Below are 72,089 nucleotides of genomic sequence, written 5' to 3' on the forward strand. Positions count from 1 at the left end.
CGGCGGATTCCGCACAACTCCATCACTCCCTGACAGGCCGCAGTAACGGTCATAGCACTGCTCCACTTCCTGCGATGGATACCGCGCGATTCTCCCATCCACTGGCAAGTCGCGACAACGGACGCCGCTCCACTCCCCGCGGCAGACTCCACGTGGCACGCCCCGGTGATAGCCACGGGTCCACTCCACTACTCTTCACAACAAACTCCGCCTGACCCTGGGCGGCCCATTGCCAGACGGTTACAGATATCGCTATCAGGCTACTGCCCCCTCCGCCTATAAAAGGGGGTCCCAGATACGTTATTCTATAAGCTCTTATTTTTATCTCAAAACTCTGCTAAATTCTCCGTTCGAGCACTCCATTCTTGTTGAGGCAGAGAACTGACTTGAGCGTCGGAGGGCTTTGCCGGAGCAACCCCACCTCCGATTTAGACTTCCTTTGCAGGTCCCGACGGCGACCGCGACTCCCTCGACTCCAGCTTCTCCGGCGCAAGCGGATTTTTGCACCAACAGGATTGGCGCTAGAGGAAGGGGCTGTATCTTCACAGTACCCTTGTTCTTAAAGGAGCGCTCAACGGAGCCGCCTCCGATCGTCTCCTCCGGCACCTACTCCTTGTTTTCCCCACGGGATCCTCACTTGATGCCTCCCCACAAGGCGTCCACGCGACGGTCCACGGCCTCCGCGGCCAGATCTCAGGCTCCGGCCTCCCCTCCTGTTTCTCAACCTCCTCCTCCTCCTCCGACGACGGCGGTCGACGCAGAGCAGTTTGACCTGCTGGCGCAGCAGGTCAAAGGTCTCACAGAAGCTGTGCAGGCTATGCAGCAGCAGCAGCCGCAGGCATCGGTACGCTTGAAAAGGGTGTCCCTGGAACACCAGAATCCGGCGGCGGGGTGGGCCACCTGGGCCAGCCGCCCCATCCTTCCTGGAAAAACGAACCCGAGGGTGGAGAGCCCTCAATCGAACCACGACTCCACCCCTGGAAGATCCCTGCCCCCATTCTGCCAGAGGACCCTCGAGACTCGAAATCAGGAGAATTTTCTGGACCGGAGGCTCCAGGAGATGAACCGGCGGATCGAAGAACTCCGCCATGCTCCCCCCGCTTATGGTGAGGATATTTGTACTGATCCTCCCTTCTCTCAAATGATCATGCAGGAACCGATCCCGCCAAACTTCAAGCTCCCCCAGTTCGAAAGCTACGACGGGACTTCGGACCCGGTTGATCATTTGGAGGCCTTCCGGATGATGATGCTGCTTCACGGCGCTCCTGATGCCATTCTATGCCGGGCCTTCCCGTCCACCTTGAAGGGAGCGGTGAGGAATTGGTACTCAGCTTTGAAATCGGGTACCATCTTTTTCTTCGATCAAATGAGCCACCAATTTGTGGCCCATTTTGTCAGCAGCCGGCACCCCCGAAAAGGTTCGGAGTCCCTTATCAATATCAAGCAGAGGGAAGGGGAGTCCATTCGGGCCTACATCAACCGCTTCAACGTCGTGGCACTGGAGGTCCGAAACTTGGACCAATCAGTCGCAATGGCCGTCCTGAAGGGTGGCCTTCAGAAGAATGACCTTTTATTCTCCCTGGAGAAGAAGTACCCCAGGAATTTTACTGATTTGCTGGCTCGGGCTGAAGGATACGCCCGAGCGGAAGAAGCCTTCAAAATGAAGGATGAAGAGACAGCGAGGGAGCGGCAGGCGGGAGACTCGAGTGAGCCCGCGATCGAAAAAAGGCCAAGAGAAGCCCGGCCGCGTTCTCGATCCCCTCCTGGGCACAAGCGTGCCCGTGCTCCACCCCGGATGCACAGGCAGAGAAGTCCGGATCGCGGGGCTCGGCGGGGTTCTTCACCGGGGAGATTCCGCAACTATGCCCCCTTCAACGCCTCGAAGGCCCAGGTACTGATGGAGGTCAGGGAGCAGCTCCCTAGACCAGAGAGGATGCGCACACACCCCGGAAAGCGCAACCCCAACAAGTTCTGTCTCTACCACCGCGACCACGGCCACGACACGGAGGAATGCATCCAGCTCCGGGACGAGATCGAGGAACTCATCCGGCGAGGTCGACTCGACAGGTTCATCCGACGCAGGCCTGAGGGTAGAGGAGACCGGCCAAGGGCCCTTCCGCAATCTGAACCACCAAGAAGGGAGGAGCAGCTCGGGGACCGACCTCCCGTCGGGACCATCGACTCCATCACTGGAGGGTCTCAAGGAGGAGCAAACCTTCCGCAACCGTGGAACTCAGAAAACTTGTAAATGTATCACTTACGATTTCACCTTGAATCTAAATTTCTTTCTACTTGATGTACTCTTCCCATTTGGCATGGATTTGTCACGACTGGATATAACCCCTTCAAACGTCTGAAATAAAGTTATGTTAGGAACAGGGGGAGAACATCATCCTAACATGCCTAAAATGAAGGTCCGATTATCTCGAGATCGGATGGAGGGAGAGGCCTTACAGCGCCCTAATGTGCCCTCACAGTCATGTCAGGAACAGGAGGAAGACCTCGTCCTGACATGGGCAAGGTCAAAGGCCCGGTTTTTTTAGACCGGATGGGGGGAGAGGCCTTACAGTGCCCTAATGTGCCCCCACAGCCATGTCAGGAACAGGAGGAGGATCTCGTCCTGACATGAGCAAAGTCAAAGGCCCGGTTCTTTTAGACCGGATGGGGGGAGAGGCCTTACAACACCCTAATGTGCCCCCACAGCCATGTCAGGAACAGGAGGAGGACCTCATCTTGACATGAGCAAAGTCAAAGGCCCGGTTCTTTTAGATCGGATGGGGGGAGAGGCCTTACAGCACCCTAACGTGCCCCCACAGCCATGTCAAGAACAGGAGGAGGACCTCGTCCTGACATGAGCAAAGTCAAAGGCCCGGTTCTTTTAGACCGGACGGGGGGAGAGGCCTTACAGCGCCCTAACGTGCCCCCACGGTCATGTTGGAAACAGGAGGAGAACCCCACCCTGACTTGTGCAAGGTCGAAGGCCCGGACTCCTACAGGAGCCGGGCTCCGTCCGTGACTTCTGCAGCAAGGGAGACTCCACTCGGATTCCTACGGGAGCCGGACTCCGTCCGTGACTTCTGCAGCAAGGAAGACTCCGCCCGCCCTAGCAACGGCCCTTACGTGCCCTCGCGGGAACGGGAGGGGAACCTCGTCCTGATGGTGATGAAACCCGACCGCCCAACAAGATCGGATGAAGGAAAAAAAGCCCCTTAGCGGCACCCCCACGCTCCTATGCGACCCCGCAAAAAGCGAGGGGAGGGCCCTCACTCAGAGAAGAGGAGGAAAATTAAAAAGGAAGGGCGACGAACTACGACGGAAACAGATGAAGGACAAACCGCACCAAAGACCCAAAGAACTTCGTTCCAACGGAGACGGGGAGTTCCTACCAAACACCCCCGGCCTCTAAAAAGACTCTCGACACAGGTCAGGAAGACAACGACATCTCCGAAGTAATGCGGAGTCCGGACCGTCAAGCTCGGGCTTGTGGCCATATGCGACGAGGAAGGCAAGCTAACGCATCGACGACTGGGCACCTCCCAACGACGTCTACATCAGACAAGTCGAACGATAGAAAAAGTTCGGCGGACGATAATTTAATACAACGCGCGGACGAGGTAACACAAAACACCATTTTCATTCCATTTCCGAAATACACGCTACAAAGCCTGGAAGGCCAAGGAAAGAAAAGCAAAACAATAAAAAGAGAAGTAAATATATGAAAAGACAGAAGGACGAAAAGAGCTCTAAGGAGGCTCTGCTCCCTCCGACCTAGAGTTATCTGCTCCACCCCTCATCCAGGACTGCCTTAGATTCTCAATTTCTTCTTCTAGCTCTTTCCTTTTCTGCAGTGCATCCTGGAGCGTCCGACGAAGTCGCTGGCTCTCGGCCTCCGCTTCTCGATGCCTCTTCCTCAAGACCTCAGATTCCGCATCCGCGACGGCCCGCTGCTCGTATGCCAGTTGAATCTTCAGTTGTTGCAGCTCGGCTATCTTTTCCCCAAGGGCGACAGAAATCCCTTCAACGGTTCCTCTTAGGGACTGGAGCTCATCAGAATCTCGGGCGAAAGTAAGCTAAGCCCTGCTGGCCAGCTGCCTCTGGAGACGGGCGACTTCGTCGGTCGCCGCCCTGAGTCTCCCTTTATATTCCTCCACCTGCCTACGCCAGCTGGTCCGATGCACGTCGTGGCTAACCTCGGCGTCCTGAAGCTGCTGCTGAAGGTCGGAGACCTTCTTCGACCACTCCTGGTCACCGTCGACCCGAGCCAAGAGCCGAGATGAACTTCCTTCCAGCTGGCCGATCTTCCCCTTCGCGGCTGACAGTTCCACTTTGAGGGCGCTAATCCTGGCGGCCTAAGCCCAAATTCGATCGCTGGCGCTCTTCTTGCATTCCTCAAGCTCCTTCGCAAAATTCGCCTTCCTCCGACTATACTCCATGATCCCCTTCACGTGGAGATTCCGAAAGTGGGTGGCCTCCACGGTGGCTTCAGAATGACCTTCCCTCAATCTGTGAAGCTCGCCCTCCATTTTCTTTGACTTTTTTGTCAAGTGAAGGACTTCCTTCTTCAGCCGCTGGATCGTCGACTTTAGCGGGATCCCCAGAGGCAGGGGAAGTGCTTCTGCAGGACACTGCCGTCGGAAAGCAAAAGCGTCAAAGTACGACTCATCACAGGAAGAAAAGCAGAGAGAAGAAGGGGAGGGAGGAGAAGCCATCCGCGACGAGAAATTCAACTTTATTGATTGGATGATTTTTGAAGACAAAAAAGAAAAGAAAAATTGCGATGAAATAAAAATACAAGATCGGAGGTCTCAGACCTCAGGGGCGGGGGTTGGAGAACTCAACGTCCCCGACAAGGGGGCTGCGACAGCAGTGGTGGCTGGCGAGGGACCGGCCTCATCTTCGGACTCCTCGCCTAGGAAGCTGAGGTCGAGCTCCAAAAATTTTCTGGCCACCTTCTCTTGGTAGAGCTCGAACCCCTTGATGAACGCCTCCTGGCCAAATTGGACATTCAGGTCCCTCATCTCCGCGGAGGCCTTGAATTCCTCTACCGCAAGGACTCTGACCTCCGAGACCAGGACCGAAATCTGCTCAGCCAAGTTGGCGACCTCGACCTCCGTCTTCCTCGTCGATTCCTCCAAGGTCTGCCTCTCCTCCTCCCGGGCTTGTTTCTCCCTTTCCAGGGCCCCTTGGAGGGCGGCTACTTCGGCCGTCTTTGCTTGGAGGCGAGCAACCTCGGCCCGACAGTGCTCCTCCACCTGGAGGATGTCCCTCCTCGCACGGTTCACCGCCTCGATATTGGTGAAGAGCTGGTGCCCAATCTGCAAGGGCGGCTAGGGGATCAGAACAAAGGCCGGATAGCCAGGTAAATAAAGATTCGCTTACCTCAAGGAAGGACCCCAAAGAGTCCCAGGCTCGCTGCTCAGGATCGACGCGGTCGATCCTCTCGACGATGTCGGACAGAATGCAGCCGTCGATCAACCGCCTGATCAGGTCCCTGTCATTGAAGGGATTCTCCGGCCCCTCTTCAGAGCAGAGGGACTCGTCAGTGGCAATTCGACGGCTACTCACCCTGCGGGCCATCGATTTCCTTCTCTTCCCCCTCTCGGCCTCGACTCCCTCCGTGGGGCGGACCCCCGAAACAGGGGCCCCAGTCGGCGGACTCCTCGAGGAGGCCCGGGGGGCCGTTGCCTCGGCATCCGAGGGAACGTCAATCACTGGAGCCGCCTGGGCGGGTGCGGCCAAGCTCGACTCCTCCGCCCTGGCCCTCTTCACCAATCCGGAGGTCGCGACGCCCTTCCTTTTGTGGGCCCTGAGGCCTCTGGCGAGCATCCGCGCTGCTTCGGCGTCCATTCCTTAAAAAAAAAAAAAAAGAAAGAAAGAAAAAAAGAGAAAGAGAAAGAAGAAAGAGGAGAAAAGGAGAGAGAAGGAAGAAGAGTGAAAAAAGAGAAAGAAAAAGAAGAAGGACAGAAGAAAAGAAGATAAGGGAAGAGATGAAGTACTCGCAGGATCCTGGGGGCTCAGGCCAATGTTGAACAGAAATTGCTCCCTCAGAAGATTGGGAAGGGAAGGAGCGGAGTAGGCAAGAAGCTTTCGGGCAGCCTGGAGGTCATCCTCCCCCAGGCTGGGGGCTCGACGGACAGAATCCCTCAGAGAGCCCCAAGGGGGCAGGCCCAGCCTCAAGGTCGGGCAGTGGACGAAGAGGTATTTCTCCTTCCAATTGTGGATTGAAGAAGGGGCACCTTTCAGCAACCCCTTCTTGCCGAACTGGGGGGAGAAGTACCACCAGTCCTTTGCCGAAGGATGGCGCTTGAAAGTATAGAAGTGCCTAAACAGGGAGAGGGACGGTTGGACCTCGACTACGTGGCAAAGGGAGAGAAATCCTATCAAAAACCTAAAAGAATTCGGGGCCACAGAAGCCAAAGAGATGTCTAAGAAGCGGAAAAGGGCGACAACAAAGGAAGGAAGTGGAAGTCGGAGTCCGGCACGGAACGCCTCCTGATACAGACAAAAACGATCGGATGGGGGAGTGCTAGCCCGGTCAGAAGGGCTAGGCAGCTCCAGGTCGTACTCTGGAGGAACTCCATACTGAACCCTTATCAGAAGGAGTTCCTCCGGAGTCAGGGAACATGGAATGGCATCCGGTGCAAAAATCGGGCGGAGCCCAGCCCCAGACGCGGGTTCGTCTACAGAGCAAGGGACCTGGGGGTTTGAGGCGGAAGAACTCCCGGAACTGCAGGGAGCAGAAGAGCCGGACGACATTTCGAGTAGCTTCGAATGAGGGCTCTAAAGATCCCGAAGAAGACGGACAGGATGAGGGGCGAGGGGTCACAGAAAACTAACTCGGAGTAATACAAAAATAATGGCAAAGAAGAAGTCCCTAAGCGGTGGGAAGAAGGTTGAAGGTACTGGAACTAACCTAGATCGCTCTGAGGGACCAGAGGGATGATTTGGAGGGCGCCTACGGCTCGAGAAGATACCAACTGAAACAGGGCTCTCGAAGGGAAGGCAGACACTGATAAAACTCTGGAACGGAATAGGGCCCCTAAAGGTAGGAGGACGGGTTTAAATAGACCCTGGGATCCGGCGCCATAATGATCGCGAATCCCCCCAGGCCAGCCCGCGCCCGACACGTGTCCCACTCCTCCGGGCGGGCAGCTAAAAGCGGCTGACGAATCGACAGAGCCATTATGGCGCCGTACCTGGGCCAGTGTACCAGCGAAAATTTCGAAGGATCCCTTCGTATCACCCCGATTCGAAAAGACTCCAGCACGCGCACATTTAATGCCAAAATATATGGGGGCGGCCGTGCGCAGGATTCGAGGGGACAACTTCGGCTATGCCAATCTCTCTGTACTTCCTTCATTCGAAATTCAAACTCGAAAGTAGGGAGACTGGTGTTGGGTATAAAATACCCACAGCCAAAGTTCTCAGCAGAATCAACTCCGAGAGGACTCCGTCCGGACTCCCATTGGAGCCGGGCTCCGTCCACGACTCCAACCTCAAGGGGGACTCCGCCTGGACTCCCACGGGAGCCGGGCTCCGTCGCCAACTTCGACTGCCGGTAAGTTCCGTCCGGACTCCTACGGGAGCCGGACTTCGCACCTGACTTTAATTGCAGGGGACTCCGCCCGGACTCCTACGGGAGACGGGCTCCGCCCGCGACTTCAACTCCGAGAGGACTCCGCTCGGACTCCCGTAGGAGTCCGGGCTCCGCCTGCGACTTCAACTCCGAGAGGACTCCGCCCGGACTCCCACGGGAGCCGGGCTCCGCCCACGACTCCAACCTCAAGGGAGACTCCGTCCGGACTCCCATGGGAGCCGGGCTCCGTCGCCAACTTCAACTGCCGGTAAGATCCGTCTGAACTCCTACGGGAGCCAGACTTCACACCTGACTTCAATTGCAGGAGGACTCCACCCGGACTCCTGCGGGAGCCGGACTCCGTCATCAGCTCCGACCGCTGTCGAACTTCAGCCGACGGATTTGCACTCCCAGGCGCGACACAGCAACCACCGCGATCCCGCTCCACTTCCTGCGGCGGATTTCGCATAGCTCCATCACTCCCTGACAGGCCGCAGTAACGGTCACAGCACTGCTCCACTTCCTGCGACGGATACCGCGCGATTCTCCCATCCGCTGGCAAGTCGCGACAACGGACGCCGCTCCACTCCCCGCGGCAGACTCCACGTAGCATGCCCCGGTGATAGCCACGGGTCCACTCCACTACTCTTCGCAACAAACTCTGTCTGACCCTAGGCGGCCCACTGCCAAACGGTTACAGATATCGCTATCAGGCTACTGCCCCCTCCGCCTATAAAAGGGGGTCCCAGATACGTTATTCTATAAGCTCTTATTTTTATCTCAAAACTCTGCTAAATTCTCCGTTCGAGCATTCCATTCTTGTTGAGGCAGAGAACTGACTTGAGCGTCGGAGGGTCTTGCCAGAGCAACCCCACCTCCGGTTTAGACTTCCTTTGCAGGTCCCGGCAGCGACCGCGACTCTCTCGACTCCAGCTTCTCCGGCGCAAGCGGATTTTTGCACCAACAGTATATATATTTTTTCTTTCTTTTTTAATATGTATCTATGCGATCCAACATTATTAAGAAATAAGCGGTTTAAAATTAAAATGATAAAAATACCCTTAATAGGTGGACATTCAACTTTGCAAAAATATCCATACAATTTTACATATTTAATAGGGTATACACCCAAAAAAATCATTAAAAAATGGTTAAAACTTTGTTGAGACTTGCAAATGTTCTAATGGCTTAGTTAAATCAACTAGTCCAAAAAAAAAAAAAGCCAAACCATGTTGTTAATTTTTCTTTGTTTAAGATGTTAATTTAATTAAGTTAAAATACTGGATAATTATTATGATAATACTATTTTCTCATTTATTTTTTGATGTAGTTATCATTATTGATTCTTTGATATCCATAGACAAGAATGCTTACAAAGATGTCAAGAACTTTGATACATTGTAGTCTATGCAAATATATTTCTTTATGATAAAGTTCAATATTTATGAACTCTTTGGCCGGCTCTAGAGGTTTCACACATCTACTACGAATAGAGATAAATATATTCAAAAATTTAAAATTAGATTTTTTTTGCAAATAAATAAAGAATAAATAAAAGTATTTCAAATGTACAAAAGAAAAATAAAGTGGGCTATTTTTTCATACGATTTTATTTGATGTCATATCTATATGTTGCTTGTAACAACATTTTTCGGATATCCAAGAAACATAATGTCAAGCATTATCATTTCCTCAAAAATATATAAAAATATAAAGGAGTTCCATCTTCACCGGCATCCTTAAAAGAAAAGCTACAGAAGATTACTCCTATACTACATATAAATGGGTAAAAAAGGATACAAAAATTAATACCCTATTTCAATTATTTATTAATGCAACCAACTTACAAAAGCACATTGCTAGTCCGAATGTAAACGTAAACATGTAATTGATGCGCAAGTGATTATACATTGAGATGCATGCCTTAAAAGTAAACTTACATAATAGACAAATCCTTTAATTATTTTTTCTTTATAATTAAAGGATGGGTGCTTCCATCTTTCACAATAAAAAGAAAGAAAAAAAAATAGAGGAAAAGAAAACAACCTTTGAGAGCAAGCCGCAAGGTATTAAAACTTGGACTTAAAATAAACGAAGGTATAAAACTATGTGGTTTTAATCAAAGTGGTGAGGACAACTTTAATTGTAAGATAATGCAACAATTGCTATGATTTTTTCTTTTTACATAGAAACCCATACAGATTTTTCGAAACTACGGTTTAATTTAGCAAAAGTCTATAAAACATCAATATCTTTTCTCTTACTAAGTGAGGTTCAGAATGGGTTTAGGTTTCATGATTGGTTGGACCCATCCAGAAACTTGAATACTGGATTTTTATGTGGTCCCTTTAAAGGCCTACGTTCAACAGGGCCCAGCTTGAAGTTGCTATGGTGGCCCAAGGTGGGCCCTTGTTCATACTTGTATCCAAACCTTCTCTGGATAGAAAAACAGGGGAGTGACGTTATCATAAAGGGGGATGAGGGTGATGAAGGCCTCCCATTTCTCATCTCGCTCTTCCTTTCTCCCTACCAAAAAAAGGAGAAAAACTGTATTAAAAAAAAATCCGAAGGAAAAAAAAAAAAATGTACTCGTTATATAGTATAACAGTTCCCTGCAGCTCTAAAATTTCAAAATTTTCCACCATTTTCCCCATCCTAAGACCCAGCAGCCACCAGGCCACTTTTGGTCGCAGAACGAGGGTGAGAGCCGAGGCGCGCTCCGATGGTTTGGATACTTCCACCGTCCAAGAAGGCAGTGAACAACAAGAGGCAGAGAGCAGCAGTAACAGCAAGCCCAAGCCGCCTCCTCTTCCTTCTGCTGCTCCCGACATTGATAAAAACCTCAAGAAGGTGAGTTTCTCTGCTAATCGTTTTGTAATTCCTCTCTGTTTTCGAAATGTTTTGCAAAACTTCTCAATTTCAATGTGCTTCGTTTGTTTTCCGTGATATGTTGATTTTTTAATTTGTTTAAAAGGACAGAGATGGTAACAACTTTGGTAATGTTTGAACTTCGCGAAGTTTTCTGGAGGTGATTAATGGAAAGACGGAGAGCAGCCAGATAAGAAAGCAAAGAAGAAATAGGAGACTAAGAGAATAGTGGGGTGTCTGCTGCTAAATAATTAGTCCTTCAAACTCTTGCCGCCAAAACCCAGTCTGGTGATCTGGAGAGGAGGAGGGCGCTGATCGATCTATGTACTGAGGTGGAAGACGAAGCACCGATCTGCAGACAAAAAAGAAGAGAAAAACTCGCTGGACTTGGCTTTGGCCAAGTCTTTTGATGCCTAAGTCAGGATATTAGGAAGAATAAGAGAGAAAAGAGAGTATGGTGTAGAATAACCAATATTTTCTATATATCTCAGGTTTTAAATCCTTTTTATAGATGAAGAGTCTCTATCCCATCAGAGTTGGACTTTTTAGAGTCCGAGTCTAATTAGGGGACTATCTCTTGGCTTTTCTTTTCAGAGGATGAAAGTCCTACTGATATTATTCTTTGTTAGGTCACATGTTGGCCCAAGATATGTAGGTCAAATTTAGGCCATATCATATGCTCTTCACTTCCAAGTTCAAGTTATTTTTTTCTAGCTCAGACAAAGAAAATAATCAGATTAGCCAACTATAAGCAGGCTAGGGCTTATTTTGTCTCTTCCATCTCTTAAGGTCACATGTCGGGAGTGTGATTAAGTGCGTAAATCTCGGCTGGTCTGAGTCATTGAACTATTTCATTTTGAGAGTTACTGGGATCGATTTTTTGTGATGAGAGCTATTAAGATTAGCTCTTTGACTTATACTAGGTCGGCTTTATGACCTGTGCGAGGTCAACACATCAATTTGCTAGGGCTTCTATTGGCCGATGAGTTAACCTTGCATAGGTCAAAGAGCCGACCTACCTCGTATAGATTATAGATCCGATCTTAACAACTCTTAGCATAAAAAGCCGATTCTAATGACTCTAAAAAGAAAAGGTTTAATGATCCAGACCAGTTGAGGTTTGCACATTTGATCATACTTCTCACCTATGACTTTTAGAGATCGGTGAGGCAAGATAAGTCCAAACCTACTTACGATTGGCTAATTTGATTACTTCCTTCGTCTGAGCCAGAAAAATAACTCGGACTTGAAAGTGAGGGTATGTGATATAGCTTGAGAGAAAAGAGAGTATGGTGTAGAATAACCAATATTTTCTATATATCTCAGGTTTTAAATCCTTTTTATAGATGAAGAGTCTCTATCCCATCAGAGTTGGACTTTTTAGAGTCCGAGTCTAATTAGGGGACTATCTCTTGGCTTTTCTTTTCAGAGGATGAAAGTCCTACTGATATTATTCTTTGTTAGGTCACATGTTGGCCCAAGATATGTAGGTCAAATTTAGGCCATATCATATGCTCTTCACTTCCAAGTTCAAGTTATTTTTTTCTAGCTCAGACAAAGAAAATAATCAGATTAGCCAACTATAAGCAGGCTAGGGCTTATTTTGTCTCTTCCATCTCTTAAGGTCACATGTCGGGAGTGTGATTAAGTGCGTAAATCTCGGCTGGTCTGAGTCATTGAACTATTTCATTTTGAGAGTTACTGGGATCGATTTTTTGTGATGAGAGCTATTAAGATTAGCTCTTTGACTTATACTAGGTCGGCTTTATGACCTGTGCGAGGTCAACACATCAATTTGCTAGGGCTTCTATTGGCCGATGAGTTAACCTTGCATAGGTCAAAGAGCCGACCTACCTCGTATAGATTATAGATCCGATCTTAACAACTCTTAGCATAAAAAGCCGATTCTAATGACTCTAAAAAGAAAAGGTTTAATGATCCAGACCAGTTGAGGTTTGCACATTTGATCATACTTCTCACCTATGACTTTTAGAGATCGGTGAGGCAAGATAAGTCCAAACCTACTTACGATTGGCTAATTTGATTACTTCCTTCGTCTGAGCCAGAAAAATAACTCGGACTTGAAAGTGAGGGTATGTGATATAGCTTAAATTTGATCTGCCTATTATGGGCCAATATATGGCTTAGCCGGAGGATATTTCAGTGGAATTATTATTCTCCGACTGATCCAAATAAGGAAAGTCAAAAGGTGGTCTCCTACTTATACTCAGATTCTAAAGAGACCAACTTCGATGGGATAAAGACTCTTCATCTATAAAAAGGGCTTAAGATGTCAGATATAGAAAGCATAGGTTATTCTCCACCATGCTCTTTTTTCTCTCCTGTTGTTCCTATTACTCTGTTTGACTTACGCATTAGAGGACCCAAAGGAGCCAAATCCAGTGACCCTTGATTGCTTCTTTTTCGCAAGTCAGATCTCATATTGTGTGGCCCATCTCCAACCGAGTTGACCAATCTTTGCTAGATCGCCAACTTTGTCAGGTTGGGTTTTGGGTAGCAACACATGCATTGTTATACATTATGACACCCTCCATGTTTTGTCTTTTTCCTTCTTCAAAAAGCATCATGAGAAGCCTTATACAATCTCCTAATGCATTTCAATTAAAGATGAGGCTAAGATTTCTTAGATAAATTTTTCTAAAAAGAAACTTCTAATTAAAATTTAACTCCAGTAGACTTGGAGTTCTATACCTCCGTATCAGAACACTCTAACTTGTTTTTAGCTGTGTATTGCCTATTTAACAATTCTAGAGATGATGTCCATGATTCATTTGAAAAGTAAATGCCAAACTATATATGTCATAGTATCGGGTTTGTAATGACTAGTCTTATGTCACATGGTATAAAATGTTTGCTCTTACTATTCTCGCCATGGCCCTAGTCTTAATTCTAATGACTACATTCAAAACAAAAGTAGAAATTAGTCACTTCAAAGAATTAACTTCTTGGAATCCAATCAACTTCATGTGGCATTAAAAACATAAAGATTCCTCTTCATGCTAATGAAAAAGATTATGTCTAAGTAATTTCTTGGAATCCAATGAGATAACCAGCTAGACCTACTAGCACTATAAAACTCTCCAACGAAAACCCACATCCATATTGACATACTACGTATAATACCCTAAAGCTTGATAGATGCTAATAAAGAACATCAAAAGTAATATATCGTTAATTGTTCATCCTCAATGTCAGATTTCCTATCAGCGTTGTAAATAGACCATGTTCCTTCTTACTGTTTGTTTCATCCTTCGAGCTACTAACTTCTAAAGGCCCAATGCTAGACGTTCCTTCAACTGTGGTCCACACATGGCAAGTCATTGCTCTGCCAACATAAAACCTCATGCATTTTGATGAATACATCCTTTTCATGTGCAAGATGGATAGTACACAATTAATACATGTCACATTTAGTTTTATTCACTTCTTAAAGATCATTTATATCAACTGTTATCAAATCCGGGAATAGGTCAAATTTTTGTAATCATACATGGAGTTTCTATATCTTTATGCCTATATCAGTTTGCACAGATGTTTCCCTACCAACTCTTTAAAATGAACCTTTCATGTCATGATTTTTAGATGTTCAGAAACTTTTCTGAGTGACGGAGCACATTGTTTTGGAAAATGCAAATGGAGAGGAAAGCCATAGCATCCAATCCATGAGGTCCAACTAAAGAAATCTCCCCCATTGAGTTGGTTGAATTTGCACTTTTTTGTGTAGTAATTCCATACTATGTTGCCCATGATGGTCTCTCAGGCACAATACTCCAAATGGGAGCATCATAATTGGCACTACTTTCCCTCCTTCTCATGATGTATCAAAAATTTAAACTATTGATTGGTGAAATATGTTATCTCTCAAGGTTCTTAGAAATTGAGTTGAGATATGCAATATATACTCATCAAGTTTCGCCAAATATTTGATTAAGAATCACCACTGACAATCCTCCCATTTACATATAGTTTTTCCATTAAATGCATCAAAACTGCATAATCTGATTTATTGGCAAATACGTGACCAATTTACTGTTTATATTCTTTTTCTTCTTGAAAGTTATGGTTCTCACTTCAAGAGCACATTAATATCATGCCCTAGATTGCCATCCTAAGACAAGTTGGTAAGATTGTAAATGCCCAGTATGCTTAGCTTGAAATGGGGGAAGAAAAGGTTTGTGTATTCCAAAGGGATTACTTAATCACTTTAAATTTTCCATGTCTTATCGAACCCAATAGCATTCCTTTCATATACAAAAACTTATGATTACCTGTTATTTATGGTACAGCTTTCTTAATTTCTTCATAGATACACCATTAAGGAGTCAGTAACATTAAATAACTCACTCAATCTTGACATCGTACTTCTCTTAATACCTACAAGTGTTTCATATATATTAATTAGAAAAGTCTAGCAAATATAATCAGCAGTTCCTAGAAATGTCTGCTTGACTTTTCATTTCTACTGTATCGACTGATCTATTTAAATTGTGACCTTTTTAGATTTAGCTTATATCTTTTCTCTTTCTCGAGTATCTGCAATAAGAGAGATTCTTTTTAATTCAAAAATGGCTAAACAATCAATTGATATAGAAAAGTTTGGGCTTTTATTTTTATGGATGTATAGGAGAACTAGGAAAACTGATTATTCAGTCATACACCTTCTGATTCATACTATTAGGTTGCAGTTTTTTTTCCTTTATTACTGGTTATAAAGGTATAAAAAAAAAACAAGAAGATGACTAGGTATGAATCTTTTATTAATCAAATCACATTTCATTGTAAATGGACAGCTGAAGAACTGTGGAGTGAGGTTCATCAACATCCATTTACTATTCCACTCATTAGAAATAAATGTACTGTTAATATGTCCATGTGGTAAACCCCAGGCCCCTATACCAGTCATCATCTAATCATAAATGGTCAGAGACCAATATGGCTCTTTCTGTCTGACATATAAGACAGGTTTGCAAGTAGTTTTCTTTTTCCCCCTAAATGGTGCATTATGTTGTTATCTTCTATATTAATAGATAAACATAGATAAACATAGCTATTAAGTGTATTCTTTATTCATGGTGTAAGCCTAAACTTGGATTGCATCTGTAGAGTCAGTGTACACATGCACATTCAATGTATTCATTCTAGTTGGGTATTATTTTCCCAAGTCCATATATAGCTTCATGCCCAGATAGTTCATTCATTCAGTGTTTACTATTTATTTGTATTATAACCTAGTACCCTCGCTCCGTGACCATCATGAAAACTTGGATGGCGCTACTTATCACTGAGATCCCTGTCATGTTACAAGCATTGCCATAAGTACAGTGACAACGTCCATCGGACATTTGTCACAATAGATTGATTTAGTTCTCAGTCTGCAATGGATATCTTGTCTAATGAGGTAATTCTTTGTGGTACCTGGAGAGATAAGACTTTTATCTGAAGTTGACTTCCAATTAACTGCAAATAGTTGATAAGTGTTAACTATATGAGGTTTGGTTTGTCTTCGCATATCTTCTGCTTTCTTGTTAGTCCTGTATTCATGAGTTTCTGGCTAAAATGTTTTTGAGTTGTGAATAAGCAGTGTCAATGACTCTTGAGATCCATATGATGGGTAGATTTGTCTGAATATTCCCCACATCCAGGAGTGGCACATTTTAACCTCCATTTACTTTGAATCTGTTTTCAGTTTCTTTGTTAAAACTCTCTTGGCTGTCCTTCCTTCTGCTTTTTCTACTTTCATCTACCTATTTAAACTAAATTAGATTCCAAGTTCACTATCATTTGCTTCTTAACCGTTCAAAAGGACATCTTCTAAAAAAGCTACTTTGAATACTTTTTTTTTTTAATTGCATTTTTGGGTTTTTTTTTTCCTTTTCTTTTTTTCTTTTATACAAGCTATGTTTATGCCTAAGTCATCATTAGCATGTGGACTGGTCTATAATGCTTTGCCCAAATTTGGATAATTGACCTTTTTTAATCTTGGTAAGTTGTGCTCACCTTTGTTTCTTAAGATGGAAATAGGGTGGCTTAGTGTATGAGGTTCTTGCCATTGTGGGGTTTGGAGAGGGTTAGTTATATGCAGTTTTACCCATCCATACAAAGCGGTTGTTTCCATGTTTTGGACCTATGACTCCAGGTAACAATGGAGCAATCTTTTTTTCTCGAGACCTACAAAACCAAAAGCCTTAATCCTGATCATTTATTCCAAACCTCACCATCTACCCACCTGGTTCGCTACCAGTAAATAATTTTTCATACCTTGTGGACCAGATGCCTGGTTTGCTATCAGTAATTGATCTTTCGTACCTTGCTGACCAGATGTCGCATGACTTTTACCATTAGGTGCCAACTATTGCTTTGGTTTCCTGGGGCTTTCTTCTATGCTTCTTAGTTCTTACTCCATCCACGTATGCAATCATCATATGCGCCCTTCCTGATCTAGCCATGTTCTATTATAGGCACCATTGAGTTTTTGCCTTCCACTCTCCGTGAATACCATCTTATTTTTAGTAACTTCCATCCATCACATCTTTGGCCGTTTCTGCCTTCTTTTCTTTGGATCCGTCTTCTTTAATGTGGCTTTGTCTTGCCTTTGTGCCATTGTTTGGTCTGACCTTCTGCCTTTGGGTGTTGGGTTCAAACTTTATTTTATTATGTAAATCTTTTCTGCCTTTGTAGTCTTTAGCATTGATTAATAGGTTTGTATCATCCTTGGCTTTGGACATGTATTCGGCTGTCATAATCAACTTATATTGAGACTCCATGTCGGTCTTTCCTATTGTCAATTAACTTTCTATAGGCCACCTGCTTCCCTTAAAGTCAACATTGTTGCCTTATCCAAAATGCTTGACTGCATCTCCGACATCTATAAGCATAGTTTTCCATTGTGATGTCACAAGTTCAATGGATCTCTTCCACAGTTCCACTTCTACTATTTAGAGGCTCCTTTGTTCAGTTTTAGGCTACTATGCTACCTCCTTTCTGCTTCTTCTTCGCAAACAATGGATTTCACTATCTGTTGTTCTGTCGTTGATGAGGCATATTGAGATATGGTCCTCCTCAAGTTAGAAACCACGTGCTAAAAAGTACTAACATAGCCTATCATGAAGTGGATCCTAAATAGATTATATAATATTAAAGGCACTGTATAAAGTGCTTTTTACCTTTTAATAATTTTAATGAGTTTATACATGCATTATGTGTAAAGTGTGGGTATAGATGCATCTCTAATGTAGGCTTATGGTCATTGGATGAGTTTTATAGGTGATTACATTGGCTTCATGTCCTCTTAAATACACACTGCAGCACTTTCACCTGAATCTGTAGAGATGAAAAAAAGAGGGAAAATGAAGGATGACTATAATCCCTAGCTCAACAGTTTACATGGTGTCCTTTGTAATTTTGTTGGATTTCACCAACTTGCATCAGGTTTCACAATCCACATTCTGTTTTCACTCTTAGGGGTTTTCTAGGTTATTGTTTCCATAACTGATGGGTGCATAGACATATATGATTGTGTGCATATGCAGCTTCCTAAGCTTTATGTCATTAACAGGTTGTTCAGAAGACTGCTTCGACTTTTGCACCAAGAGCTTCCACTGCCACCAAGAACCCAGCTGTACCTGGAACTGCTTTATATACTCTTTTTGAGGTTCAAGGCTATGCCTCAATGTTATTTGGTGGAGCCCTTTCATTTAATCTGATATTCCCATCAAATGAACCAGATATATGGAGACTAATGGGGATGTGGTCCGTTTGGATGTTCAGTAAGTCATGCTCCATTCTTGAAATCTCTGGCTCATTTCTTTTCAAATCTAATCTTGTATCCTTTTTCATCCTATCCCCATAAAATAATGGGAATTCTTGAAACACTGTCAAAAATGACCAACCATTATATTTTCTGCTTTTGCTTTCTTGCTCTTTGATATTCTTTTCCTCTCCTCTTTATGCATATGTTTCTGCAAAATAAGTTCTTTCAGTGATGGAAGAAAAAATAGTAATTAAATGTATCTTTGTGCATGACTCTCATCCATGCAAATCTTTTGATGCCTCTCCATTTTTGAAACTACTCCAAAAAGAAACTTTATGCTTCCTCTAAATTTAATATGCTTCTTTTTGTGTTTTGTTTAGAAAACTCAATAACAATGTCAACCCTTGGAAGAACTCCCTAAAAGTATTTTAGTTTCAAGTCGTTCAACCTTAAGGTCATGTGAAAGTTTTCTATTGTTTGGTGCAAAGTTTCTAAAGTTATGATGTTTTCTCTATATCTTGGAGTCATGTTTCATGCTTTGTCATTAAAATCTCTGTAGTAGTACACTGAACAGCTTCTCTTAGCCCTGCAACTTGTTGTCCTGCTTTGCTATTTTACTATTGTAGCTCAATCTGAGTTAATATTCCAATCAGATGAAGGATTTGAACCCCCTCCATCATCCATGACCAAAAATTTATTCATTGACTAAGATTTGCTTGTATCTGATAATAGCTTATTTTATGGATTTTAGGAGCATCTTGTTATTAAAGTATGCTAAGAAAATCTTCACAAAAAAAGACATGCAAAATCCATCTTATCTAAATTTGTTAAACAAATCAAGAACTTTTTGAGGCATCATGTAATGGTACACATGGAACAGAATCTTGCACCACATATCCAGTTAAAAGTCTTATTACTAAAGTTGGGTATTCAGGGAAATGCCAAATAAGGACATTAAGCTTTTGTAGTGATATGCACAATATAAAAATATTGATTGTCAATTGTGGCCTTATTAAATGCAAAACCTAATCCACTTGTCCTGAAAATTACTAGATTTTTTTTTTTTTTGCATGTTTAGGTTTTTGGAGATCTGAATTGTCATAATTTTCTTAAACTATTAGATTAAAGATTAATGTACACCAGAAATAGAATAATCAAGGTTAAAAGTTTCACATTGTTTGAGGCGCTGTAAGGATGCTCTTCCCTTTAGAGCTGTACTTGCCCTAACATGATGCAAATGGATAATGTAGCCTACTCCCAAAATAAAAGAACAACTTCACTGCTTTCTTGTGCTGCACTCCTAAGAGAAGGATGAATGTTTGATTCAATTTAACCAAACTTGAAGGAAAAACCAACTAGTAAGAACTCAAATAGTGGACTGACTCTCTGTACTGATTCATTAATTCTTTCCCTTAAGACTTATACTTGCTGTGTCTTAAGTGAGAGAGAACTTTATTGCAAGTTGAAAGATTGATTGGCTGGCCCTTGGCCATTCTATCTAAATGAATGGATGCTAAGAGAACGTTTTCAAGGAGTCATTCCATTGATTTATGCAATCTTTATCCCTGGGAGCATCTGTTAATCCAGTGGGTATATTTTTGGGTGGTCATATCATCCAAGAAGATGTGTGCCTTAGGAGAAAGAAATGCATCCTTCCTTTAATAACGAAATGGATTCATCTTAATAGGCAAGGAGATGTCTGTTTGTGCATATAGAAGAGGGGAATATTTATATGTGTGTGTAGAGAGAGAGAGAGAGAGGTCAGTTCATGGTGGACTGGCTGAATTGAACCTAGCTACTTATGCATGCACTGATGAGGCACCAAGTGGCATGGCTTCGCAAGACCGAAGATAAGTGGCACCCACCCATTTCTGTAAACAATGTGTCTGTTCAAAGTCTCAGACATGAAAGCTTTACGAAGGGTAGAGGCTTTTTTTTTTTTGGGCTTAAGAAAGTGTAGTAGTATTTTGGCAGGTTATTCCCTGGCTTCAATACTACAAAGCTACCTATATTTACAGGGAAGCAGATAAGGTTGCTGATTGGTTAGCAGGTTATGCTATCTCTACGCTATCCTATTGATGGAGTTTATCTCCTTTGGATGGATCAGTTAGGAGTTTTTTATCCAAAGCAAGACATGAATCCTCTCTTCCTTAAAACACCCCCCACCCCCCAAACAACAAAAAAAAAAAAAAAGAAAAAAAAAAAAAGCAATAGTTGTATAAGTAAATGTAGGCATGGAAAACTTACTGATTCTGCATGATAGAAGTCTTTCGAATCACTAAGCAGTAGTTTAGAATGTAAATTATTGAATTTTCTTGTCTATTTAATTCTTTATCTTTAGGTATTAAAATCTTACTCCCAATAATTGTAATGATAATATTATGGGATTAGCAGATGATGCCACCTTTTATTCTAGGTATATTTTTATTCCTTTGCTGTTTCACTTCTTAAATTGTATTATGAGGCAACTCTTCTCTTTTTAAAGTCTCACGATTTTTCTCTTGATTTGTGAAAATCTTTATGGATGATGTGCAAAAAATTTTGCTTCTATGTCATGATCAAACTTGTAGAGGTCAGTTTCACAGAGAAGAAAGGCAGGTCATCTTTCATTAATGGATTTATTTCTTATATGCTTCAAAATAGACGGATGTACTGGTAGTTTTTATAATTATCTACTTCTCTAGTAGGTGAAATGAATTGAAGAAGCAGGTGTCCACGCATCTACAGATGGTTTTTGTAAAAGATTAACTTCTTGTGTCATCAAAGGAAATCACTGAAACTACAAGAGTTGTTTAGCCAGTAGTCCAATTGTATTGCGACTTGTTTCATGCTGTTAATGGCTTTAGCACATTTGTTGAAGAAGTCGACCGATGGTACAAGTTCATCAGGTTCTGTAGGCAAATCTTTTAACATAGTCATGTTCATTAGGTTTTGCGGACAATTCAAGTTCATCAAATTCAGCACTAGTTTTATGAAATTGCACTCTCTTTAGGTTTTGTAAGACAGGTAGGTTGACCTTAAAAGGCTTATGTAGAGACTTCCTACAATTTACTAGTCCTACAGTTCATCTATAGGTTATACATTTTGTTAACAAAGTTTACATGTGATACGTTCATACATAAGATATCCTACCCAAGGTTTTAAATCCCGTGAAATAGAGTTGTCCTAGTTTCTCCCCAGAACAGGATGCACCATTGTCTTGTCCCATCCCGAAGATGTCTTGATCGAGTTTCCCAATAGGTGCCCTTCTTCTTTCTACTCTACTTTCCTTTCTTTCTTTCTTTGTTTTTGCCTACTTTCTTTCCTTCTTCCTTTGTTCTTTTTTCTTCTTCCTTCATTTCTTTCCTTTTTCTGCTTCTTTTCTTCCTGTCTTCTTCCTTTCTTTCTTTTCGTCTTCCTTCCTTTCTTTCATTCCTCTTTCTTCTTCTTTCTTTGTGTGGATGGGTTACACAGTGCTGCCCTATCCCAGTCCCATTTTATCATAAGAAGGGAACAAAAGGGCTAGGAAGCCCCTTGTCCCACTGAGCTCGAAAACCTTGATCCTATCTTTGAGAAGTTTCATAATAGAAGTCAAGTTACTCATGCTGGACTTCTAGTGCATCATTTTGGGAATCCTCATCTTTTCCATGTTCTACATTTTCTCTTTATCTTTTGGCTGTGCTCACAAGGTTTAAACAATCAGCATTGGTTCAGCACATTATCTTGAAGATTAATGATAGCACTTAACTAAAGATGATGGTTGTGGCTTGATTGTCCCCAGGGCATACCCTATACCTAAGACATGGTGAACCATCGAAGTTGATTACCTACACGATTCATCAAATGTAGACCAAAATGCAGGTGTTTCTGATAGTTTCTGATGGTAAATCAATACAACTTTTTTTTTTCTTTTTGTTGGTGCTCAAAAACCATCTTTTGTTCATCAAGTCATCAAAACATTTGAATTTTGTTCATAGGCACTTTGGACATTTTACATTATGATGAAAAGTGCAGGTCATTGATTTAGATGTCCCACCATCATGTATCTTTGGTTATATACGCCACAGGCATCAAACCATCCCAATGTATGAAAATTATGTCAGCTAAGCTGTGATATAGAATGTATATTCCCTTTAATAATCATGTATTTTTGCTAATTGAAATTAAATCTTTATGCAGCTATTCCTTCCCTTCGAGCACGTGACTGCTCTCAGAATGAGAAAGAAGCTCTGAACTACCTCTTTCTTCTCATTCCTCTACTCAATGTTGTGATACCATTTTTCTGGAAGTCTTTCTCGATTGTCTGGTCTGCAGATACCATTGCTTTCTTTGTGATGTATGCATGGAAGGTACTTTCTCATAATCTTATAAACTACTGACTTTGTTCCTATTTATCCTTTACCCTACATAAATTTGCCTGTCTCCAGCTTGGGTGGCTTCAGAGGTCAGAATGAGAGGCTGGTTTGGTGGCTAAAGTTCAACAAATTTCTCATTCAGTAAATAAGCCTAGGTGTTCACACAAACAGTGACAAGGAAGTTTCCTTCAAAATTATCTCAAGACTTAGACATTAAAATTGAAGCTTTCGAGCCTTTGACTTGATTGAACAGACTGGTGATTATTCACCTATCAAGTATGAGGGAAATCAACAACTTTTACTTGTGGCAATTCACTCCTTTTTTTCATGTACATTAGAGGAGTATTGCGAGGAACTTGCCTTGGAAGAAGAATAGGAAATTGGCTGAGGAACCTGGTTATTTACGGGGGCTTGTTCTGAAGCATGCATTTTCATCTTCCACTTATTTGTGTAACTGGAAAACTTTGTTGGTGCCAACGTTAGATGAACTTATATTTTTTTATCAGTTACATACTATAGCAACCAAGTGTATTTGCTTGCTTTGTTCCTTTTATCTTTTTACATGTTTACTAATATTAGATGTACTCAGTGCCAATATTGGCTAACAAGTGGAAGAAGCTGCCATGGAGGAGATAGTGTTGCACAGATCACTTGAAAATAAAAATTTTCAAAAATTATTCTAAATCGTGAGATTGAGCAAGTTTTTAAATTTGAACTTGGTTTTGATGGCATCAAAAGGTGCTGGCCTGGCCTTGGATGCATCGCAGAAGGCCTGAGAATGGGCCTTCTTCTTTTGCAAATATGTTTATAGACTGGGTCTCGTTTTTGGGGTAGAGTTTTTTCCTATCATTTTCCTCGCTTTAGGTGTCTTCTCTTTCTTTTATGTTTCTTTTCTTCAACTCCTGTATGCAACTTTTGTCTCATTTTATTTATCAAAGAAATGCAGGCTGGCTTGCCTGTTTTGCCCAAAAAAATATTGTTTGCAAAAAACTGATAACAAAAGTAAGGAATAATAAAATTTTGTGCAGATGCCATCTTCAACATCCATGGCAATATGGTATTTTACTGATTTGTAAAGAAACAAGAACATAAAGTCAACAATGGTACAGAACTTGCGCTGATAATCAAAACCATCCAACTAAACTCAGATTAAAACCTTGAACCTAACGTAGTTAATTATGGGACTCCAGTCTTGGAGAGAATTCATCATTACAGTCAGAGAGATGTGTCTTATAATTCGAGGTGTTTTCATCCAATTCAACTGTCGATTGTACATTTTATATGGAAAATAAATAACTTATAAAAAGGGTACCAGTGTACCATAATTCTCATATATAAACATTATACTGTTGATCCTTAACTTCCCTGTTGGACCCCACCTTGTTGTGTTGGTTTCTATCTAAGATCTTTGTAGCTCCTCACATTGCCGGTTATTTTCTATTGCAGTGTCATTAAGTTGGAGAAGTAATGGCTGTTATAACTATTTTAACATTCAATAACGTTTTCAACCAGAACCGTTATAATTAAATAACACTAGGATTTTAAATCTTGTAATTTTTTTACACTCAGCTCTCATTTCTTGTAAAGACTAATTTGAACACTGCCATTCAAAATTTCAAATAGGAGACTTGGCATAATTTCTTCCTTTTAAAAAGAGGAGGCCAGTTTAATCATATGTATAGGTGACCAAGTTGTAATTTAAGTCTGAAGGTCAAGATATTCCAACCATCATATCTCCACCATATTCGACCGGTCTTTTATCGGCCAATTTCTCCTCTCCAAAATGCTTTGGTACTTAGTTACCGTATTGTTGATATATACCGTATTCTGTAGAAATACTCCGAAAGTGCACATGAATCTTTTGCATTAAAGATTGATGTGGGAATGACATATGACCATGTCAAATGAACTCTTTTCCAAGAACTCCATCTCATCTCTTTTTTTGTGGATAAATTTTGTACTTTTAATAGAGTGTATCTCCTCTTGTTTTAACTCAATGGTAATCAATGGCGCAGCTGATCTCTGGTTGAAGGCCTCTTTTTCTCTTTGCAAGTTCAAAGCCGTGTTCCATTTCTGTAACCTAACTTCAAGAGCACGCTCCTCCACCAGTCCCAGCCACATCAACTTTGGAGTGCCCCTCCTTTTGGTTGCATTTTAAATGCAATGTTGATGTAAGTTGTAAATCTTTTTAGGCTCTCGTATTGGTGTGATGGTAACAGACTCCAATGGAAACTACATTATCAGTCAAGCATTCCATTATTCTCTATGCTCCATTGAGAAAGCAGAAGCTCAAGCCTTTGAAAGTGGCATTCTATTATTGAAACATATAAATTTTTCTACATTTATCCTAGAAGGAGATGCACCATTATTCACTCCTTGGTATTTGAGTAATTACTTGCCGATTGTAAAAGCTTCCTCCAACACTTGAATCTAGTTCAGATATTTCATTCTCCTTGTACCTCAAATAAGTGTGGTCATTTGCTATACAAGCATTCTGACAATTCATATTATAACTTGATCTTCATCCTCTTCACCTTTCTCGCTGTCTAATATCAACAAGTAGAAAAATCTATCAAATTACACTATGGACCTTTTGGAATAAAAGTACTTAGGAGCTTTCTATCGAAAAAAGAAAAAAGAAAAACTAATCATTATTTGCTAATATGAGTAGCTTTTCATATATACTTATACCCATCATTTTAAAAATATAGAATTCTTTCAAAATACTACAAATATGGAACATACACACACACACAAAGATAGCCTACCTATGGTCCTTAGTAGGCCTAACTACTTGGTATCTTGTAGTTAGCTAGATCCTGTTCATAGATCCTGATCCCAGGTGGTATCAAAGCTCTATCTTTATCTTTAGATAGGGTACGATACTACACTCCTCGTGGTATCAGAGCCAAGAAACTCTTTCTTTAGAGCTATGGAACTCTTTCTTTTCTGCAGGAAAAGAAAGTGTTAGAATCTTTAGATATCTAGCTCTGTCTTTGTTCCAATCTCTTGTATCAGGTAGATATCTAGAGTATTTACTACTTTGAGAAGTCAGATAAGGAGTACTGCCGTTTGTTGCCCATTAAGGTCAGGAAGAGCTGTTGTTGGGCTTTTAGGCATCTCAAATACCACTCTCAGATCAGGAAAATACTATAGTTATTGAACTGATATTTTAGATTTCTACAAAGATGAATTTTTATCTAGAAATTTTTTTACTTCTTCTTCTTCTAGGAGGGAAGGTACTTCCATGGATATAGTTGACCTATCAAAACATAAAGTACAATAATGGTTAGTCCCCAAAGTACCCCTCAAATCTATATACAAAACCAATTGGTTAATACCAGACTCAAGAATCAAAATGATAGAAAAAATAATTTCAATTTCAAAAGAACATGAATTAATTCCTTTAATCAATCAAGAATTAATTTCAAATATTAAAAACAAATATGAATTCCTCCACCTAGGCTTGGTCCAAGTAGCTGTCAAAACTTTAATTCATAGAGGTATTAATAGTACAATCTTAATGTATCTCAAGGATGGTAGGTTTGCAGAGTATCATGATTCAATCCTAGGAATGGTAAAGTCAAGTCTCTTTAATGATTTGGTTTATTTATTGCAACATGGACCTCACAGTCAAAATCAAAGATAGAAATATTCTCAAAACTTTAGAGATAGAAATCAAACTCCAGAATCTCAATATGCTACTTGGTTCCTATCCGGCCACAGTCTTTATAAGGATGTATTTCAAAAACCATCAATACCTCCAATCACATAGGAGTCTTGAACAAAAGAATTCTAGGACAAACTGATTACTTCCAAACTGACCCAAGCAAGAGAAATGTGTTCATTCCTAGAATACTGATCTGGGATCAAGTTCAACTCTCTGATGATTGGCTTCTCAAAAAGTCAATTCCAACAATTAGACAAGAGCGTAGCCAACTTGAGACGGTCACCACAACACAAGAAGGTGATGTTTCAATTCAATTTAACAGGATGAAAATTGAGAGAAATAATAATTGTAGATTTGATTTTCCAGCTATTTCTTCAACCTCAACTCCTTCTGCTGCTCCGATGAGATAAAGCTGCTCAATAAACATCAATTTGGCCCAAGTAGACCTTAGGCCCAATATTTCTCAACCTACCTATCAAGAACTATGTTAGGATTTGACGCCTCGAGATTCAGCCCACATTGAGCCCACAGCGAGGTTCGCGGCGAAAAACGGAGTCCAACGAGATCAAGATCACCTGAATCGGAGCTCGGATGGAGGAGATACGAGCTTTTGAAGTCGGCATGAGAATCGAGGCGGTGGAGGACCGCCGGCGACCGGCGGCGGGCGGCAGCGGCGCGGCTGCAGGCGGCGGCGCGCGGGACGCGCGTCCCAGGCCCGCGCGGGACGCGCGTCCCAGGCCCAGGCCCGCGCGGGACGCGCGACCCAGGCCCAGGCCCGCGCGGGACGCGCGACCCAGCGGCCTGCTGGCCCTTGCCCCGGTCCACCGTGGACCGGGTGGTCCACGGCGCGGTCTGTGGACCGCGTGGACGTTTCCCACGCGTTTCTCGCGGTCCACGGCCCTATTTCGTGGACCGGAGCGCGATCGGACCCAGGTGGCTCCCGGTCTTGATCGGACGGTCTGGGACGTGATTTGGCTTGATTAAGGAGTCCTAATCCTTCTCTAACATGTTTTAAGTCTTGTTTAAGCCTTTAAAAGGTGTTTAAGCTTTTAAAAGGCCTGAGACGAACAGGAGAGAGTGCGGTTTTCGGTTTTCTCGCCGCCGTACGAACCGAGAGGAGAGAGAGAGAGGCGTGAGGCGCTGTGAGAGAAGGAGCAGGAGGCTCCTGGACAGCGGTCGCCAGGCTCTTCAGGGGTTCAGGGGGGTCTCCAAGAGAGAGAGCTTTTGTGAGGGAAACTTTATGTGAGAGATAATTGGGTGTACAAGGGTTGAGGGTGAGGTCTCCTCTTGTAAAATTTTCTTTTCATAGTGAAGTTTGCATGCCCCGTGGAGGCGAGCCCTTTTGTGGCTGATCCACGTATTTTGATTGTTTTTCCTTTTGTTTTGTTTCTTCTTTCTTCCTGCTGCATCGCGTGGTACTGAAAGGATCTTGGGAGGTGGTGTTTTGGCCAGACATCCACCCAACAAACTAGTTAGAGTAGAATCCCCAAATATGCCTCCAACCTACTCTCAAATGGCTGATCCTAAAATCAATGTAATCAATTCAGAATTTATCATAGATAAAAACCTCCTTAGAAGATAATTTTATACTGAATACAATAAAATAAAAAGAGAAAAATTTTTCAAAACTTACAATAAAGCCCAAAAAGATGAAATTCAATTACGCTGTTATGCATTTATGAATTCAATCAGAGACCATATTAGATTCTTTGATTAGTTCAACTGGTTCGTCCTCCTTTTCAAGAAGTAAAAATTTCTGTTAGGAAAATCTAAGTGACAGCAAGCCCTTTAAAAGTCAAAAGTGATCTTCCTGAAGTAGTAAAGGATAGAGACATAAAAAATATAATTGAACAAAATAATTTTACAAACCAAAATTTGAAAATAATAGGAAATCAACTCACAAGAATAGAAGAAAAAATAGTTGAAGACAAATCTCAAGTTAAATCTTCAAGCACGACATCAATATTTAAACCCTTTGAAGTGTCTAAAAAATATAGTGAACAAATTCACGAAAAAGATCTGTTGGGAGAAGTTAACAAAAGATTAAAAATCTTTGAATTAATTCACAATATTTTAGATACCCCAGAAAGAAGTAGATGGCAATCAATCTCTGCATTGACCCAGAAAGATGATAACCTAAACCAATCTACATAACCAACCCAAAATGAAGATTTTAGTTCAGAGTCTTGTTTACCTGATCTAGAAATCCTCAGCCCAAATTTAAAAATTAATAACATCAAAAATTGGGCTAGTTCTTCAAAACCAATTGGTCCAAATCCTTAAAGACCATTCTGGTTCAGGCTTTCAATGCCAGATTTGGGCTTCGAAGAAAAGTCTCTAATCCAAAATCAATATTCGGCCACAGCAATCTATGAATGGAACATAGATGATTTGGTCAAGTCAAAACTAAATAATGGGGATCCTACATCGATGATCTAAGCCGTTGGATATCATTTACTACCTCAAAACTGCTTCTACACCTAAAATTATATGATTGAGAACCTTTGATTTATGCATCAAGTGATAAAAAAATACATCTAATTCAATTTTGTTTAAAATATTTAATTTTTTATTACTTGATGCATAGATTAGGAGTCTTCATATTATATGATTTTTTTTTTTTTTTGTATTTAAACAGTTTTGAGATAATAAATTATATTCAATAACCTAGATTTTTGATGTAGGATTTTTATTATAGAATTTTAATCTGATTAGATTTAGTATAAATCTGATCGATTCTAATCTATCTCCAGCTCTCCCGTAGGCATTGGATGTGATCAGGCCAACCGACCCAGGGTCAAGTCGGGTCCGGACCAACGCGATCCAGCTTGACCTCTGGTTGCAACTTAAAACAGCCCCATGGATTCAAAGTCCCCCTGCAAGCGAATCCTATGGGCCCGTCAGCGAAGCCGCCCACCTCGCCGCGGTCCCATTCGCCCGCCCCACCTCCTCCTCCGCCGCCGCTCCACCAGACCGACGCCGATGAGGAGGACGAGAACGTGAAGCAGCTCAAGGAGTGCTCCGCCCTCTACTTAGCCTTACAGGCAAGCCTTCCCTTCTTCTTCTTCTTTCTCTCGCCCCTCTTTTTGTCTTGGATCTCAACCACACCCATTTTCTGTGTTCTTCCAGGAATGCCTCGTCCAGACCAACCGGAACTGGAAATCCTGCCAACCCGGTACTATATCTTCTTCTTTTGGGCTTATCCATATTGGATTTCACTCTTTTTTGATTTTACTTTTTCAGACGTATGTTATAAAACGCTTTTTTTTTTTGGATTAATTTTAAGGGTTACAAGGACTTTACCGACAATTTTTAGGTCTTTTTGGATTCATGAAATTAGTTTAAGTCGATAGACGTGTTCTGTTTATTTTGGTTTGGACATAAAAACTCAATCTTGTAATTGTCTTTTTGTAGCTGAATTCTTTAAATACGAAGTAGTCACACTAAAATCCGAGTCTTTTTCCATGCTTGAATTGTACGCATATTCTTTTCTGATCTATATGGTAATTCTTTTAGAAAAAATCATCATGTTCCTGTATGTTTCATTGGTAATTGGTAAACAGATATCAAGTAACTTTAGGGAAAAAAAAAGTAACTATGTGAAATAGTCAATAGCCATAAATTTCAAAAATAAATATTTTTGCTTGTGGATGCTTGCATGCATATGCTTGATATGTTTCAAAGTTTCAAAATAATATTTGCCTTGGTGCACCTATTGAGAACTGGTTGTTAAAGAAAATGTAAAATCTTTCCTGTTATACTATGTTCCACCATCTGAACTGTTCTAGCATCAACAGCCAACTAGATGCTTAATTTATGAGACCTTTTTCCATTGGTAAATTTATATCTGAAATCTTACTAATATGACTCTCTCACAGTTATATGTTGCATGTCGTCAAATGTAACCAATGCAAAGACTAGATGTTTGTTAAAGTATGTCATTGTGTTCTACATTAGGTTTGTGACTTTTATACTTGTATTGCTTTGGTTTAGTCTATTATGAAGGATTTTCTGTGCCAAATGCATGGGTGATATTTGCATCTTGGAAGCATTCTGTGCAGTTTTTTCTGGAAAAAAAATTATCTACATTGAATGTGGGGGCAATTTCCAGAATTTGTGACAATTATGTTTTCCATGAGTTTTATAAGGACATATGATGATAAAAATAGGTTTCATGAATACCTATGAAAATCCTCCAAACATTTTTCATAAAGCTATTTTTTTTTTAGTTTTTAAGTATGTGTATTAATGGCTGGACATCTCTAAGGCAGTGAATGTGATCATTTAGATCAAGAAAATTTTATTTTATATTTCTATTAATTTCATTGACAGAAAAGATAGAAGAAGAAAATCCATGTTATGATAAATGCAAGGCTTGGGGTCTCCAGATCTGTTATTTTTCCCATGATGAATAAATATTGAGTAGCTTGCAAAACTTAGTTTTATGGGTAAAAACTGGAGCAGTTTATTCCTGATCAGTTCAATGAGATTCCCATCCAATCCCTCTGTTCTTTCTTTATTAATCGAATCCTATTTTATTCCTGATTTTTCCATTCTTTTAGGCATCTTTCGATTGGAACCAAGAGACCCTGCTACTCTTTCCTTATTTAATATAAATTTACCAACAAAATGTGCTTGCGGGTGTGAATGCTATTGTGTGTTTAGTTGAGATATTATCCCCTATCAGATTGATGCTTCAGTAGTATTGGTGCAAAAGCAGTGATGAAATATTGTGGACCCCCCCACACCATCTGCATCTTCACAAATTCTTAAATAATTAGCATGTTGAGATGACTTTTTCTGGTGGGCAGTAAAATTGCAATTTCTTTCTTCTTTCCCTACTAACTCTACTTGCTGTGAGAACTTTTGTAAGCTGATGGTAGAATGCTGCTGTTATCCTTTGCAATGCAATATAGTCTATTATTGTTACCTTGTATTCATCAGGTTCTGTTCGTTTTTCCTTTAACAGAAGTTCAGGCATTAAAAGCCTGTCAGGCAAGGAGAAATGATGGTAGAGAAAAGTGAGAGTGGTCGCAAGCTACAGCTTTACAACCGTGTAAGTGGTTGCACACTGCAGATTATGCTAAAGCTTATTTATTAAGATATCCTTCTTCAAGGATAATGACATAGAAAAAGCTGCAACAGCAGCATAGCATTCATAACAAAAGCTGCAACAGCAGTGTAGCATTTTGAATTCATAAAACATTCTTTCTTGGTATGGAACTGTGTTGAAAATTAGATAAACATGTTACTTGACCTATTAAAGCATTCCTGATTATTTCAATATGTGATGAACACCAAATTGCATGGAGACCAATTTCTCTGCCTCTAAGCAACAGGGATTGAGTGAATGCATGTGGTTTGGATTAGTAGATTATAATTTTAATTTCACATTCATTTCATTGTTTGATTTAGCTGCCTTGGAAATGAGGGAAGGATATGAAATTGAATGCTGAAGAACATACCTAATATGATGATAAAGAGATCAAAGTATCATATGGAGTATGAGAGAAATGTATATAGATGGAAAATTTCAAGGCCTTTCTAACTGAATGCTGAAGATGGATGCATATCTTGTCTACAGTGGGCGGTAAATGCAATTGAAGATGAGGCTTCTTTGAGGTCATATTCAATTCTTAAGAACAAAAGATATGTTAGGCATAGAATACGAAAAATATGGAAGACAAGAAAAATGTTGTCGGAGAGATGTGGGTCTTATGGATACTTTAATTCGATAGTAGGTAAAAGAAAGATGATATGATTGTCTTGATGATCGCTTTCTCAATTTGTTTCATATATTCCTTTTATATTAAGCTCTACACTTTTTTGAAGTCCCATATATATTTCTTTTCCTTGTTGTTTGCATCTGGAAGACGACGATGAAGGAAAGTCTCTCTCAAATAGGTTTCTGAAGCTATCTTAGTGCAAGAAAACAGTAAAAAGGATAATAGAGTGGCTGCATCTCATAAGTTTTCTTCTCCTTGTTACACTTTAAAACCTGCTTTTGTATGACCTTTTGTTTAGTAATTCATATTGCTAAATGTTGATTAGGTAGAAACATATTTTCCCCCTCCCACCAGGTAGAAACATGAGAGCCACTGCAGACCCTAATGAAAGCACATCCTGCTTAGTGATATTCTCGTTTATATTTTTGGCTTTGCTAGATTCTTCAATTTCATACAATATCTTTGAGCTGGAAGCTATTCATTGTGGCTATTTAAAGAATCCCGTTGAAATTTGAAGATAGCTTCTGATGGTAGGTCTAAGGTAGCATATCAAAAGCGACCACATATATTCCTTAATTAGTGGAAACATTTTCATAAGAGGGAAGAGATTAGGAGAAGTTTGAATTCAGTGGTAGGAAATGTTAAATTACATTTGAACCAAAATCCATACACAAAAAAGAAGGAATAATTTACAAAATCAAATGATTCAAGTAAAGTATAGATTGGAGCATTTTTACATGTTTATGCTAAAACCTACACCTTAGCAAATTTGATAATTCAATCAACATGCCAGTCTAGCACCGTCATATAAGAAGAAAAATAGAAGCAAATTATCTTCATAAACTCAATTGTCTTCTATCTTGTTGCCCGTATTTTTTGTAAAAAATAATCACAAACAAATATGAATATGACAGAGAAATTGAAGCGAATAGACTATATGCCTCTTAGACATCGCAAATCTATGTCATGAATTTTATGCATAACCCTTAATTAATGTCACCTTAATATATGTAAAATTAAAGGCTCGGATAGTTGATGCCCCCTGGAGCTCTTTGTATGGACAACTGTGCATTTCAAGACATCAACTGATGCACCTATCCTATGCCTTCTCGATTTTGATGAGGCATCTGAATTTTCACATGGTGCCTCTCATATTAGGAATTGCTAGTCCTCAGCAAATAGAGGCACCAAAGTGCCTAATTAAAGAAGATTCTTAATGATGCTAGGAAGCAATACTTCATGAATGACATTCTTGTATGCTATTGTGCAAGCTTGAACTTGTAGTAGAACTGACACTTGACACACCAGGTAGCGCTGCTGCTTGCAATAATACACCTTTAACTTGATCCAAAAGAGTCTTTCTCAAAAGAAGAAGAAGAAGAAGAATGAAGGCTCTGCTCCTTGAACCTTCCACTCCAAATACCATGTACTGCATCTTGTTGTAAGAATACGTCTTTATGTAGCATTTGGTGACCCAAATGGGATCATCATGCTGATCTAAGATCATTGGTGATTCGAATCCTATGATGATCTAATCACCAGTGATCTAAGATCATGGTATTTGGTAGGTCATGATTCAGTGATTAAAGATTTTTTGGTATCCACAAGTAATTTGTTTGGTATTCTATGAAAATCTAAAATTATTAATTATATAATACCAAAACTATTTATAATATATTATATATATATATATTAATCATATATAATATATTATAAATAAAATATTACTAAATTTATTAATATATCAATAATTAATAGTATGTATAAAAATATATTTACTGGTCCTATAAAAATATATTTAATTGTTATTATAGAATTAATATTTTTATTTATACTAATAATATATTATTTATTAATATGAATATTTATTTTAATTAAAAAAATAAGATAAATAGAATTAATATATTAAATATATTTATTATATAAATATAAAGTACATTAAGATATGTTTATTCTAATTTAAAATTATCATTGAACCATAATATGACAATAATATGATTAATAATATATTATAACATAATATATATCATAAATATAATATATAATATCAAATATAATATAATATAATATCATATATATAATATTGATATAATATATTGACGGTATATTGATATATTAATTTTTTTGCTAGATTGAGAATTATTTTTGTACTTATATTTTAGCTCAAGATCACTGTCTGAGAGTGATCTTAGATTTCCGATCTCGAGGACGAGTATCTCATTACTGGATTGGAAGTTGATTTAATAAGTGAGGGTGATTTGAAATCACTGCCACATAGAATCATTATGGTGTAATCAAATGCGGTGATTTTATCAGCTTTACCTACATCACTTTTGATCTTAGATAGATCATCCCATACCAAACGCCTCCTTAGCTTGATCCAAAATGTGTATTTCTCAAAAGAAAGTAAGAAAGAAAAAGGAAAGGTAAAAATAGAAAAGAAAAAGAAATGATCCAGAAAGTAGGAATTGAGAACAAAGTTGTGCTTTATTTGGCTAGCTAGCATGTCTTTGAAATACGGGTGAGAAGATTATGAATGTATGGTGCTTGAACAAGGACATACATACTGGAGACGTTGGGTCTGGTAATGCTGCTTGACGAAGAAAGAAGGAAGAGATCTCCTAAGATATATATTGCAGGAGCTCTTCCAGATATGTAGTTTTTGCTTTTAGTTGTTCACTCTGGCCTGTAGATTGATTGACTTTCAAATTGGGCAACTTGTATTCATTCTTATTCTCATTTAACTTAATCCATGCTTATTCTCATCTAACTAATAATTTGGTGCCATTGGTTAAACCAGTTAGAGAATGCTAGTCGGCAGTACCCTTTGCTTCGAGCTAATTTAAGTGTAGTTTGGATAATCCATGTCAGGCTTGCAGACTTAACAATTGTCCCATTGCATTTGTTTTCATCAATCACTCTAAGCATAGAAGCATTAGATCAGGAGGCTGGAATAAACCCATCTGATAGGCCAGTGTTCCCAGATGCTTCTTGCAAACTAGGTAGTTTGTGGCCTATATATTGGGGAAAAGCCCTAGAGAGCTTATTATTGCATGATAAGATTTATGAGGGAGGACAGGTTTCATGGTGACAACTTTGTCAAAGATTGATATATGCAGGATAGAGTCTTCCTTACTGGAAGTGAGGTGCCGGCCATAAGCCTACTGGCTCCTAAATAAAGAAAAAAGAATTTTTAGACTGTCTAAGAAGGATCCTGAAAAAACTGATTATTTTACTAATCAAGAATTATGAAAAGAGATTTTTTTCCTAATGGATGGATGCTTCCTATGATCATTGTTCAGATCAACAAAGTGAGAGAGGAGAGTTGTAAAGGTGGGATACCAGCATTGCGTATGAATGATAAACAAAACTTCATATATTAGCTAAGCATGGATAGGACAGTTGATGCAAAAAATTTTCAGATTCTAGAAAATGCAAGAAAAGTGGGTTTAAAATGCAATCCATAGGACTCCACCTGGATATCCAAAAAAAATAAATGCATAAAATAGAGTGAACTTTGGTGGTGTAGCCGAATATGGTAAGGTTTCTATTTATAATAATAGAGATAGAGATTTTATTAGTTGGCAAGTTATTGGAGTGTGCTATGTAAGTTGGGAGGCCAAAATGCTACGTTTGAAAAGGCATTTGAGAAACTGTTTGAATGCTAGAAGATCTTGTCAATCGGATAATATCTTCTCACCGAGCATCTCTTTAAAAAACATGGTGAAGCGATAGCTCTGGAAAGAGATTGGGTTGCTAAGAAAAGCAATCATTTCTTGATTTTTGTTGATAAATAATCATTTTTAAGAGGTGAGTTATCTTATCTTTAGAAGCAAGAGATTAATATAATATAAATTTTATTTACTGGACTATATAGTTCATTTTTTTTTATTTTTTTTAAAAAATAAATAGGATCATTAGCAATGAAATATGATTCGGACTTGGAGTTTGTGTCAGCAAACTTGGAGTTGTTATAGTGGAAATTTTAGTTTTCAAATTGACCATAAATTTGTAGTTGGTGACTTTTTGAATTTGTTGATTTTAATATTTAAATTTAAATTTAGTCGTTCTGACTCAGTGTTTATTTAATTATTTAATGGATGATGGATTTAGATTTTTTTTATTATTTTTTTAATTTATTTGAGATGGATTTATAAAGAGGATTATTATGATTGGCTTTGTGTTATCATGAGCGAGACCCATGATGGTATGCCATGTTATGTCCAATATCCATCTAGCTTCCACCATATTTTCTGAAGAATGCAATGGGCAATATGTCATGGCTAACTTCTGTACGGTGTTTTTGAGTTCTATTCTAGTGATCTATTCTGGCATATAGCGCAAACTCGTGTACGTGAGGTGCATCTGTTGTCAACATCTCCCCTTTTCCAAGTATATCCTTCTTATTTTCTAACTCTAGCACAACTCTATAGGCTCTTTTTAGAGTTTCTCAATGCATACTCTCAAAAATCACAGATACATTTATTGCCATAAGACTTTGGTGGGATGTTGATGTGGCTGAAACTGAACATCAATCAAGATCTACAACGTCAGAGGGTACCAGCAAAAAAAATCTACATTCATCGAGGGTGTTCTGACGGAAGGTACCTGCAAAAGAAATCCATACTAATCGAAGATGTTTCGACGGAGATTTTTCGATGCTTAAGTTAGTCAGAGTTTTGAAAACAGTGGATGGAAAAGATTGCAAGGATGGAATAAGTTTGCTTGCCTTAGAGATTGCCTTCCTATTTCTTTTATCTGAAGATTGAGCTCGTAGGCTACTAGTCGAAATTTATGTTTGTTAGATCTAACTTTGTAGGTCGATAGGCCATGTTCTGACTTTCGTCGTGGGCAAAATTTCTTTCACTCCTCCATATCGAGATTGTTAGCCATTGATATCAAACATAGGCTTCATCTATACCGTTTGATTGTATGGGTGGTATCTGAGTTCACAACTGGTGTGATCTCATTGCATCATCTTGAGCATGCTCCTGTGGGGGATTGGTTTCGGTTAGCAGATCTTTCCCGCAACAACATTCGTGATCACATGCATTGCATATCTCATAATCTAGTTAGAAACAAAAGATGTGTGACTGGGCCTTTTCAATAGGGGTGAAAGTGGTATAGATATTGTCCATTCGAATCTATTTTTGTATCTACATCAATCCAGATATGGACAAAAATTTGAAGATCAAACAAATATCTGTATCTGTATCTATATCGATAAAAAAAATGGATATGGATATGGATAGACAGCTATCCGATCTATATCCGAATATCCGAATTTACATATAATCCTATATAATTTTATATAATACTTATTAATTTTAAAAAAAATATACAAACATATAAATATATTATTAACTTGATTTATTATCTATTTAATAAATCTTTGATTATGTAGTCATAAAGTTTAATTATGTAAGTTACATCCGTCATTATATCCATACTTCTAGTATCCGAATTATATCCATTTAAAATAAATATGGATATGAATTTTTGCATTCGAATAATATCTGTATCCGTATTTGTTATTGACAGACAAAATAAATATGGATATGGATATGCTGGTATCCAATCCGTATCCGATCCGATTTCAGCCTTACTGATGATTCATAGATTTAAACAGTGGCTAAGACTAGGTGGAATTAGAGCTAGGCTAGGCTGATTCGGGTCGCACACATGCTCGAGCCCAGGCTGAAAGCTTTTTATGAGCTTCTGGCCGGCTTCAGGCTCAAAATTTCTTTCCAAATTCAGACCTAAGCTCGAAGCTCAATTGGACCTAACCCAAATAAATCCAATTTGGCTGAAAGGCTAAGTCCGATCTTGATCAGCCCAAAATGCTTGAACACAACCTAGAAAACTGCAGGTGGAAGATCCTAATATTGAATTTGGCCTGGGATTAGAAGTTGGGCTTAGGCTTTAGGGTGGACCCTGGCCCGGCCAAGCATCTACCCCAGCCCAAACTGACATTTATTCAAGCCCTATTTTCAGGTCTAAACCTGGCCTGGATAATCTCAGGTCTGGCCCAATGCTTGACTCAAAGCCTGCTCGGCCGGACAGGCCTCGGCTTAGTCTGAATCCATTTGCAGCCCTAAGTAGGAGGCTTACTTTCAGGGACAGTCCTTATCCGCCTGTTAATATGATATATTCTTACCACAATAGTTGGATGGCAACTTAAAAGGTTTCTTACCTTGAATTGTCGAAGCAATGTGCGAAGCCAATTTCTCAAGGGCTGCAACGGTGGAGTCAACCGGGGAGGTGGACTAGAACTTGTGCTAAGGCGTTATTGAACCTTTGTTACTATTAAACAATCATTTAGACAGAATAGGTATTGATGAGCCCATTTAAAGAGGTTGCGGATGATCTACCATTCACAGAATCAATAACATGAGAGATTATCTTGTCATCCAAGCCTATAGTTGTATGAATCTCCCCCTAGCATCCCTCTTGATAAGAATAAAAAGAAAGGTGGTACTTCATAAACTTCATAGAACAGAAATGATGATATTGAGTATAATTTCTTTCTTCTAGTAATTAGTAATATCAAAGGAAAAATATGACTTGCTTAATCCTTCATTACAGCACTTCAAGAATCATCGATGGTTCTTAATCATGGGATGTTTAAGGTATCCAACATTTCAAAAGCACAACAAAAAAAACAAACATATATATAAGAGAGAGTTAGATTTTAACTACACTTGAATGGATCTCCACTTAAATTTTATCAAATTTACATTGGATAATGGAAGTCCCATATTAATGATCTGAAATATTAGATGAATATGCTATCTCTAAATTGCTTATTAAAAATCACATGATTTGAAGGCTCTTAAGCTATATATGAAGTGATTAAAAAATATATATAATTTAAATTAATTTAGACTGTCTAATTTTTTGACTATTTGATATATGAGTTAGGAGTTTCTAAATCATATGATTTTTGATATATAAATATTTTAAAGATAATAGATCATATCCAACTTAGATCATTGATATGGGATTCTTATTATCTAATATAGGCCTAATCAAATCTAAAAAAACTCTACTTGAGGTGCAGCTATACTAAATCTATCAGTTAGTCGGTCTCTCCATCTGTCTCTGTAATGTTTCCATTTGTTTTGGAATAAGGTTTCCATTTTTGGGATTATCAAGATGCTTGAATAAATATTTTTTATGTTCAGAATTTTGAATTCAAACATTCATAGTTTCTAAAGTTCAAATCTTACAACATTCTTCTATTCAGATGGCTCTACCAAAACTGGTGGTTGAAATTTGAGGCTACTCCGGAAATATTCTCCAACAAGATAAGGCAATAGCATGCCAAAGATGTTCTGGCCTCAATGAATTCAGCCTTGTTATTAGGTGCTGCATTGAAACAGGATTGCCATGGATACCTAAGCAGGAATGCAAAATAAAAGGTGATCAATTCCCATTATTCTTCACCAGAAGGACTTACATCAAGAGATGGAACCTGTTTGATGAACAGCCAATACTCCGAGGCCATGAATTGGAAAAAAGCTTCATCTGGATCCCATAACTTATATTCAATATATCTACTAAAAGACCTATACTTAAGCCAGACAGAGGACTAAAATGCTATGCTCAAAACAATTCAAGAAGCTCCTCAACCACGGTACCAGATATACCAAAAAATGTATCTTGAAACAGTGGGTCAAAGCCAACCAAGACAATCCTCTCCAACAAGGAGACTTCTCAAACCAGAGAAAGATCCCGACATCATCGATAATATAGACCTCTCAATGTATCATCGAGAAACAAGAGTAAAAGATTATTCTGAAACACAGCATCTACATTAGTCTTGCTACTTCAGAAATGCACAACTTGTTCAATCCTGGAGAATGAAAAAAAATAGAGAAAAGAAATGAAAACATTCTCTACCGAACAAATGAAAGACTGACCTTGTAGAGCAACCTTATTCCAAAGCACGAATAATGGTTAAATCAATATAACAGTACAAAACCAGCTCAGCCAATTTGATCAGATAAGATACCATGTGACTGATGCGACATCTCATACGGTAATTAGGATAAGGGTTGGACTTCGGGAAGCCCGTTCGCATACGGGACTTTCCACCATTACATCGTCCATAAATTTCATCAAAATCCGAATATCAGGATAAATGGAAGTGACAACTACACTAAAATTCCTAACGGACGTTAATAGTAATTGAACAGCATAACAATAGTGTCCTGGACTTCAAACCAACTGAAGTCTAGGACTTCAATCAGCTTCAAAGCTACAGACTTCAAATCCATTCAAGCTCGTGAAAGTCTCTATAAAGATGATGATGGAGATATTGCCACTAGTGTTACAATTCAAAACACTATGAATATCTTACCCAATTACTATTAATATATATCAATAATCTTTTTGTCACCGTCACTTCGACTTGTCCTTAGTGTTATTTTAAATGTCGCATTCTATTTTAAAATCGTACAACATCTTATCCGACAAAATGGACAGGCTGAACAGATTCTGTACAATTATATTGATTTGATTATTATTCTTATTTTGAAATAAATTTGCTTTGTAGAGTTCAGTATATCATTTATTTGATAAAAAATATTTTTATATATTTTCTCCACCTAACTTAAGGTTGCATGTGATACATTGCCGAATAATCTTAGAAAATAATATAGATTATCTTTGAGATAAATTATTATTATTAAATTATTAATAATATTAATTATTATATTTAATATATATAAATAATATCATAATAAAATTATTAAAAATTTTGTATAATAATTAGATTATCGATAATATAAAATTAAAATTTTAAAATATTTATAATAATTTTATCTTGATATTTTTTTTTATGATGAAAAATAACGAAAATGATGTGAATATGATGGTGATGTAATGAAATAACGGATTGAAAGTTGTAGAGAACCACAGGCACCGAAAAAAAGTGAGGAAAAAATGGATGCGTGCGAAGTCATAGAGATAGTAGAGACAAACATGAAGGAGCCGAGAGAGGTTATGGGGGACAAGAGTGGAGAAGCCGTAAATAGATAAAAGAAGACGAAGAAGCCATGAGCTGAAGGTGCATGCAGAGAGAGATGGAGGATTGGACAATAATTTTTATATGATTTTTTTAAGAAATAATTTTATTCAAAATTTTTATTTCACATTACCAAAAAAGTAATCTAGATAGCTATCTTTTTCAAAATAATCTAGATTGTCTTCCATGAGGCAAACTGAATTGTCAAGATAATCTAAATTATCATTCAAAAACCATATCAAATACTGTAATCCAAATTATAGCATTTAATTGCCAGCAATTTTAGATAGATCGTCCGCTACCGAATGCAACCTAAAATCCAATACAGACCATTTCAGATAACTTAAAATCTGATACAAACACTTATGAGTCAACTATATTACTTGCTCAGGAAGCAACAGAAATAATCAAGCTGGAGAAAAGTTTCAGGAGGCAAGAGTGAACTTGAGTGAAATGCTATTGACACAGTGGCGTTCATCAGTAGGTGTGTTGAACCCCTCTCCTTTGAACACATGGCCCAAATGCCCACCACAAGCTGCACAAGTGATTTCCGTTCTCCTCCCATCGGGATCAGGCTGACAATACAAGTCAGCCTTGTAAGCAATTGTTACGAACTCAAATGAATGGGCTGGCATAAAGAATAGCATGAAAACATAATAAAAATAATAAGCGAAGACACACCGAGCGATTTATGGCTCCTGGAAGACCCTCATAGAAAGCTGGCCAGCCACACTCAGAATTGAACTTGGTAGTGGACTTGTAAAGGGGAGTTCCACATCCGGCACATCCGTATATACCTTCATCGAAGAATTTGTCATATTGACCGGTGCCTCGGCATCTGAAAGACACCATCAAATTAGCACTGAGATAAAACAAGAAATAAGGTCGTATTTTTGACTAGGTGTTAATGTCATAGTTATGAAATTGAACCAACCCCCCCAACCAAACAAAAAGCCAGTACATATCCTTCCAAATTTTTTCATAATCTCATTTGTGACTGCATGAACATGAATATGTAAGTTTCCTACACTTTTTGCTTTTTGCTGGACAATAGTCTGGTTCTAAATGAGTAAAAGAATAATGCAATTCATGGGAAATACTCATTGAGTTAAATGACAATGTTAGGCCTTGGTCATAGTAATGAGCCTCCATTCCATTCATTTAAAGTCAACTGAAATGAATGGCAGCTTTGTAATGACTCTAACTTATGAGCCACTTCAGAAGCCAATATCTAGTCTCTTCCTCAACTCCTTTCTTTGTCTATTTTATTTTTCTAAGGATGAGGGGTGGGTTCCATTAGAATGTCCCATTTTCTTTTTAATCTTTTTAAAAACAAAATATATGGTAACGTGAACCATAAATATCATAACCCAGCATTAAATCTGAAACTGGTCCATTCAAGCTCATGAATCAGCATAAGTTCATCACTGGAAAAACCATCGAGGAAACCAGAAATACAAGTTGCTAATTTGAGCTGAGACTTGCAATTTGCAGATATTCAAGCATGATGACACGATAGATGGGGGGATTAGAAGAGAAGTCAGAACAAAATATCTACAATTGATACATTAAGTGAACATTTGCACATCTTTTTCAGGAAAAAAATGTTACATCAAAGTTATGTGAGTTTTTTTGTGAATGTGAGGTTGTAATAGAGCCGTTACATTTCTCATATCTTAAATGTATCCACATGCCATCAGATTCAAGGGATACATAAGATTATCTTGAATTTCCTAAGATATTCTCTTTGTTATTTTGTTAAAAGGAAAACATGTAGGTGCAAAATACTAATGATTCAAAAATGAAAACAAAGAAATTTCTGAAATGCATCTACTTGTCAACTGTTTAACCATAAAACCATCTGATAATTGTCAAACACATTTAAGTGCCCTTTCGCTTTTAAATGATGCCATCATACTTCGTAAGTAGAGATTCATTATTATACAGCCAATGAACAAAGCTTTAAGCCAGTGCAACGGTAGGTTTGGATCCAGGAGAAGGGAAGAAGAGCTTGTAAATAAAAAATAAAATTGGAAAAAAAAAAAAACTTCGAACCAGGAAGTGCCTGGAAGAAGTTGCAGAAGCAAGATATTGAAGAGATTCCAAAGCTGGTGCAGGGTAGAAGAGTCCAACTAGTATAAAGCAACCAATTGAATCATAATTTGTAAATGAAGTGATGGCAGTATAATTTGTAAATAAAGGTTCATTATTATATAACAAATCAACCAAGATTTTTCCTATTTACATGAGAGTTACAATGGAGCAAAACTCCAATTTGAGAACGCTACATGAAAAAAGTGAGCAAAACCTTTATGATTGGTTGTTAGCTTGACTCGTATCCTGTGTGTTAAATGCCAAATTCATGAAATAGGCATTTTGAAGCAAGGTAGAAGCCATCCACAAACCCTCAAAGACCAGTTGATAGGCAGGGAAATGTAGGAGTGTTGCAACCTTAACATTGTCTTGCAAATTATATCTCAACACAAACAACTTATTGAATTAATAAATCAAAAGAAAACAAGGAACCATCCTTGAGAACCTGAATCAGAAGCAGGTACAAGAGTAGGTTCAAATGCAGGAGCAAGGAAGTGGAGCTCAATGTAAACTTTGAATAGGAAGAGCTTAGGAAGCAGGTCCTGGAGAAAGATATTTGAGATTTCAGAGCAGTTGCAGCACTCTAGGTAAAAGACTCCAGGTCATATGAATCAACCAATTAACATCAAATAAATTAGGAAATACAGAAGGTATCAAGCTAAGTAGTCAAAAGAATGAAATGCTGAAAAGTACCAAAAGATTAAGTCATTCTCCAAATTCACGCATTCAAACCACTAGTTTTGAAGGTCAAAGTAGAGAGCAATAGACAACTATATGATTTAGCCGATAATGTATTCATCTTAGTCATCAAACATACAAGAAATAGTGAACTAAGAAATAAATCAATTATACATTCAAGCAAATAAATCAATTATACATTCAAGCATTAGGCAGCATAATGCCTGTAATTCAGCAGATAGGAACGGCAAAACAAAAGGACTTGAAACAGTAAGTAACACAAATCACAATATTTCAAAAGATGCATCTTACTGGAAACTGAGACAATCCAAAAACAAGATAAATTCAGCACATAGCTTTTCATGTTGACAAGTACTAAACTGCCAACTGGAAAACAAAACCAGAGTAATCCATAATTCCAAAAAAAAAAAAAAGATGCACTAAATCAAACTAGAAAATAACAAGTCTATAGCAAAACAAATAAACAAACAGATAAAAATATTATCAAAATCCAACTACCAGAGAAACAGAATGGTATAATTGATAGCTAACATGGCACTAAGCAGACCAACATTTCCAACATCAAAGCCAAGAATAAGCTGGCCTTAGTCCCTTGATCTTATCCCAATAACATTATATGGGTAACACATGTTTGAATTAATTAACCCTAAAAGCACATAAAGACTTTCATGACAATGAAATTCTAAGTAGCCAAGAATCAAATTGTTCAAAAGCCAAGGAACAATCGATACAAGAATACTTCATTAAATTCGCAGTCTAAATGCAACAAAGCTAATCATCAGGATCATACAAATTCATTAAGAATTTGATAAAAGAAATAATCCAGAACCAGGTGTGTAAATTAAAATCTGTAAACCAAGAAAACTATGCGAAGCAAGCTCACATGGTTTACTCCCAGGAAAAAAAAGTCCCAAGAAGATAGAATTTTCAAGATAAGCACATCTAAAAATTTAGGCTATATTGGGAGCTTTTAATTCCAAAATCCTTCCTTGTCACGAAAAAGTTGGGCTAAGTTGACTACCTTTCGTCAAGAAAGGAATGGAATTGATTCCACCTCCTTTTTCCCAACCCAAGGCTTTTATAGTTTTGGAAAGTTGCGATATTTTTATGGAGGTGTTTGAATCTTGACAGGAGAAAGATCTAAAAATTGAAAAAAAAAATGTACTCAAAGAACTATAACCAAGGTATAAATTTTAAAAAATACAATCATTTCATGAATTTATAAATCTTCATTAAACATCCAAACGAGAAGCAGGTTTCAAAAACTTACAGATCAAATAGACCTAAAATCACAAATTTCCTGATGTTATGGCACATCAAAACACATACTTCCACAAAAGCTACAAAAACACGCCAAAAAAAATCATGAAAATCACCTAAATCAGCATAACACTAAGATCAAGCCACAAGAACTCGAAGAAGAAGGGGGAAAATAAAAGAAATAATAGAGCGAATCATACTCAGTTCCCTTCATCCGAAGGATCCGGAACTGCTCCGGCGAGAGGATCGCCCTCCACTCCTCCTCAGACTTCTGGACGGAGCCCGACGCCATCACCAGACCAACCCTCCGGCTCGGATGAGACAACACCAACGACGGCTTGGGTTGGAGGTGGATAAATATAAAGACCTGACCTTGGTTTTTCTGAGCGAACGTGGACGGGAATCTGGGCCCGGGGGTGAGAGCTATCAGCATGCATTCCTTAAACGCTGGTGCTGGTGCTGGATTCCCATATCTTATCCTTCCTTTCCTGTTGTTTTCGAAGGAGAGGTTGGAGGTAAGATTGGGCCTTGGGAGTACGTCCTTTGATCGTAGTGGAGGCTGGCCGCATAAAGAGGAAAGGCTAGTGAAGATATTTAGAATATGTTGGGTTTCCAAGGAAGATCAAGTCTAGTCCAGGATGACACTCAGTTGCTTCATTTAGCCCTTGTTTTGTTGCGACTAGCTATTTTATCTTTGTTGACAATCCTAAGCAAATTAAGCATGATTATTTAAGGCCTCAGAATTTTCAGTGCTAGAATTTGGCAGTAGTCATGTATGGTGCATGTAGCATATATATATATATATATATATATATATATATATATATATATATATATATATATATATATATATATATATATATATATATATGAGAGAGAGAGAGAATCAGATTAAAATTAGATCGATCAGATCTAGATTCAATTCGATCGCATCAAAACTCTATAACAGAGATTTTATATCAATTATTCAAGTCATTGAAAAAGTCTTTAAATCATATGATTTTTTATGTGCAAGTAGTTTTGAGGTAGTTGATCACATTCAATGATTTGAATCATCGATGTAGAACTTTTATTGTCCATTTTTTATATATGATCAGGTCCGAACCCAAATCTGATTGACCTTATCCAACCCTAACGATTTAATAGTTGATGTGAAACTTTTGTAAAATCTTTCTTGCTTCTTTCCCCCTTGTAGCTAGAGTTTCTATTTTCCATTTCATCCGTTATTTTTTACCACCACCACCTCTCTTGCCACCTCCTATGCCACCATCAATACCTCCACCACTATCATCATCAACTCTAAAATCTCTATCATAACCACTACCATCAAGACTGCCTCCACCACTACCATCAAAATCACTGCCACCACCCTCATGACGCTCGATAAGTAAGCCATTTTTATGGAGTATATACTACTGGAGATAAATCTCTTTTACATAGTAGTCCATCGAAGTTATAAAACTCTTTTAACCATACTAAGTCTACATGCTTGTCTTCTCCCTAAATACCTAAAAAAAGAGGTACAAATGGTGGGGGTTTTGGAGAAGATAGTATTGAGAGAAATGAAGGAAAATGGGAAGTAGAAATCCTAATTAGAAAAGGAGAAAAAGGAGAAAAAAAAAGTTTAAATCCTAACTAGAAGATGAGAAAAAGAAAAAGGAGTTTAAACCTAGTTAGAAGAGAAAAAAAAGTGAGAAGTTTAGGATTCCATATCAGCTAGTTCTCTACCATATTCTCCATCTTTATTTAAGGCATCCTCCACTCCACTTTTGAGTTTTGAGGGCCACCAACGATCATCAACCACTACTATCCTTTTGCTCTCTTTTTTTTTTTCTCTTGATATTCGATTTCTTGTCATTGTGGTCCCCGGAAACCGAGGCTGGAGAACACAGCTAGAGCTAAAGTAAAGCCCTGGTCTTCATCCCTTTTGCTTTCTCTTCTTTTGAAGGCCTTAAACCACTATCGCTGGCCAAGAAATCAGTCAGAAATTGATTGAAAAAACTCTTTCACCATCCTTACTTTATATTTTTTTTCATTTATCTAGCCATTGGTGCCGCCAACTCTTGATGCTAACATTCCTTTGACCCTCCAAAGCAAAATGATGGCCTTCGGTGCCAATGGCCAAAATAAGAGAAGGCCCTAGTTCTCTTATTTTTCAAGTATTTTCTCATGATTTCTTATCGATCAGTCATCAGCTAAGCCCTCTAGCATGATCCCTGATGATCGTAACCTCTCTTTTCTCTTCTTAGAAGGATGAGGACTCTTTCTTATTGTTCTCTTTTTTATTTCTCTCTCTAAAAAGATTCACAGATTTTGGTGCAAAGTCTCATATCCCTACCCCATGGACCCAAGTTGACCCTACCAAAAGGCCATAAACCGCTTTAGTGCGTGGGCACCCTATTGGACCGATCACCTTGGCTCTTGTTGAGAGTCCTTAGAACCCACTATTGATGAATCCCATCAAACAATTTTGGCTTTAATCGAAATCTGCATTTCATGATTCATTGATCGAGTCTTTTAGATCTGACCTATCTAGAGCTACCAAGGCTATTATTTGACCAACCATCCTCTTTTTTTATTATTTTAATACTATTAAAATTATTGAATATGAATTAATTATGGTTTTAATATTTTTAAACTATGATATAACTAATAGTAAAGAACGATTCATGATTTTATTTGTACAATTACTTGGAATCATGAAATATTGATGATTTATGATGCATGATTGATTATGACTTATTTTGTCATAATGTACTATCAAATATTTTGTTTTGCAATGAAAATTATTTTCTCTAAATGATGCATTGATCATATTAAATATATGCTTGATCCAGTAAGAAAGTATAAGTTTTACTTACTGAGCTATATAGCTAATCTCTCTCTGTTTTTCTTTTTTCAAATGAATAGGGTAATTAAGAATGAAAAAATGTTTCAGACTTAGAATTTGCACTAGCAAATTTGATAATTTTGTAGCAAAATTTTAATTCTTTAATTGACTATGAATTCATAGTTGATGGTTTTATGAATTTAAGGTTATGGACTTTGACATTTAAATTTAGATTTAGATGCTCTAAATTAATTTTTATTTAAGTTTTTGATGGATGATGATTTGGACTTTTTATTTTATTTGAGATTATGATTGCTGGCTTTATGTTATCCTCGATTATATCTCTCGATAGTATGATCATGTTATGTTCTAAATTTGGAGCGCGATAGATATAACAAAGAATGACAATCAAATTGACAAAGTTCCTCCATTTGTTTGAGAAAAAGAATGACATTGTAAATTGAATATTTTATTACTTTATAACCAAATTACAATAAGAAAAGACTAGATGCTTTCCATTTTTTTTGTTACATTACGCTAGAAAGACTAGATGCCTTTCTAGATGCGTCACTTTAGAAAGTAAGTTTACAAGTAAGATAAGGCACATTGCGCTGGAAGGTAGGACGAATACCGAGCAGCTTTAATCGATCAGTCAGTCTGGATATATCACTGTCAAGAAAGACAAATATCACTCCAAAGAACTCAGAGAGGATCAATAAGTTGTAGTTGATGCATACCATTTCTACAGACAAAGTGTGTAGGAAGAGCAACACATGCAAGACTTCGTAACAGGGAAAAGTCAGAAGGACATGACTACAGTTCAAGGAAATCCCTTCCTTTTGGATGACAAGTTTCTGACCCTGGGAATGCAGATATATCTGTTCTTGCTTTATGTGAAACCATTAGTAAAGCTTTTCTGCTGGTATCACTTGCTTCATTAGTTGCTACAGCATCGGACTAATCAGATTTTTTGAAAGACTAGCAATCATTAACAAACCCAATAATAAAATGCAACTAATTTTAGGTAATTGATGCAAATAACATTTAACTTACATTACACAAGTCTTTGATGTGCACGATGATGATCGTTATATCATCAGTTCGACTGCTATGGTCTAACCATAATTTGTAAGATTCTGCAGCAATCGCAGAGCAGGCATCTCGGGGATCTGGGTATCTCAACACCTGCAGTAAAGGATAGACCACAAAGATTCAGCATATCAATGGAAACTCAAATTGATATGGCACTCATCCTAAGAAATATTGACATTTAAGGCACATGCCAAGAAGCCTAAATTCTTCATTACAGTCATCAGCTGAGTGAAGTTTGTGGTGCTTCCCTTGAAGCAGCAACATGAGATCCTTGTTGCATTTAGGTAGTTAAGCTATATGAATAGATAAGTGGTTAGTGAATGATTAATAAAATACATTGAATTTTGGGATTATATAAGAACTAAAGTATATTTTATCTTTTAATCGATGGTGGAAATGTAGTGGCAAGTAGTGGTTGCAAATACAATATGGTTGCATTCGAATACCCTGTGGGCTTCCAGCTTATGCACTCTTGCATGCACATCTTAAGATTGCTGCCTTCAAAGGCCATGTCCTTTCTCTAGAACTGCTCATTAGACTGCAACATTTTCCAGCAATCCTGTTGCCTGTAGCTGCTGAAGAAGCTAGTAGATCTTGACGAGGTCATGGTGCTGTCCTTTGTTTTCTCTTGAGCACTCCAGACATGATCTTTGACCACCAGAAAGAAGCAAATGACCTATTCTCTCTCCTAACTCTTCTTGATCAGAGACGGTGACTTGAAACATCATTTCTAGTAATTCTCAGTCATTGGTCTATTCAAAAGCTCAAACCATTGATGGAAAGGAGTTTTATACCCAAATTCCACCTTCAAATGATCCTCTATCCTTTTTTGAAAACTCTCATCTTTGAGGAACCAGCCAGCCATCCCGACCACTCAAGTTATTGAATTAAGGAAGCGTTAATTGGATGGGCTCCATAAAGAAAGGCCCCATCAGGAAGCGAGTTATTGTTCACCATCAGTTGAATATTTTAAGCTCTCAACAATAAAATAGAATCATCCTAAATACCATCATTCTGCGGGAAAGGGTCATTGTCTTGTGTTCAGAGAGGGCATATGGATACCTCTTCTTTGTCAGTAGCTTATATTATGCACCTATTATAACTTAATAAATAAAATGTGATTGTATCATGCATCTATTACAACTTAATAAATAAAATGTGGGAAGGGGTGGGGGGAGTGCTTTACTCCTCTCACTAGGGCTAAAAATGATTCGATCGATTCGGTTTTAAGTGATCTTTTAAAATCAAACTGACATTTCGATTTGAGAGGTTCTTAAAACCAAATATTTAACTAAACACAATCGATTTTTTCAATTCGATTTTGTATCGGTTCGGTTTATTTATATAGCTTTCCCAAGTATTTGAACAGTTTGAACGATTTTTCGGCTTAGGTGGGTTGTCAATTTGATTTCTATGTTTTGTTCCTTTATTATGGTCTATAATCAAGTCTAATTTGATCCAAATTGGATTGAAATAGAATCAAATAGATATTTCAGAGTTTTAATTCATATAAAGTACATAGTCCAACTTTAAACAAACATGTAACATGAGTGTATATATAAATATATAAAATGATAGTATTTTAATTTCGGTTTGTTGGTTCGGTTCGATTTCAATGGATTACATAAATCGACAAACCAATAATCAAATCGAAATATCGATTTTTCTATTTTATTCAATCGAACCGAACCAATTAAACCGCCAAACCATCATATTTGGTTTGGTTCGGATCAGATTAGACGGTTTAGATGGTTTGAACAAAATTTTTTACACCCCTATCCCTCACTTACATTTGCAAAAAAAAAAAAAATATTTCTGGCAATTTTTCTGTCATCTTTCAAGGATGTTATGATTTATCCATCGAGAAATTCTAAGTACACATTCTAGAGAATTTGATGGTTGTGGGCAGAAGAAACTAGCTAGTCTTGTCGATGGTTCCCTCATGGGTTAATCTAGAGGCTGAAAAGATTGAAGAAATAGATGGGAGAAGAGATACGATGATCTCATATGCTTGATTGAACCTACAATAGATGCAGATTGACATAAACTTTCAATCTGAAAATTCATATTAAATATAAGTTTATTTCAGATTGTTTGGCAAAAAAATCAGCTAAGAGAAGCACTTTTGTACTCCCGAAAGCAATTGTTTCCATGATCCAGAGCAATTCCTGTATGGAGCATGTAACTCATGTGTTCAGGACAAAAAGGAGAGATATATAGAAAGAAAGAGAAAACAATATTCATTATTGTTCACCAAAGCTGATTAACCTTTGTCCCTCTATAGCTAAAGCCACAATAGTAGTTACAAACTAGCATATAACCCATATGATGCGTAAGGTACAGTTTTTCTCTCTTTTTTCAGCTATTTTTAAAATGCAATATAGAATAGATATAATAAAATAAATAACAAAAATAGAATATAATATAGTAGATATAAGAGCCTAATTATTTTTTAAAATAAATTTTAATATTAATATCATGGCACAAAATTCTAAGAATATATATATATATATATATACCTATCGATATTGTAAAAACATATATTACTATAAAATAATAAGGTCATGATCCTACCTACATATAATAAGCAATAGAAAAGTATTGCATCTAAGAGATATGTAAATATAATAAAGTGGGCTCATTAGTGGTTCTACTTTCACTTTTAAGTAAGATGATAATCATAAAAATATAATAGAAATTAATAAATAATAGTATAATCTAATGATTTGTGCAAGATAGGGCTAGATACAGAACTAATGAAAAGTATTTTTCATTAATATCAGCATACATTAAGAAAATATGATTAGTAATAATACCATTAATTTCTAGACTAATTTAGTAGTACTAATAAAAGTTTTTTTTTTATTTACCATAGTTTAATAAGCTAATAAACTTCTTATTAAAGAACTATATTAAATGACTCTACTTATTATCCAAAATAAAGAGCTATGTTAATGATGTTATTAATATGGGTATCCTCTAGAGCCTTTCATTAATATTTGTATACATCAAGAAAACATGATTATTAGTAAACCATTAATTTTGAGACTAATTTAATAGTAAAAATAAAAGTTTTTTTGCTTAATATAGTCTGATAAGCTAATAAAATTCTTATTAAAGAGCCATATTAAATAACTATGCTTACCATCCAAAATAAGGGGTAAAAGTTTTTCATTTAATGTCGTTTAAATATATTATTAAAGAATCATATTAAGTATAGTAAACTAGACAAAAATCTTCATTTTATATTTCAAATTAAAAGTAGCTCTCTACTTGAATTTAAATTAAAAGTAGCTCCCCATTGCAAACATAAATTAAAAGCAACTCCCTATTTCTAATTGAAATAACCGTTATATCCTTATATCCCTATATGGTTATACAATAAGACAATATTGTTGTATGATAACGCAGTACTGATTTATAATAAGACAGTACTATCTTCTAATATTGCAGTATTATTTTATAATACGTAACACAGTATTGATTTATAATAAGGCAGTACTGTTTTCTAATATCGCAGTGTTGTTTTATAATACGGCAGTACTGTTTTATAATAAAATAATATTATTTTATAATAGTGTTATATTATAATAAGACAATATTGTTTTATAATAAGCTAGTACTATATTATAATAAGGAAGTACTGTTTTGTAATATTCTTATATCATAATAAGGTAGTATTATTTTACAACAAGCAATATTACTTTATAACAAGACTGTACTATTTTCTAATATCACAGTATTGTTTTAGTGTTGGTTTATAACTGTAGGAATAATTTGATCATTTATGCCAATTGGAGAGCTACTTTTAAGTGAAACTCAACTGGAGAACTATTTTTAAGTTTAAATTTAAATAAAAAATTTTTACTAGTTTACCCTATTAAGTAATTTTGCTTGCCATCCAAAATAAAAAGATATATTAATGATATTATTAATATGAGTATCCTCTTGGAGAGACAAATAGAGCCACCATTTTAGTGTGTGTGTGAGATGCATCAACTGCACATGTACCCAACTCAAATTCCCTTGCTTTCTATTCATTGTTGACATTTAACTTTTTATATCATTTTTTTAGCTTTTATGATTCAGAAATTCATTTGAATGAAAGAATTCAATCAACAAAGCTACTAAACCAGGAAACTATAAATTCAGTGAAACAGGAAGCAACTGCAAAACTAAAAGAAATCCTTTTGTTGTGAAAGCCGAAAAACCAACAGAGCCGTACCATATCCACCACATCCTGACTTGAGAGGAACTCGAAAACTCCGTCGCTCGCCGCAACAAAGAAGAGATGGTTCGGAGTGATCTTCACCGTCATGACCTCCGGCACGGCGATGGCGCCGATGCTCTCCACCATCGAGTCCCCGACACTCCTCGTCATCGCTAAACCGAACTCCAACTCATTCGGAAGCCACAGCCTCGGCGGGTCCCAAGCACTCTCCACCCCCCAGCTCTGAATTGCCGGATCCTTGAAGCCCTCCACCTGCTCGACGCTCAGCACCGTCGCCCCGCACCGCCGCACCCTCTCATACTCATCCTTCCGGAACGGCGTCTGATCACTCGACAAGTCCTCCGCCACCACCCCCTCCCCATTCCAGACGCCAGCGACCGCCCTCGAGTCGCCGACGTTCGCGACGAAAAGCGTGTCGCCACCGACGAGGACGGCGATCGCCGTCGTGCCGCTCATCGTGTCGTCGATCTCGCTGTCGTGGAGCTCGGAATTGGCGGCGAGGAAGGCGGAATTGAAGGACTTGATGGGGTCTTCGAGGAGGTGGGGGTCGCCGGCGAGGTGATCGAAGAGGCGGTCGCGGGCGAAGGCGGCGCACTGGGCGCCGAAATCGCCATGGCCGTCGAAGACGGCGAAGAGGTGGAGGTTCGGGTTGCTTTGGAGCTGGGTATTGATGGAGAGGGTGTCCTGGTTCTCGCGATCCGGGAAGTAGGGGTAGTGTCCGCGCTGGGAGAGGTAGGAGTACTGGAGGAGGAGGTGGTGGAAGGGGACGGCGGCGGAGCCCAGGGGGATGCCAGAGAGGAGGTGCCGGCGGTGGCCAAGGTCGCCTTCACGGGAGGCGCCGCCGGCGCTGGCCGTGGACGGGGGCTGGTCCCGGCAGCAGCACCGGCGGAAGCGAAGCCAGCAATGGCGTTGTACACAGCACATGATACAGCTTTCTTTTCGGGACTGATTTCGTTTCTCTCTTTCTTTTCACACCGAAAAAGAAAGCTAACGAGAATGAGGAGAACGAGGACGAGATGGAGAAAGGAGAATAAAAATTTATTCCTAGTTGCCAAAGGTTTGGGAGAAGGAAGAGACCATGGGTTTTCCATTTCTTCTGAAGTGGGGAAGGGAGGACCAGGAGAGAGGAGTGACGTTCCTATTCTTTGCTCCAAGAGCTATACACAGAATAAAAACAGTGCCCATGGATCAGGAAAAAGATGATTGTAGATTACTTTTACGAAGAAAAGGAAAGAAGAAGAGGAAGGAACAAGCAGTGCAGGCGTTAGTAGTGCTGGTTGAGTGTAATAATGCACATTAATTATTTTAAATAAAGAATTAGAGATAAATTTTTAACTTTATTTTCAATTTAAAAATAATTTTATCGATGAATTTTACATAAAAATAATTATTTATTTTAAATATAAATTAAAAATTATTATCTATTTTTGATTGAAATTATCTTTATACTCCTATATCCTTATATCTTTTAAATTATTGTAGTATTATATTATCATATACTTTTACAATAAGATAGTATTATATTATATTAATGTAGTATTCCTTTATAATAATGTAGTGTTGCTTTATTGTATTATATTAGTATAGTATTCCTTTACAATAAGGCAGTATTACATTATATTAGTGTAGTATTTTTTTATAATAATATAATATTATTTTATTGTATTATATTAGTGCAGTACTCTTTTACAATAAGGTAGCATTACATTATCGTAGTATAGTATTACTTTACAATAATACAATGTTGCTTTATAATAATATAGTATAATTTTATAATAGTGTAGTATTACTTTATAATAGTGCAGTATTATTTTATAATAGTGAAATAATATTTTATAGTAGTGCAGTATTGCTTTATAATAGTACAATATTATTTTATAATAGTATAGTATTGCTTCATAACTACAAAGTTAATTGGGTCATTTCATCTAATTTGAATAGCTACTTTTAAGTTATGTTTCAAATGAGAAGGATTTTTTACTTGAAATTTAAATGGATAGCTACTTTTAAGTTTGAACTCAATTGAGTATTTTTTATTAGTTTATCTTAATTTAAATTTATTAAAATATTTAACGGAGAGTAAATATATGATTTTTAATAAATGGTACAATATTCCAAGCCATAGGGAAGCATAGGACAAGTGCTGGTTTTTTGGTTCAAGGAGGTCTCTTAGTCATTGAAAGAAATTTGGAGAGTGATCTGAGATTTCTCCTACTTTCATTTGCCGAGTTCTTCTTTGTTTGAAAGCCAGACGGAAGAGTGAAAGGGGAGAGGTCACGCGCGGTGGAGGGAGGGGGTGACTCGGATGAGGAGACGGGGAAGCCCAAGGCGAGGATTGCTGTGAATTCTTTTGAATTGAATAATACTGACTATTGGAAATGTCTTTCAACAAGCAAATAAATTGGAGTTGGAGATCATAACTTCACAAGAAAAGAATATCCGGTCAAAGAGTCTTGGTGAAGTGGAGTATTTTAGTCTTCTTCTTTGTAAGATAAGGGAGTTTCATGAAGTCCTTTGGCAACAAGAAATCTTCTGGCATAAAAAATTCAGAGCATTGTGGCTATTGTCTTATAGTTTTTTACAAGATTTTTGGCCACTTTTAAAGAGGGATATTTCTGCTGCTGTTCGTGAAGTGCTTTCTGGTAGTTTCATGCCATCCCAAATTCCCAATGGAAAGTAACTTCCTGTGGTTCAATTAGAGAAAATCATGCATAAATTGATATCATTGGAGCAGAGTGCATTTGTTTATGGGCAGCAGATATCGGATAATATTTTAGTTGCTCAGGAAATTCTTCATTCTATGCAAATTGCCTCTAAGACTAATTCTTTGATAGTGATAAAGGCTGATATAGAATGGGCTTACGATCATATTTTAGGTTTCATGGGTGCTTTATTAAATGGATGATGATGTGTTATCTTGACCCTAGTTTCTCTATTTTGATTAATGGAGCTCCATCAACTGGATTTTCTTCTACTATTGGACTGCGACGGGCAACACTGTCACCCATTTTGTTTGTTTTATATATTGATATGTTAAGCCAAACGTTGCATAGAGCTATTGAGCGGGCCTATTGAAAGTGTTTGAGCTATCAAGAACTAGACCAAAAATATCATATCTCATGTTTGCTAATGATCTTCTCCTAACTATGAAATCAATCATTCGTAACGCCGACGCCGTAAAACATCTGATGATGGCTATATATTGTTCTCAATCCGGTCAAAATGTAGACATTGTAAAGTCAAAGTTATCCATCCATATTCAATGTCAAATTTCAGACATTCTTGAGGTTCATCCAGCCGTTGGTCCATTTGCTTATCTTGGAGTTCCTTTATCTAGTAGAAGACAAAGGAAATTGGATTTTGCATTTATGATTGACAAAATTCATGGTAATTTGAATGGTTGGAAGTGGAGATTTCTATCATAGGTAGGCCGGATCATTTTACTTTAGTTGGTTCGTGCTGTGGCTCCAAGCTATCTTAGTGTTACTGTTGCCTATTATTGACTGAATTCAAAAGATTTGTAAAGCTTTCTTTTGGGGTCACGAGATTGGTAAGCATGGAATTCATCTTAATTTTTTGGGTCGGTTTGAATATTTGAGAATCTTAATTTTGACTTGTTGTGGGCCAGACTTGTCAGACCCAAGTATAAGTTTCCTGGTTCGTGGGATTCTTATCATTGTAATTGACGATGTTCATCTATTTGGAGAGCCATTGCTAAGAAATCTTTTCAGTAAAACCTCTACTCGAAAAAGCATGGAAAAGCTATTTCCATTCTAATAGAAGTTACTTATGCAGAGATGAAAATGTCCATGCTAATTTGCATAATTCTCGTCATACTTACCAACACCTAATCCCTTTAACAATGTTCTAGTGCTCTCCACTTGATCCAACCGAGCTCCAATATTGTCTACCAAGACTCATCAAGGTTATTAGAAATAGAGTTGAGATATGCAATATAGACTCATCAAGTTTCTCCAAATATTTGAGTAAGAATCAAACAGCAAATGCATCTAAACTGCATAATCTGATTTGTTGACAAATACATGACCAATTTACTTTTATATTCTTCTTCTTCTTGAAAATTATGGTTCTCATTTCAAGAGAACATTAATATCTTGTCCTAGATTGCCATCCTAAGATGAGTTGGTAAGATTATAAATTGGCCAGTATGCTTAGTTTGAAGTAGGGGAAGAAAAGGTTTTTGTATTCCAAAGGGATTACTGAATCACTATGAATTTTCCATGTCTTGTCACACCCAATAGTATTTCTTTCATTTTCAAAAACCTATGATTAAGGATGGCAATGGATCGGTCCATACCCATATCCATCCCGCAAGTAAAAATCCCATATCGCTCTATACCCACCTCGGATCGTATCAGATTGGGTCAAATAGAGATACGGGTCATATCGGATCAGATATATGAGAGAGATCGGTTGGGTTGGATACATATAAATAATATAAAATTATTATAATTTTGAATAGAAAATATATATTAAGGTTATATCGGGTTGGGTATGGATCAGAGTACATCATTATTTGTACCTGACCAGAACTCATTTCAAATATTTTTTCTGAAACCCATACCTACCTCAGATTTCAGTTGGATTAAATAGAATCTGCCCTCTTCGAATCAGATCGGATTGAATCAAGTACCTGGTGGGTCAACTAAAATTACTACCTTCACTTATGGTTATCTGTTATTTATAGTAGAGGCTTTCTTAAATTCTTTGTAGATAGACCACTTCAGCACAGTCAGTAACATTAAACAACTAACTCAGTCTTTATATTGTACTTCTCTTAATACAAGAAAGTATTTAATATATATATTAATTAAAAAAAACTAGCAAATATAATCAGCAGTTCCTAGAAAATGTCCCCTAGACATTTCATTTCTTCTCTATCGACTGATATATTTAAATTGTGACCTTTCTAGATTTAGCTTTTTATCTTTTCTCTTTCTCGGGTAGCTGTGAGAAGAGGGATTCCTTTTAATTCAAAAGTGGCTAAAAACGATCAATTGATATAGAAAAGTCTGGGCTCTTACTTTTTTTGTATGCATAGGAGAACTAGGAAAACTGACTATTCAGTTATACTTCTTGTGATGCAAACTATTAGGTTGATGTTTTTTTTCCCTTTATTAACAGTTATCAAGGTAAAAAAATAAATAAACAAGAAAATGACTAGGTATGAGTCTTTTATTAATCAAATCACATTTCATTTTAAATGGGCAGCTGAAGAACTGTAGAATGAGGTTTATCAACCTCTGCTAAATATTCCAGTCATTAGAAATAAATGTGCTGTTAATATGTCCATGTGGTAAGCCCCTGGCCAGCTATACTGGTCATCATCTAATCATAAATGGTCATAGATTGATGTGGCTCTTTCTTTCCAACATATACAGACAAATTTGCAAACAGCTTTTTTTTTTTTTGTTTTTCCTAATGGTGCTTTATGTTGTTATGTTGTATATATATTAATGGATAAACATGGTTATTAAGCTTTGCAATCATGTATTATTTATTCATGGTGTAAGCCTAAACTCGGATTGCATCTGTAGTCAGCGTACACATACACACTCAATGTATTCAAGCTATCTAGGTATTATTTTCACCAGTCCACATATAGGCTTAAGCCCAGATAGCTCATTCATTCAGGATTTACTATTTATTCATATTCTAACCTTGTACCCTGGCTACAAGACCATCATGTAAACTTTGATGCGCTACTTGTCACTGAGATCCCTGCCACGTGAGAAGCATTGCCATAAGAAAACATTGAGAAGATCCATCAAACATTTCTCACAATAGATTGATCTAGTTCTTAGTCTACAATGGATGTCTTGTCTGATGAGATAATTCTTTGTGGTATCTAGAGAGATTAGACTTTCGTCTGAAGCTGATTTCTAATTAACTATAAATAGTTTGTAAGAATTAATTATAAAAGGTTTGGTTTGTCTTCTTGTGTCCTTTGTTTTCTTCTCTGTAAGAATTCATGCAGGCATATATTTAGTCTCATATTGGTTATTCATTGGAAAGATCTTGGATACTTATATAGGACCAAAAAATTTATATGATACCTTCCAATTAACCTTTTTAGGTGAGATACTTGGTCATTATAAATAGTATCAGAGTCGATCCAACCTATAACCTATTGAGTATGGTTTGAATTTGATGTGATCTATGGTACGAATCCGACATATTTTGGTCTTTCATTAGCCTGTTTAGTTATTTTGGTCTTTTATCTTTGTTTTAGGGTTTGTTGGCTATTATATATGATAATCACACCTCTTTTGTTATCGAGTGGCTATCTTTTATTATTTAAGCATCTGCATACTCTTTGTACTTCATCTTGTTGATATAATGAAATCTCTCCCCATCTTTTTCCGTAGACATAGGCCAAAAGTTGAACTACATAAAACATTGTGTCCTCTTTTTTATATGTATAATTATTTGTTATTATTTGGGATTTCACACTAATTAATAGGCAATCTTATAACAAACCGATGTCAGAGCTTGAGGTTCAAATTTGCTTAGGTATGCTTGTTAGATCTATTTTAGATTTTAATTATCTGTTGATTCTATTTTTTTCAAAAAAAATTATGGAACATCTCTTCAATTCTAGTCTAATTTTACTTACATCTCATATACTTTAAAGTATCAAATTAGTCCTTCTAATTATCAATATATTTCAATATGATCCAACTATTTATCTCCATTAATAAAATAATATCACATAATATTATTATTTTATAAAATATAAAAATATTTTTATTTTCATCTTCTCCTTTCTCCTTCTTCTTCAATTGATCCTCTCCTGGTCGACGGAGGAAGAGGAGAAGAATGCTGCTTCCAGTGGAAGAAAGAGAGGAAGATATGGTGGCACCAAAGGAGCCAAGAGATTCCATCAGAAGAATGGGCTGGTTCATCAACCCCACCGACGGCTCTGCTAGGGAATTCGTCGGTGCTCCCTTTGTCCCTTTGCAGCACAAAACCACCTCCTTTGCCGTTGCCAAGGCTCCAAAGGTCCTCTTCATCTCAGGAAGTGGGAGGAGTGGGTCCAAAAGCATTCAGGACGATTCATGGAAGAAAGCCAGGATTTTTGAGGTGATCAAGTTCTCTGTTTACAAAACTCGAAGGATTTTTGAGGAGTCCAGTTCCTTTCTCTTTCCATGGGGGAAGCTTAGAAGATGTCATGGTTCTCGGAGGAATTTCGATAATCGGCGAGCCAGGGAAGGAAACATTGGACAGTGAGCTTGCAGAGATATACGGAGCTCGACAAATTTTACCAGTATACCTGCAAGAAGCCTGAGCAGAGCACTTGGATGAGAGGCCTGATGTGAAAAGTTTTGCGGATTATGGTGGTGGAATGATTCAGTAAGAAAATGGAATTCTCATTCATTCGTTGGGTTTTTGAGTCACCTAGTGAGTTTCAGTGGCAACCCTCTGCAGTTAGTTTGGATAATTGGAAGAAACTCTCCTTTTATAAAGAGAATGATGAATGAATTTATGGTTGTGCAGATACTGATGAAGAATTGAGATTATTTGCTCAGTGCACAAGATCTTTTCATCGGGCAACCTCGGAGGAAAGGATGGAACATGGTGGTAGAGGATATATGCAGGCGATTTGTACCGAAAGGAGCATCAGAATTTTCGGCAGAGGATGCAAACTGCAATACATATTAGCAAAGGGTCGGGGCTGGCCGAGGGATTGGTTTGGAATGTGGCCCCGCAAAACTCGGGAGGAAGTTGAGAATCGGTTCCGAAAATAGGAAATTTGTTTTTTGGGTTGTGCTACAGTATTTTTTAAATATATTTTATAGAAGATTGAGGAGTATCCTCGCAATTGATTACTTGAGGTTAATTAAGGGATTTCCATCCCAACAGGCTACCAATCAGTGACCCTTAAGATCTTTTATTATTATTTTTTTTGTTACTTTCCTCACTGTTCTTCGATCCCTTCGGTGTCCACTGTCCTTTGTCACCACCTCCCCTCCCTCACGGCATCTCCATGCCAGCATCCTTCCCACACTGGTGGTCTCCCTACGCCACAGCATCGTCGGGCCCTCTTCTCCCTTGCCTCATCCGGGCGTCTTTGACCTCTGGATCCTCGCCCGCTGCCTCCCCATACTGGCAGCCTCCCCGTGCCGTGGCCTCCCTAAGAGGGCAACGCCGGCTGCCCCCTCCTCATGCGGGCCAATGTTGCCCTTCCTTTCAGCACACCCCTCTTCTCATCCACAAGGTCCACGTACCGGCGGTCTACTCACGCCAGTGGCCTCCCTGCGCTGGCAGTGTCACCACCCCCTCCTCTTGCTTGGTGCATTCGGCTGTCTTTCACCCCAAGACCATCGCCCGCTGTGTTTCCATACCTACGACATCCCCACACCATGACCTCCCTACGATGGTCATGAAGCTGAAAATGGGTCAACCATGATTTGGGTCCAACTCATTTTAACAGACTCGATCGAGATAAAAATGGCTCAATTATGATTTAATTATAGTTCCTTTCAAATGGGATGGAAGATCAGATAGCTCAATTTGATTTGGATGCCTTGCATGTTTTGAACCAAAGTCAAGTTCAATATCGATCCGATTGCATCCTAGCACCAATAATACCTATCCACTTGATCGAATAACTAAACCTATGCTGGAATGCAAGTGTAGGTCGATGTCAGCCTAATTACATCTTGAACCAATAATATCTATCCATTTGATCGGACCACTAAATTCATGCTTCGAACCCAAATCAAGCTCGATCCGACCCCGACATCGATTATGACATTTACTTGATTGGACTGCTAAACCCATACTTCGCACCCCAGCACCGATGATGCCTATCCACTTGATCAGATCACTAAATCCATACTTCAAACCCAAATCAAGCTCAATCCCACCCCCGGCACCGATTGTGACTATCTATTTGATCGAACATCTATACCCATCGTTCCAACCCAAGTCAAGCTCGGTTCTACCCTGGCACTGATCATGACTATCTATTTGATCGGACCGCTAAATCCATACTTCACATCCCGACATCGATGATGCTTATCCACTTGATCTGACTGCTAAATCCATGCTTGAAACCAAAATCAAGCTCAATCCCACCCCGACACTGATTGTGACTATCCATTTGATCGAACTACTATACCCATCGTCCGAACCCAGGTTAAGCTCGATCCCACCTCGGCATTGATTGTGACTATCCACTTGATTGGATGGCTAAACTCATCATGCGAACCCAAGTGTAGGTCGATGTTGGCTCAATTGCACCCTGGCACCAATGATATCCATCCACTTGATTGGACAACTAAATTCTATTGGGTTCCAATGGCGCAGTGGAAAGACTAGATATTTAAAATTTTTCATTCAAAACACCCGATGCACCGAAAATCCTAATGCCCAGAAACTCTTGACTATAATAATCAAAGTACAATAAATTAAACTTGGATAAGAAGCATACCTGTAGCGCTAATCTCAGTTTTCATAAGACGTCCAAGTGTCTGTCCTTCAACGGTGATCCACACGAAAATTGAACCAAACACAGCGCTCCTTCTTCTCCTTGTTTTAAGAGTTCTAGCCCCTAGAACTTGACTAGCCTTGTATTGGTCAGGTTTCTCCAAGAACCTTACTCCACCCTCTCAGAACCTCCTCTGGACTTCTGATTCACTTTCTTTAGGACCCTCACAACCCTTGTTAGGGCCAGATAAGACTTTGTCTTAAATCTCAAAGCCTTATCCTAAACTAAGATAGGTTGTAAGAAAGAAAGGAGAGTAACAGAAACAAAATTGAAAACTCGATCTGAATATCTCGGAGAGATGCCAAAAGAGAGGGACACACCTCATAAAAAAGTCTTATCTGATTTGATTATCAGAGATAAGAGTTTCTTCAAGCAGAAGGACTCTTATCAATGATTTGTCGATCAGCACCCTCATCTGGGCGTGCGATCAGAGAAGGGATATTTTCGCATTCTTTCTCAAATCAGAAAAATCCACAAAAATTCATGTGGATAGGGGATTCAATCTTGATCTCAGATCACCTGATAAGGAGATCAAGAAAAATCCATGAAAAGAAGTGATCCTTGCACCTCTTCATGAAAGTGCTGATCATTGTGCATGCAAGCACGCGAGGGAAGTTTTGGCATCCGTTTGGCCATCAGATAAGTATGAAAAAATTTTAAAAAAATTACCAAAAATAGCTTATCAAATGTAGAACATTATCATAGAAAATTGTTCCAATTTGAAAGTATTTGATCAGGAGAAGGGCTTTCCAAAATATTGAGAGATGCGACGCTTCTGCACGCACACGCGATAGCCCCTTCTCATTTCCAATTTTTCTCTACCCCAAAAATTTCAGAAAAAATTCATCTCATACTTTGAGATGTGAACCAAAAGATGGAGGGTGATATGGGCTACCATGCGCATCCTAATCCCATGCCAGAAGGACTCTTTTCTTCTTCTCATGCCAACATGCACGTGCAAAACCTATTTTGCACCAAGAGTCCACCATAACTTGGACTCTTCATAATTGGAGTTAATATGGGATGTGGCACCCCAATTTAGGCTGCATCTAGGTGGAACGATCTGACCCAAATGCTCATCAAATTGGGTTAGCTAATTAGCAAGGGATGAGACCAAATTGATCTCCAAAGGAGCAAGGGTTTCCACACGTGCTAGCATACTTGCCAGAATCCTGATTGAATCCAGAATTCTAATCAACATTTTTCAAAAGGATCTTTGGCCAATTTTTATATGTGTGTGACCTATTGGGTTCCACATCTAGCTAGCAGTAGATCCAAGTGTAAATTGATTAAATTTGATTAGATTTCAATCTAACTGATTTAGGTCCAATTGAGTTAACCCGAGTTCAACAATTAAAATCTTTTCTAATTGACCATTGAATTAAACTCTTTAATTCGATCAAAAACCTATAAGTCAAGATTGACGTCTAGTAATATATTATGACTACCTAAAAGATATGAAATTTGATGAAAATACTAAATATATCCTTCAATGGTAAGTTACCATGTAATTCAATCCTTCGATCATTCCTGCACTCTGAATATGTTCATGAGTATGGAACCATGTCAAACTTAAACATATATTTATATCGATTCTCAATTAACCAGTGATGACTCCAATAAAGAAGTATTAAAAACTCTTTCTAATCTCCTTTCTGTTGTTGGCCAAAAATTTTTTTTCGAGTCATTTAGGATTGGAAACACATAGGATGCGATCTCCTCTTACTAGGAGTGATCGATTCCATGTTGACATACTCACAACATCCATACACACTCCATCATATCCAGAACACCCCGTACATGTCTTAATACCATATCTGGGTATGAACAAAAATATGGGTTCATGTGCATAAGATTCCATGGTGGTCTCAGGCCTAAGGATCACTTGCACAACTCTCAATTAGAGAACCATCTTTGACATGCAAGTAAGGCTTCCATAAGATGTTCTCTTTCATCGAGTCAATTTAGTAGACTCATTTTTCAAATAAGTACTCACATTCTTGTATTAGTGTCCAATACACAAATGGCTAGTAAGATTTGCCATCCTCTCCATCAAGCATACATAGGATGTGCCAGTCTATCTGGAACATTGATCCCCGACTCAATGTTCCTAGGATCAGAAATGTTTAAGATTAGGATTTTAGGATTTTAAATCTCACTAGCATGATCTATTCATGTCTCCTAAAATTATTGCTCTAATCTTTGGGGTTCATCATTATCTTAAACATAATAAGATGCAGCTAAAACGATGAATCAATACATCATTTTATTATCAAATAATAAATGTCATTACTAGAGTTATAAAATTATAAAGAAAAGTCCCATCGCAATACATTTGCGATTGGCTTATAGGGCACTCTTCTTTCAAACCCATGCTAGAACCCAAGTGTAGGTCGATGTCAACCCGATTGTACCTTGACGCCCATGATACCTATCCACTTGATCAGACCGCTAAACCCATACTTTGAATCCAAATCAATCTCGATTCCACCCCGACATCGATTGTGACTATCTACTTAATCGGACCACTAAATTCATGCTTCGCACCCTGAAACCGATGATGCCCATTTACTTGATCAGATCGCTAAATCCATACTTCGAATTCCAATCAATCTCGATCTCACCCCAGCACCGATTGAGACTATTTATTTGATCGAACTTTTATACCCATCATCCGAACCCAATTCAAGCTCGATCCCATCATGGTACCAATTATCGCTATCCACTTGATCGGACCGTTAAACCCATCATGCGAATCTGTGTCAAGCTCAATATTAGCCCGATCGCACCTCGGCATCCATAATGCCTATCCATTTGATTGGATCACTATGCAACATGTATTGTCGTAATTTGACTGTTCTCTCAACCGGTTATATCTATGGTGACCTCTTTTCTACGGCTTCAAAATGGGGATTCTGTCGTCGTTGAAACAAGATCCAAAGGTGTTAACTCAGGCATTCTTTTGTTCAAGCGTCGAACCCACCACAAGCTCCAACCTGTTCTGTTTTGTCTGTGACCTTCACCAGTCCTCCCATTCCCTCTGCAGGCTTGTTATCATTTCTTTCCATTTTCATTGCCAGATTTATGTGTTCATCTTATTATCAATTTATGAATATATGACATCCTGTTGAATGTACCGTGACATGTCTTCTTTACGTTTTCTTTTTTATATGCCCATAGGGATCAACTGCTGCAGAAACAAAACCAAGTACAAAATAGATTTCTTGGGCCAAAACAGATTTCTTGCGGACAAAACAGAAACTTATATAACACCGTAGAAACAAAAATAAGTACAAAACCTGCATAAACTTTTCATGTGGACAAAACAGATTTCTTGTCCTAGTAATTAAATTCACCCACAACTACTCAAACTGATCTGGCGTCATAGATAACATTACTTTCTTTTAAGCCAAAAACAGAAACACAAGGAAAGCTTTGTGATATTACATAGCATATCCATTAAAATAAATTTTCCAGCTGACAATATAAATTACAGCCAAACAACTGCATTAAATCTCAGTACCCATGTCAGCCAACACCTCACAATATATTATAATTTGATTGATTGAAAACTGAGGATATCCATCTTCCAAAAAAGAAAGAGTTGGCAAATGCTGATACAGCCCGGAGAAAACAAACAGCAATAATCATAAAATATAAAATAAAAAAAAAATAAAAAGTGTTGCAGAACAGTGCCAAAACATACCTAAAAAAAAAAAAAATGTAGACTTTCAAAAACAATATTTATCATGTTTGAATTTATCTATCTTATTCCTATCCGTACAAATCTCTGAACTTTACAATCAAATAAATTTATAGTGATCTCTCTACTTTTACCCAATTTAGATAGTACTCGAAACATATGTACACTTTCGACACAAACTTTTTAATTGTCAAAATCCATAGAATGCTGTCATTAAAGTGCTAACATAATATAAATAGAGAATTCAACAAATACACTTTAGTTGCATATCAAATAGATAACTTTGATAATATTTTTTTTGAATTTTCTGAGAAACCAAATACAAATTAGAGAATTCCTTTGTCCTATCCCAGCACTAATACTATCAAGAACATGAGGCCGTGCTACATATTCTTGTTTAGCTTCTCTAATGACCATGTCTATAAACAAAGCGAATTAAAAGGCAACTGAGATTAGATATTCTAATAAATAATTTCTAAAGCATCAAAATTATTGGCCGATTAGAAGCTAAAATACTCCTACATTCTACCTGCCAGCATCTTGAACAAATTCTTTTATCGGACAAATCTAAAGAGAAACAGATTTGACATATGAACTAATATGATGATTGAAAGTACAATTGACATATGAACTATAAAACTTTTTTTTTTTGGTGATGATGACAAGGGAGGCCAAGAAAGCAGCCGCCCGGCTTTTATTATGAATCAAGAACTATTTACAGAGGAGGAGATATAGACAAAGAAAAAGAAAGGCAAAACATTACATCCAATTTTCCAAATAATTAGTAAAAATAATAGAAGATAAGAAAATAGACAGCAGATGAAGACAATGCTTTCAGATTGATAATGGGTACATCAACAGAAAGAAAAAAGCTGGGATGAAGACAATGCTTGCTTTCAGATTGGTAATGGGTTCCTCAACAGAAAGAAAAAGCTTGCCAAATATGGGTCCTTTGCCTTACCCATACAAGGAAAATTGGAGAAAATAATCTTTAAACAATCTTAAAGCATCAGTGCTGGGATGTTCCGAAAGGATGTATTGTATCTACTGCAATTATTTAAAACAAAACCACAACTGCGTCCACTGCAATCTTCTATAACAAAACCACAACAGATCTGTACAAAATAATTTCACAAACCATAAATTACTAAACCAAATGAATTAAAAGAATTTCATAATAGACCACCTACCATTTGACGAAAGACCTGCGGGAAAATATTAGTCGAAAAGTGCCTCAGAATTTCGTCAGAATAGTATCCAAATGAAAGGAAAGACATTCTCCGACAGAGAATACCAATACGGAAATGATCCCATGAATCAACGACATCATAGCTGCCACCGTACGCTGCCGACGAGCACCAACGATAAGAGGACATTTCATGGCTGCCGCCTCTACGACCTCCAATGGGCACCAATGTCAGCTTGCCACGATCCAGAGCCTCTTCTTCAACGCTTCTCGGCAATAGGAGATGGAGATCGGGAATGAGGAGGCCTCCCATATGAATGATGAAGAAAGCAAGATTCAAAATGCCCGTACTTTCTGAAAAATTATCATCCCAACCATTCATCTTCCTGCGAATTTGATCCTGAAAGTTGAAAAAATTACCTGTACCAGCCACCATTGAGACCGGCTACGGGAAACAATGGGTAACCCATCTGTGACCGTTGCTTCTTAATCCAATGGTCAAAATTTTTTGAAAATAAAAATATCAAAAATGACCTTCGGAGTACCATAGCATTTTGCCATTTGGTTGGGCATATTTTGCTTAACCTTCCCTTTGGAAAAAGATGTGCCATATCTTGATATATGAAACAAACCGCCAAGGAAAGGGAATAAGCAGCCATGGTGAGCATGGAACAAGGCATGATGGACAGCAGCAAAAATTCCAAAACAAAACCGAGAAGCGAGAGAGGTAGAGAGACTTGGGATACCCTACAAGGGGGTGGGGATTAAACAACTAGCAAGGTAGCTGGAGTTTGAGGAGATAAGAATGCGAGCCTGTCTGCATCTTGAACAGGGGCTCTACCCCAATTAGATTTAGGAACGGGCTGTTCTGCACCACGCCCCAACACCAAGCTGCAAGCCAAAGGCCAGGCCATAAATTCATGCATTGCAATATAGAGAACCAACAGATGGATTCTCCTTTGGGTTACACCAAGCCAGAATCCTTTGGGTTACACCAAGCCATATATATTCATGCTTACAAGAAACACACCCCTACAGAAAAAAGGGGAATAGGTGACTTTTATTTATCGACGCTAGTTTGAAGCGTCGGCAAGTGTAAAACAATCTCCCCGCCATTCCGAAGATTAAATAAAATGGGTGGCTCTTAAGGCTTAAACCGGAGATTTGGGGAAGATTTAATTGGCTTCAAAACGTCGTCGGAGGACAAGATCTAACGTCGTCGGAGGCCAAAAGTCTAACGACGCTTATAAGCGTTGTCGGTTTTGAAGCCTTTCTTCGATCTGTATAAATATGTGCTCCCGCCCTTCCTCTTTCCCTGTGCGACCTCTCTCCGTCTCTCTTGTGCTTTCCAAGTTCTCTGGACTTTGAAGCCTTTCTTCGATCCAATCTTTTCTGATAATCTCATGATCCGATCTCTTTTTTTTTCTCACTACTTTTTTTTCTCTACATGTCTTGGTTAAGATTTGAGGGTTTATTTGTTGCTTCGGATCTTTAGTTCATGACTGATGGAGTTTCTCTTCTTGGCGGCGGTGATTTCTTGTTTTTTTATTCGGAATTCTTTTGCTATTTCTTCAGCTTCAATGGCCCCGACGATGCATTACCTGAAAGAAGAGAGAACTCTGTATTCCCTCGTGATCTGTTCATCTTCCATATTTATTTGACCGAGCTAGGATTTCTGCGAGATCTCCACTGGATTTCGAGGTATGTCTCGCTCGATCTCGCTTTCTTGATCTCAAGATCGGTGTTCCTAGCGAGGGTTTTCTAACCGACATTCTTTTTGGGAAAAATCAGGGTTCTTATTTGATTTCGTTTCATCACTGAAGCATTGGAGGGATGCCGTGTGTTGCGGCGGCGGCGACGACGGCGATGGCGGTGAAGGACAAGGACGTGGAGCCGTTTGTGGAGGTGGACCCGACGTGGAGGTACGGGCGGTACAGGGACCTGCTGGGGTTCGGCGCGGTGAAGAAGGTCTCCCGAGCGTTCGACCAAGAAGAGGGGATCGAGGTGGCGTGGAACCAGGTGAGTCTACAGAGATTCAGCGAGAACCGTCCGATGATGGACTGGCTCTTCGCAGAGGTGCGTCTCCTTCGTGATCTCCGCCACGACAACATCATCGCTCTGTACCAGGTGTGGACGGACGCCAAGCAGAGCACCCTCAACTTCATCACCGAGGTCTGCACCTCCGACGACCTCCGCGAGTACCGAAAGCGCCACCGCCATTTCTCCCTCAAGGCCCTCAAGAAGTGGTCCCACCAGATCCTCATCAGCCTCGACTACCTCCACAACCACGACCCCTGCATGATCCACCGCGATCTCAACTACAGCAACGTCTTCATCAACGGCAACGTCGGCCAGGTACGATCATGAAAGAAACCGCCCTTCAGACACCAATTTTTTTATGGGTGGGTGGTTGCAGGTGAAGATCGGGGACATGGGGCTGGCGGCGATCGTGGGGAAGAGCCACGCGGCGCACTTGATACTGGGGACGCCGGAGTTCATGGCACCGGAGCTGTACGAGGAGCAATACGCGGAGCTGGTGGACATCTACACATTCAGGATGTGTGTTATAGTCCAAGCCCAAGCCCATGACATCAGGATCCAAGTCCAACAAAAAAAAAAAAAAAACAGAGTAAAATCGGGAAGAAGCGGGAGTCTTCTTCTCCGACGAAACCCGAGCGATTTGGGAGTCCTAGGACCTCTCGAAGTCCTAGGACCCTCTATAAGAAGATCTCCCCTCTCCTTAGAATCGACCATCGGCCTCCTCTCTCTCTCTTTCTCTCCGTCTTTCTCGATCGGAGCCGCGGACACCGTTCGGTTTCTCACCGTGATTTCTCACCGGTGAGGTCACCGGAGGTCGGGGTGAGTCTCCCTCTCCTTCTTCTCTTCCTTCCCTTTTTTCCCGTACTTTTGCTTGAGGCTGCCGGCGACGAGTGTCGCCGATTTTCGGTCGGGAAAGAGACTCTGTTTTGGGCCTTTTTTCCTTGGATTTTCCGGCGCCGGCGATTGAAATCGACCGCCGGCCATGCTCCTCCGAAAATAGAGGAGTGTCCTCCCTCAACTGTCGGTCTCCGCCGCGGCGGCCGCGGCCTGAACGGCCGGCCAATGAAGGACCATGCAGGTCCCCTGTTTCGGCGTGGGGAGGGCCGAGAAGAAGAAGAAGAAAAAGAAGAAAAAGAAGAAAAGGAAAAGAAAAAGAAGAAAAAAGAAGAAAAGGAAAAGAAAAAGAAGAAAAAGAAAAGAAAAAGAAAAGAAAAAAAAAAAAAGGGGCGGAGAGAGAAACTCTCTTTGCTCTCTCTCTCTTTTAGATTTTTAGGATTTATGGAATTAAAAAAAAATAATTAAAATAAATAAATATAATTAGGGTATCCATGGATTAGTTCAAAAATCCTGGATGCTGTCGTCAAGTTGATCCTTATGGGGACATTAGATTTTAACAATTTTAGTTATTTTTAATTCGATGAAATTTTGATTAAAAATATGATATTTGACGTATCAGGTTCAGAGAAGGATTTTCGTGATTCCTAGAATTTTCTAGTTTGGATTTTCTTTTGAGGTAAGTAGTGTTCACTTTTATTGAATTTATCTGGTAAATTATAAATTCTGAATTAAATAAATTTATGCATGCTTGTGATTGAAATTATTTATTGAAATAATTGTTGAAATTATTTATGATTAAAGTTAATTGTAGAAAATTATTTATGATTAAAGTTATTTGTTGAACAATTATTATGATGATGTATGATCTCAAAGAATGATATGATTGATTTGACTCGAATATTATTTATTTATATTATTTTTAAAAAATAATATATAAATTGGAAAGACAATATGAAATTGACAACCTGACTGTGTTGAGGACCCCGCCAATGGGGGCATATACGTTGGCAATTGACTGTCCTGATGATTTATGTCGCCAGCGAGACCAGCGACATGTCGCCAGAGAGACTAGCGACAAACCGCCAGCAAGACCAGCGGTTCCAAAGGACTTGGCTGCTAGATGATTCGCAGCCCACCGCAAGCAGATACGCGGTATTATGACCCTGCCACAGGGATAATGTGGTCATAGTCATGGTTGGTAAGAAGAACTTAAGAAATTGATGAATTTAAGATGAAAAGCATAATTGAAGATTACGATGAATTGACTTTTATATATGATTGATAGTATGATTATGATTTCATGAAATTACATATTGATTTTGTTATATCAGTAAATCGATATGTATAGAAATAATTGTCTGATTTATTCAGTTAAAGGTATACACTACTTACTGGGCTATTTAGCTCATGATGAATTTTATATTTTTCTTACAGATCCAGAAAATTAGCGTGATGCGGGATTTCGGTTGGGAGAGCGATTAGAGATGAAGTTAGCTCATTGAATTAGGATTTTCTCAGATTTGATTCAAAACTTTTAGTTTTTTTTTAGTGTTGACTTTGTCAAACAGTTATTTCCTTTGAACATTAAGTTTTGATTTGTTAATTGAACTAAGATTTGATTATTAAATAT

General features: G+C 38.6%; 4 protein-coding genes and 1 pseudogene across 9 annotated transcripts; 3 read left to right on the forward strand and 2 right to left on the reverse strand.

Moving 5' to 3' along the window:
• Positions 1-10,070: 10,070 nt before the first annotated feature.
• LOC105057862 (protein RESISTANCE TO PHYTOPHTHORA 1, chloroplastic) lies at positions 10,071-23,058 on the forward strand. The gene is made up of 4 exons (XM_010940581.4): positions 10,071-10,426; positions 18,021-18,231; positions 22,374-22,543; positions 22,622-23,058. The coding sequence occupies exons 1-4, from the start codon at positions 10,160-10,162 to the stop codon at positions 22,646-22,648; spliced, it is 675 nt and encodes a 224-aa protein (XP_010938883.3). The 5' UTR covers positions 10,071-10,159; the 3' UTR covers positions 22,649-23,058.
• A 6,027-nt stretch (positions 23,059-29,085) lies between these two features.
• LOC105057863 (uncharacterized) lies at positions 29,086-39,736 on the forward strand. 5 transcript variants are annotated; one of them, XM_010940585.4, is made up of 4 exons: positions 29,086-29,263; positions 29,349-29,394; positions 31,189-31,275; positions 39,192-39,736. In XM_010940585.4, the coding sequence occupies exons 1-3, from the start codon at positions 29,111-29,113 to the stop codon at positions 31,242-31,244; spliced, it is 255 nt and encodes an 84-aa protein (XP_010938887.1). In that variant the 5' UTR covers positions 29,086-29,110; the 3' UTR covers positions 31,245-31,275; positions 39,192-39,736. The 5 variants fall into 5 exon arrangements, with proteins under 5 accessions (XP_010938887.1, XP_029124139.1, XP_010938884.1 ...); XM_029268306.2 differs by lacking the exon at positions 39,192-39,736 and adding an exon at positions 36,422-36,543; XM_010940582.4 differs by lacking the exon at positions 39,192-39,736 and adding an exon at positions 33,254-33,552.
• A 1,478-nt stretch (positions 39,737-41,214) lies between these two features.
• On the reverse strand, positions 41,215-45,595 carry LOC105057864 (peptide methionine sulfoxide reductase B5). The gene is made up of 3 exons (XM_010940586.3): positions 45,227-45,595; positions 41,655-41,811; positions 41,215-41,548 (listed from the first exon to the last, which is right to left on the reverse strand). The coding sequence occupies exons 1-3, from the start codon at positions 45,457-45,459 to the stop codon at positions 41,399-41,401; spliced, it is 540 nt and encodes a 179-aa protein (XP_010938888.3). The 5' UTR covers positions 45,460-45,595; the 3' UTR covers positions 41,215-41,398.
• Positions 45,596-48,372: 2,777 nt separating this feature from the next.
• LOC105057865 (probable protein phosphatase 2C 35) lies at positions 48,373-54,542 on the reverse strand. 2 transcript variants are annotated; one of them, XM_073248665.1, is made up of 4 exons: positions 53,174-54,542; positions 48,910-49,041; positions 48,594-48,813; positions 48,373-48,525 (listed from the first exon to the last, which is right to left on the reverse strand). In XM_073248665.1, exons 1-3 carry the CDS (start codon positions 54,101-54,103, stop codon positions 48,670-48,672), a joined length of 1,206 nt encoding a protein of 401 aa, XP_073104766.1. In that variant the 5' UTR covers positions 54,104-54,542; the 3' UTR covers positions 48,373-48,525; positions 48,594-48,669. The 2 variants fall into 2 exon arrangements, with proteins under 2 accessions (XP_073104766.1, XP_019710384.1); XM_019854825.3 differs by lacking the exon at positions 48,594-48,813.
• Positions 54,543-68,843: 14,301 nt separating this feature from the next.
• The window catches only part of LOC105057891 (probable serine/threonine-protein kinase WNK11), a 3,826-nt pseudogene continuing 580 nt past the window's right edge, over positions 68,844-72,089 (forward strand).

Source organism: Elaeis guineensis, chromosome 14 (genome assembly GCF_000442705.2).
Source record: "Elaeis guineensis isolate ETL-2024a chromosome 14, EG11, whole genome shotgun sequence".
NCBI lineage: Eukaryota > Viridiplantae > Streptophyta > Magnoliopsida > Arecales > Arecaceae > Elaeis > Elaeis guineensis.

Bases quoted from the DNA above. Each gene is read 5' to 3' on its own strand.
- LOC105057865 (XM_073248665.1), bottom strand. From the start codon at position 54,103: ATGTGCTGTGTACAACGCCATTGCTGGCTTCGCTTCCGCCGGTGCTGC. The intron at 49,042-53,173 runs GTACGGCTCTGT...CCTTTACTGCAG, and splicing joins GTCAGGATGTGGTGGATATG to GTGTTGAGATACCCAGATCC. The intron at 48,814-48,909 runs GTAAGTTAAATG...AAATCTGATTAG, and splicing joins ACATCAAAGACTTGTGTAAT to TCCGATGCTGTAGCAACTAA.
- LOC105057864 (XM_010940586.3), bottom strand. From the start codon at position 45,459: ATGCTGATAGCTCTCACCCCCGGGCCCAGATTCCCGTCCACGTTCGCT. The intron at 41,812-45,226 runs GTATGATTCGCT...GGTGTCTTTCAG, and splicing joins CTTCGGATGAAGGGAACTGA to ATGCCGAGGCACCGGTCAAT. The intron at 41,549-41,654 runs GTGTGTCTTCGC...TTGTATTGTCAG, and splicing joins CAGGAGCCATAAATCGCTCG to CCTGATCCCGATGGGAGGAG.
- LOC105057863 (XM_010940585.4), top strand. From the start codon at position 29,111: ATGGGCCCGTCAGCGAAGCCGCCCACCTCGCCGCGGTCCCATTCGCCC. The intron at 29,264-29,348 runs GCAAGCCTTCCC...GTGTTCTTCCAG, and splicing joins CCCTCTACTTAGCCTTACAG to GAATGCCTCGTCCAGACCAA. The intron at 29,395-31,188 runs GTACTATATCTT...TTCCTTTAACAG, and splicing joins CTGGAAATCCTGCCAACCCG to AAGTTCAGGCATTAAAAGCC.
- LOC105057862 (XM_010940581.4), top strand. From the start codon at position 10,160: ATGTACTCGTTATATAGTATAACAGTTCCCTGCAGCTCTAAAATTTCA. The intron at 10,427-18,020 runs GTGAGTTTCTCT...TGTCATTAACAG, and splicing joins TTGATAAAAACCTCAAGAAG to GTTGTTCAGAAGACTGCTTC. The intron at 22,544-22,621 runs GTACTTTCTCAT...GCCTGTCTCCAG, and splicing joins TTGTGATGTATGCATGGAAG to CTTGGGTGGCTTCAGAGGTC.